Here is a 72,089-nt window from a genome sequence, read left to right on the forward strand (position 1 = left end):
AAGAAATAAAAACCTTGAAATCCTCCTACCCCTTTTTATATTTACTCTTGGGTACATAACTATTTTGACGTCAGTGTAAATGAAATGAAGATATTCTCCATTTAATACAGAATTTTGACCAATGAATGGATTATAATGTGATGAGACTTTAGTTAACGATATATCCAGAAGCGTGAAGGAATTTCATTGTGCAACGAAAAATATTGGGAACTTGAAGATTCTTGGAAGTAATTGTTTTGTAAATAAAACCGCTTTTCACTGCTGCCACTTAAGTTATTTTTCCCAGACGGGTTTCGCCGTTTTCTTTTTCTAAGACATCATCAAGAGTATGATCTGCTAATCTGAGTTTCCTCTCATCTGGTCTGGAGGCCGCACTACCACTTTATTATCGACGGATAAACACAATTTTGAGGCCTGACGCTTTTCGCACTGTTTACCATGTTTCTCCTTCTTCTTTGTGGTGTACTACTGTTCTTTTGCCACTCGATATAACTATATCTTAGGATACTTTGCTTTTAACAATGTAAATACCTTGCAATATTTACGTTGTTAAAAGCACAGTGTACGAAAAAATATCGTGCATTCAATCAATTATGTCCGCACTGTTTACCGATTTAAGCGAGAATGAATGAGAAAATTGCAATAATCCGGGCAAAGATAAAAAAGAATAAATTGCATCAGGGTGAAAAAGTAATTAAAGAAAAATTAACATTACTTTGGACTATTATTGATCAAACAGACAGCAAAATTTCGTGCGAAAATTACATTTGCCCTCCAGTGCACCCCATAGTTTGCAATACCACAAAACATCAAAATCGGAGCCCATGTAAAACCGTTTAATTTCTAAGTTCAGTAGAAACGTATGTTAGGGTTTGCATTAACAGAGGAATACATGAAGGACCGTTATTTTTCCTTGAACATGAAATAAAGTCTCTGGACATAAACAGTGGATGTAATCTTAGTGACAAAGAAAATACATCTGTAAAGATTAATATTCTGTAAACGAAGTATTACGCCAACACGCGTTTGCAAGCAACATTCTCACCACAAATTGCCGCATGTTGCAGCATAAAAATGGTCATCGATATGAAACATTAGACGAAGTCGTCGAGTTAGAGCAGACCGTATCCATAAAACCTGACTAACTCCAGCGGCCCTGCAAACACAATTTTGCTTTGTCTTACAGTGCAGTTGGGGAAGCTACGTCAAATATCACCAGCGCGACCCTGGACTGGTCGGTAAGACAGATGTCACCAAGGAAGGGCAAGCGGGAACACTTGTCCCCTAGTGGAATCTCGATTGAACTGCAGGTTTAACCCTGTTGAACCAGACGGGAAATACTGTTACTTTTGGTTATAGCTCTGTTCACGGGAAATTATGATGACTGGTAGATGCAATGATGTTCTGGCGCTGTTATCCAGTCAATATGGAGTGAAGCTACACATAAACGTGTCGAAAAGGTGTCATTAGTGGTCTCTCTGTCACTTCCGCGCACAGCTGTTTTCGAACCGCAGATTCTCTGGCACGCAGATTCCGTTCAGAATTTCCAGATCGATATATACATGGATGCAGTACATGTGGCCGTCATCCATTCTCCAGTTCGCATAAGGCTGTCCTTCCATTTGTTGCACAACGGAATGAAATTAGAAGTCTATCGTGTTATATGGGCGAAGAAGACCCATACTGGCGTTCTGAATACAATTTCATTTTACACCCAGAGCTATTGTAGCGGTCTCTGAAGAATATGGCCAGACTATACTTCAGGTGCGTACTTTATACTTAATCTTCTGAGCTAAATACATCAGTCGAAAAATAAATCTCAGTTTCTGCGATAGATGAGAGGATAAAAAGTGTGAAACTTCAAGATGCGGAAGATGTCCTCTCCAGCAAATGAGGTTATCTCAAACACTAACGGGGGCAACACAGCGCCAAATGCAGCCACAGGGTTACAAATTCCGCAGTCCCGATGCTCTCACTGTACAATAAATAGTGTGACGGTGACTGTCTTCGTTCAGTTATAGACTGTTAAAAGTGGAATCTGCCTGCTAATGTGAGGGTAATTTTGGGAAATTCCCGACCAGTCAGCACAAAAAAGTAGCTCCGCCAAATAGATTTTATTCGACTTTGCTTATGCCAATAAACATTAAAAATAGAAAGTATAAATGTCACGAAATAAATCCATTAACGTGACCAGACGTGAAGTTTCGTCAGCAAACAAACTGTATTATTCATGTCGTCAAATTTCAACGCTGAATAAAGGTTTATGTTCTTTATTCCCTGTTTCCTCAACTCGTGGAAAATTAAAGCGATGCTTTTGTTGGTTAGGTTTCTTTCTATTCAAGAGGATTTGCTCAGTCATTTTAAATTCATATATTTCTGAGTTTTAATTTCAATTTCAGTCTGGCAGTAGTGGAATATAATGAATTTTTTAGCAATTTTCTGTACCAATATCTCATAGCTCAAAGGTTACCATGGATGTGATCGTATTGTAACATAATTTCACGGATTTTAATTAACAAATGGTTCAAATGGCTCTGAGCACTATGGAACTTAACATCTATACTCATCAGTACCCTAGAACTTAGAACTACTTAAACCTAACTAACCTAAGGACATCACACAACACCCAGTCATCACGAGGCTTTAATCAATTAACATTAACAGTATCAAAACGTAGCACTGTGAAATGGCATAGTTTAGGGTATAAAAGGAATCAGATTTAAAATACTAGGTGGAAGGTATCTGTCGTTTTGAGATATTGTTAGTTTAGTAAACTAATCTGCGGAAATTGGTGCTTCTGGCAAGACATCTTCTCAGACTCATCGAATTTGTTATATCTAAAATGTCATTTATAGAACTTTAACCCCTCTGGAAAAAACACCATAGGTTACCCAGCCACCACATCCAAAGTACAGGTTGCACTTTAGCTATGCAGCGGAAGTCCGTGGCATTCCTAGCAGACGAAGCCTCGGCATAGACTGTCTTCGCACATAGTCAATAACTTACAGCTTCCTTCCAGATAAATGATACGGGAGACTTTTTCTAATGAGTGAAATCCGATTTGCATAAGGCATAGTAATTATCTATGAGACGACGTGGATTTTGGAATGAAAGGTGCCTTGTATTGATGCTATGAACGTGAAAGTGAACCAAATCTAGTTAAGGGTTATGTAATGGACAGCTTATACTGGCTAAATTAATAGGGGAAATGAGGCAGCAAGAGTATAAAATTTTCTTTTCTGGCAGCAAAATGAATGATCACAGCAGAAGGAGACAACATTTTCGAGAAAGGTAAAAATGAAAATAATGAATTAAAACTAATTACTAGTTATTTATATTGAAAATATGTGCTGGAGAGTAACAGTGTGTGAAAGTAAGCGTGTACGTCACGCAGCAGAGACAAGAAGAGAGAACGTGTTATCACATGGAGCATTACAGGTGAAACCCACAAGCACTTCAGTCAGTGAAGTTCGACAATCCAAAAGGTTGCAACACACAGAGTGTCAGCTCTCAATTCCCCAGCAAATATTAGTTTTACACCGTTGCGAAATACGTCATTTTATGATATCAGATCTATATTTCAACTATTACGTGGTCATCATCAGCGCTAAAAATTACAAAATAGGAGAATCAGGACCCAATACAAGATAGCTAAATATGAATAGTAAGTGCTAACATGAGAACAACATACCTATATACGATGTCACATCCGGTTACATTAGTCCGAAGTTTCACGTAATTAACAACTCCATTTGTCTTGAGCACATTTAACTCAGTTATATCCATTGTTTACGTAATAATCACATATCTTTGGCTTACAGCGAAACCAAGGTCAAAGTTACGCATTATTTACGTAAATATGCGCACCATTGGTGTAATATTTAAATTACTCCAAGCTCAAAGATATGCATTATATACGAAAAAATTTTACCTCTGTATGTGAAAACTCTGTAGTCTTTTAAACATCTATTCTCTGTGTTTATTGGAAAGGTAAGAGAATAATAAATAAAAATAAGGAAGTTATTGTAACCCTTAAACATACCTGTGATAGGTAACCATTTCTCTTCGTTACTGACTTAATATTAAAGTGATGCCAGAGCCAAAGTAATTCGTTGTTTGCCTACACATACATATCACTGGCGCAACATTAAAATAATTCCGATGTCAAAGATATACATAAGCACACACTCATATCTCTGTATTTCGTACGTCAAAATTCTGTACTCCTTACAAACATGTAATCCCTCCAAATATTATGTGTCAAATATACTGAAGAACCAAAGAAACTGGTAAACAAATCTAATATCGTGTAGGGCTCCCGCAAGCATGCAGAACTGCCGTAACACGACGAGGCATGGACCCGACTAATGTCTGAAGTAGTGCTGGAGAGAACTGACAACATGAATCCCGCAGGGCTGTCACTAAACCCCTAAGAGTACGATGGAGTGGAGATCTCTTCTGAACAGCGATTTGCAAGGCATCTCAGTTATACTCAGTAATGTCCATGTCTGAGGAGACTGGTGACCTACGGAAGTGTTTAAACTCAGAAGAGTGTTCCTGAAGCCACTCTGTAACAGTTCTGGGTATGTGGGGTGTCACATTGTCTTGCTGGAGCTGCCCGACTTCGTCGGAATGCACAGTGGACATGACAGGATGCAGGTGATCAGACAGGACGCTTACGTGCGTGTCACCTTCACATCCGTATCTAGATGAATCTGGGGTCCTATATCACCCCAACTGCACACGCCCCACACCGTTTTAGGGCTTCTATCAGCTTGAACAGTCCCCTACTGACATGCAGTGTCCATGGATTCATGAGATTGTCTCTATACCCGTAGATGTCCATCCGCTCGATGCAATTTGATACGAGATTCTTCCGACCAGGCAACATGTTTCCGGTCACCAACAGCCCAATGTTAATGTCGACTTGCCGAGGCGAGATGTAAAGCTTTGTGTCGTGGAGTCATAAAGGATATACGAGTAGGCCTTCAGCTCCGAAAGCCCACATCGATGATGTTTCGTTGAATGGTTCGCACGCTGACACTTCATGATCGCCGAAAGATTGCACTTCTGTCACGTTGAACGATTCCCTTTAGTCGTCGTTAGTCCCGTTCTTGCAGCATCTTTTACCGGCCGCATAGATGTCGAAGATTTGATGTTTTACCGGATTCCTGATATTCACGGTACAATCGTGGAATGGTCGTATGGGACAATCTCTACTTCATCGCTACCTCGGAGATGCTGTGTTCCATCGCTCGTGCGCCTACTATAACACCACGTTCAAGTTCCCTTAAACTTTCATAACCTTCCATTGTAGCAACAATAACCGATCTAAAAACAGCGCCAGACACTTCTTGTCTTATATAGGCGTTGTCCACTACAGTTTTCATATTTCTGTATTTGAATACGCATACCTGTACGAGTTTCTTTGGCGCTTCAGCGTACTATACCCATTATCTGGGAATGTGGTCTAGGGGTAGCGTTTTTGGCTAGTAATCAAACCGTTCTCGGTCCCGGATTCGAACACTGCCACCGCTTAGATTTCGAATAAAGATCTCTAGTGATGGGGCCCGAAGAGATCTGACATAACAAGTCATCGTCATTCAGCCAAGGGGATGGAGGAGCAGACAGAGGTTCAGGACGCTCTCTTGCCCTGGAAACGGGAAACTGCTCGTAAAGGCGGAAGAATCACCAATGATCAACGTCATCAGGATGCAGAAACCACTGCATTAAAGACATAAAATGTATATCCACAAGACACGTGACCTATAACTGAAAACATGTCATGATGATCTCTCCATTGGAAAAAAATTCCAGCCTAGTCCCCCATACGGATCTGCGGGAGGTGACTGACAATGGGGAGGTGACCATGAATAAGAGATTGAATAACCAAAGAAAGAATAACGCTCTACGAGTCGGGGCATGGAATGTCAGAAGTTTGAACGTAAAAGGGGAGCTAGAAAATCTGAGAAGGGAAATGCTAAGGCTCAATTTAGATATAATGGGTCTCAGAGAGGTCAAATGGAAAGAAGAAAAGGATTTCTGGTCAGATGTACATAGGGTATTATCCTCAGTTGCTGAAAATGGTTCAACGGTAATGATTAGATATTGGACCTTAGAGCAAATATAGACTTAGCCCAAAATTTACTGGGCTAAGGTTTAAGAGACTAGTTAGGAAGAATAAATGCGCAAACAACTGTCATACGGAAACAATGAGGAATAACGAGATGCCCTTGAATTTCTGTAGATACTGCGATAACGAATAGCTCCGTAGGCATTATTACTGAATATTAATGGACAACCCTAAAAAGTGCAGTCGAAGAGGTTTTAAAGCAAACCATATGTACAAAGAAGGTAGCTGCGAGGAAACCATGGGAAACAAAAGAAATACTTCTACTGATCGGTGAAGATGGAGGAACGATAATGTTCAGGGAAAATCCAGAATACAGAAATAGAAGTCACTTAGGAATGAAATAAATAGCAATTGCCGCGAAGCAAAGACCAAATGGCTGCATGAAAAATGGGAAGATACGGAAAAAGAAATGATTATCGGGAGGATTGATTCAGCATATAGAGACGTCAAAACAATCTCCTGTGACTAAGAGCAGTGACACTAACATTAGAAATGAATTTGGGAATTCCATTGATAAATATAGATGAGAGTGTATAGGTGGGTAGAGTACCTTGAAGGCCTCCACGAGAGGGAAAACTTGTCAGGTTACGTGATAGAAAAAGAAACAGGAGTCGACATAGAAGAGTTATGTGATCGAGAATTAGATTCAGAATTTGAGAGACTTAATATCGAATAAGCCAGTTGGGACAGATAATGTCCAACAGCCATGTTGGTGTGTAAAATATATGAGTCTGGCGAAATACCGTCTGACTTTCGGGACACCATCATCCTCGCAATTACAAAGACTGCAAGAGATGACCCTTGCGAGAATTATCGCACAGTCAGCTTAACAGTTCATGTATTAAAGTTTAAGACAATAATAATATGTAGACAAAAACCGATGGTGTGTTAGAGCACCATCAGTTTGGCTTAAGAAAAGGTAAGAGATCCAGAAAGGCAATTCTGACATTGCTATTCATAAAATTAAGAGAAGTTTCTATAATTTGTCGACCTAGAAAAAGCATTCGACAATGAAAAATGGTGAAAAATGAGGAAAATGAGGAAAATCGAGGCAAGCTGTATGCAGAGACGGGTAACATAGAGTATGTACAAGAATCAAGAGGGAATAATATGAGTGGAAGACGAGGAACGAAGTGCCCATATTAAAAAGCGTGTAAGACAGGGATGTAATATTTCGCCACTACTGTGTAATGGAAACATCGAAGACGCAATGACACAAATAAATGAAATATTCTAGAGTGGAACAAAATGCAAGGTAAAAGAAAATCAATGACAAGTTTCGCTGATGAAATTGATATCCTCAGTGAAAGTGAAGAAGAAGTGCAGGATCTGCTGAATGGAGTGAAAAGTGTAATAACTACCGAATGTGGACTGAGAGTAAATCGAAGAATGACGAAGTGATGAGATTTAGCAGAAATGAGAACAGCGAGAAACTTGACATCAGGATTGGTGATCACGAAATTGACGAAGTTATGGAATTCTGCTACCTAGGCAGCAAAGTAATACATAACATGCGAGACAATGATGTCATAAAAAGTAGAACAGCACAAGTAAAAATTCGTTCCTGGCCAAATGAAGACTCTTACCTATGACGAAGCCAAAAACCCCATGTTGTCAGGGGCTGACAACGTCATTCCTTTTCCAAAAGATGTGTAATTTTCCTTCCAAAGTGAACCGTAAATGGTAGTCTGGTATCCTGCAAGGCTGTTACGACATGAAGCATGCATAATTCCACTTAACTGATCGCTGTTTCGCATAGATCTTGAAAACTTACAGAAGTGTCTTGGAAGCCTTGCGTCATATTGCAGATATTCTAAGTTCCAAATCGTAGTGAGATAAGGTTGTACCTCTACCTTGTTTTAACAGGTGCCGACATTACGGCGACGACTTCTAGAGACGCTGGTGTTCCTTGCAAACCACGTAGAATAATCAGTGCTAGGACAGACCGGTACCTAATGGACTGAGGGCTTCCCAGCTAGAAGCGGGCGGTAACTGGCCAGTGGACCTATGATGGGCCCTGCCACTGTCGGTAACGTCCTCTGGCGTGTGCATTGAAGTCCATTTGTGCGGTCTTAAAACCGGTAAACTGCCGTTGCCCTTGAAAAAAAAAAAAGGGTTCAAATGGCCCTGAGCACTATGGGACTCAACTGCTGACGTCATTAGTCCCCTAGAACTTAGAACTAGTTAAACCTAACTAACCTAAGGACATCACAAACATCCATGCCCGAGGCAGGATTCGAACCTGCGACCGTAGCGGTCTTGCGGTCCCAGACTGCAGCGCCTTGTAACCGCACGGCCACTTCGGCCGGTTTGCTCTTGTCAATTCCACATTATGGCAAGCGGATGGACTGTCCTCTTTGTGGATGTTACTTTGCGTGCGAGGCGTTTTAGTTGCCAGCAAGCTTGCTCACTATTCATGCCAACCTCTGGTCGTTGAAGACTGGTTGCCCAGAGTGAAAACGTCCAACGTGTGGAGTCATTTTAGCTGCAGGCATTTGGCATACATTTGCAGTTGTATCGTACTAGCGTGTAAGAGAAATGACAATTCCGGAATATGCTTCAGAATTGTCCTTACACTATATGAGCTTTATGTCCATATTTAAAAAGTACATATCTCTGAAACGAAGGGTGAGAACCAGGATAGGACAAAGGAAGAAAGGGAGTTGTGGGACACACTTCACCTGACTATTATGAGGAAGCCCATCCAGCCTGGGTGCCCACTTCAGTAGCTACACCATGATGTCATAAAAAGTAGAACAGCACAAGTAAAAATTCGTTCCTGGCCAAATGAAGACTCTTACCTATGACGAAGCCAAAAACCCCATGTTGTCAGGGGGCTTGACACTCCACATCTCTGGAGCATGCAAACCCTCTTGCCCGGACTATGCAACGTCAAGGTGATGTCTCCTGAAAGGGACGTCTCCAGGCAACAGCATTGTTAAGATTACAATATATTACAGACGGAGTACAGCTTAAGGTATAATGCCTCCAGGCAACAAAAATTATATTACGGGGAGGTAAAGCTTTTTCCCATCTAGCAGCTGACATCCTTCAGGTGTTACATTGCTATTTAAGACTCTGTAACACGTAATACATTGAGTACTGGTTTACACTGAGTCGTTTGCTCGTAGTCTATTCTGTTGCGAATGACTACTGCAGTTATCAAGATGTCTCTCTATTCGAATGAACAGCAGAGCAGTCTTAAAGAGTCAGGTCTTTAAATCTTGAGGAAATATCCGCTTAAAAAGAATTTAGACGCCTTAGTCAGCCGCTAGAGAGAGATCTATACCTACAGGAGAATAAGACATACCTAGACAAAGAAATGGGTCAAAAGAAAACAAAGTTGAGCCGTGCTGAGGCTCGCGTTGGTGCTGTTGTAGGTGTCCGTTCTCTTTTGGAGGCCAGACTGTATCGTTTAGTTGACATGATATCGGTTGTTTGTATTCTTCTTGTGTTGACTGGTTCCACTTGGTTTCACAAGCGTTGCCTATCCGCCAGTGGCAGCAGCGGCGTTATCGATATGTAGTAACTGTGGCCCTATCTTTGGTGTGTCGCCATCGTTCTTCCGGGTCGTGTGAGAGAGCAGTTCGGTTGGGGACTCTGGAAGAGCCAAGAGGGCAGTGGGAGAACAACCCGGGACTGCTGGCGGCACGCAGGCACTGCTGGATGCAAGGGCTGCGGTCACGAGGGTACACGACCTAGTCGTCAACCTGATCCTACAAGCTTCAAGTTGAGTGGATTTTCATCCTAGCAGTGAAACGTTCACCATTGTCAGATCTCGCGATTATCCAGTGACTTGGGTTCGTGTTGCTGTTTGCAGTGTCGCCGAGAGCGGAGTGCTTGGGGAAGGCGGTTCTAATTAGCTTTCCTCCACCTCTTGTTACTAATTGCTGGATTCTATGTGTTACTTTTTGTTAAGTTCAACAAGCGGTATTTTTCTAGCCTGGTGGCCGCTTACGCCTCAGTGAACTGCCCTGGAGGTTAGTGTATGTAACGGCAGTGTACGTTTCCTCGCCTTTCCGCTGCTGCCCGGTAAGGTTGTAGTTTTGATAGTTTCCTTGATTTGTAGGTCAGTTGGTGTTTCTTGTACTCTGGTAGTAGTGGTTCCTTTCTGCTTTCGGACGCTCTAAACACAGCATTCTGAGGACGTAGTGCTGACCGCCGGTTCAGGCTTTGGTGTGGTGTTCCATTGTTGCATTGGTTCTCGGACGTTAGGTAGCTTTAGCAGATTATCATTAGTCATTCTTTAGACTGCCACTAGTCTGAGTTACCATCTTGTGAAGTTAATGCAACTCTTGGCTGCCTATCTCATCGCTCGTGAAAGTGTTTTGGGCTGAACTACTCAGAGGTCGATTCCTGGAGCAATGTCTGTGACTAGCCCTTGTGCTTTATTATTGTGTTATTATTTTATTACAAAGTTAACATGATTTGTCTCACGTGTTTGGTGATCAGTTGCTTATCCTTCTGAATGAACCTTGTTTTTATATTTGATTGTTATTATACTGTTTATAATTTTTTTTAAGATAATTGCCATTCTTGGTGTTACAGCAAGTTTGAACGGCTGTTCTACCAAATTTATTATCGATTCATATTACCTGTTTGGTAATCAGTTGCCTGTCTTTTAAATGAACTGTTACTATTGCTTTGCTGTTTGACACTATGTTTGTTAAATTTTTTAAATAATTGCCATTCTTGGCGTTAAACGCCTTGAGCCGTGACTGTCGCTGCTTGTATTAAAATTCTAATGTGGCAATTGTATTTTAGCAGTTAACCATTAAGACCTTGGTGATTAGTTTTCAGTATTTTAATAACTGTTGATTGTAAGTTGCAACAAGTTAAACAATTATTAATTTATTACCATTAAGGCCTTCAGCCGTGATACAATTCCTAATTTATTGCCATTAAGGCTTTTAGCCGTGAAACAGTTCTTAAATTATTGCCAATATTTTAATTTGTTGTGGACTTTAAATAAATTGTGTGTGGTTAAAAGAAAAGCCAACCAATAGTAACTGATTACGGCACCGTCCTAAATTGTAACCGAATCGTGCCTTCCTTGAATACCAGGTCTCAGAAGTATTTATGAAAGCAGAAGTAGCTGAGGACGAAGACGACGGCGATGAAGATGATGGCGATGAAATACAGCCACGAGAGAAAGTTATGTTGGAAGCGTGGTGGTGGACTGCGAACACCATTTACTGGTAAATCAATAGACAGAATGCATGGCACTGTGAATAACATCTGATTTGAACCAACAGGAAGAGTGTGGACGTTTGATAATTTGCTAGTAAACTTTTTATTGTTTAAAATTACATGTCCTAAAATGTGCTATACAGCACAATATGTTCAATTTCTCAGGAATATCTCAAAAGCAATGTTATCTCGCTCGAAAACAATGAAGTTCAAACTGGTATAAATGCGCTCAAATCATTAAGTCTGCATTAAATAAATGTAATGAATCAGTAGTGATAGATAGCGATATACATATAAATATGAAAGAGAACGTAACTGCGCTTGATGTTTGCGACTGGAAAGCTGTCTCCACTGAATGGCCAGCGCCAATCGATTTCTTTCACTGGAGTCATCTGAACGAACTGATGTGGCCACTTGTGTTCTTCCTGGGTTTGAAAGCAGTGTGCGACAGTTCGCATGAGAATTAAATAATAGCTATTCAACAGGAAATTCATGATGCACTTTTTACTGTCTAGTAGCTTACGATGTCTGACGAAAGTAGTAGAGTGGAAGACTTGAGTCGGAAATAGTCCACATAATTTTTGATTTGGGCAAAACAGCGCACACTGAATTATGGGCGTCAGCAGAAGAACTAAAAACAATCAAGTCATTAATACACTTAGAGTGTGGAGTTAGGCAAACAGAGAATGACTGAAATAACATCCTGCAGGATCGGCCGGAGTGTGTAATGCTATCTCTTGAAAGGGCGCTGGCAGGCCTACTTTCGTTGCTGAGACACACCCTTTTGCAGTCAATCATTATGCGTGTATTGATGTGAAATTTCTCTTGATAATAGATATAAATGTAGATAAAGTTCTCCATGGTAAAGTTTTTCTTTTAACTCAGAATATCTCCTCTCCTACAGTCAAGAGAAGAAGCTGAGTGTGAAAAGACAAGTAACCTGCGGGCACAAATTCCCACTAGCTTGTGCTAGTGTCTCGGAGAAAAACAGATCTCTCAGCTTGTTCAGGTTTATCTGTTTCCTCAAGCGTTAAGAGAAACTGGCGTTTCTGGGAATGTGTTTTGCAAAAATCTGATTCAGCACATGAGATGAGAAATCTCTGCTGACTCAGCAGGGCGAATTTTTATGGTTCAAATGGCTCTGAGCACTATGCGACTTAACTTCTGAGGTCATCAGTCGCCTAGAACTTACAACTAATTAAACCTAACTAACCTAAGGACATCACACACATTCATGCCCGAGGCAGGATTCGAACCTGCGACCTTAGCGGTCACGCAGTTCCAGACTGAAGCGCCTTTAACCGCACGGCCACACCGGCCAGCGAATTTTTATTTAATGTGTATTTTACTGTTAACAAAACTACTAATCACTCAGTATTTTTCCGTATTACAGAATCTGTGGAGAATCTGTACTCTATTACTCTCTTCCTCCTAATAGAGCTGCTGCAGTGTCAGAGCACTGAAGCAAACGATGAAGAAGGAGAAGATATCCTGAACTTCGTCGTTATCATCATCATCGTTGTTGTTAGCTTGATTCTAGACGAAGCAGTACTTAATATAATTATAAATCATGGTTGGGCTATCCACAAAGAGCGTTAAAATCAGTGATGATAGTGTGATAAATAATCATGAGCCAAAGTATCAAATCACTTATGGTCATTGTTTTCAAAGGTATCACAAATATTTGATATCCCTACATGACGTATTTGTCTGTCTGTATCTGTATAACATAGTTTTATGTTTTTTGGATCAATTTTTTAGTATGTTGTCATAATAAAATCTACGAACAGTGTCGTGGAACTGTGTACAACAGCAATTCCTACAGCTATAGGTACACTGGAAATAATATTAAATCTCTTCAGTTCAATCATAAATAAATATTCATTAAATACAACACTGCCCTTGAAATTAGGTCTTGCAACAAGAGCAGCACTCCAGTGCCTCCATTTCGAACAGTTTACCAGGTTCACGTGGTAGGTGTTGCGTCATGGCTCAACTGAACAGACTATTAACAGTGAGGTACATCTTTATTTTTACTTGAGTCATCAATGTACTTGTTTGCAAGTGCATGCCTGCAGGAGGAGCGAACATCATCATCTCTGATACCATGCCCTAAAAACTAATTGCTCAATGTGAGTAGTAAATTGCAATTTTTATTTCCTCTTGTTAGCAATGTGTCTCATACTAAGCAAAGTGAGGTACATAAAAGGCGGAGTGTACTTCGTATATATTAAGACAGAGTGTGCAGAAATTATGAAACACAATGGTCGGAAGAAGGTCTTCACTTTTCAAATACAAACAAGAGCACTCTCCCAATGTCTTGCATTCAAATGAGCTCCAGACTTGGGATGCGTCTTGCTAATGCTGTTCTTTAATTGAGTCATTAATATCTACAGATGCCGTGCCACATTTTGATTACAATTACTCCGTTACGGAACGATGTTGAAGCAGTGATTCATGGCAAAGATGTTGTTTCCGGCTCAGCTCAGAACTCTGGACAAATCAGTTCATTTCAGGAATATTTGGGAATATTTGTTCCCAAACGAAAGCCGCGCATATGCTCCATTATACAGCCTGTGTTTTCGTGCTGAAACAGTCATCATCTCCAAACTGTTCCTCTAACGTATGCAGTACGAAGTGCTGTTAAATGTGTTCGTATATTTCCGCATTTACTGTTTTCCTTAGATTAATGAGGGGCACTCCCACACCGCAACATCATATCCTCTGTACTTCATAGTTGGCAGAAATACATGACGTCAGGTGACGTTCACCACGCACTCGACAAAATTAAACTCTTCCAAAGGATGGCCAAAGGATATAACGGGAGTCATCTCGCCAAATTATTCGTTTCTAGTATTCCGATTTCAACTGGCGTCGCTCTTTACGCCACCGCAAGCGTCGCTTAGCTTTAACTACAGGAATTTGTATCTTATCTGCGCGACCGTGGTACCCTGCCCACAGTCAGTGAGGTAGCCGGCTGCTGGGAGCCCTTTGGAGCTCACGAGTGATACCTTCTACTGATTTCATGCGACTTTTACACCTTCAGTCCCTAGCCGTTAGATAAAGCCTTCCTGTTCTTGATTCAGCTGTGGGTGTTCCTTAGCGCATTCACTGCACAGTCACATCACTAGCAGTTGATTAGGGTAGCCTTAGAAGGGTTAAAATGCTCCTGACGGATTTGTTACTCAGGAGATATTCAATGAGTAGTCTACGTCCGAAATAACTGAGCTCTCCTGACCGACCAGTTTGCTGTTACTACTTTTTTACTATGAATGTTGTACCCCCCGCCTCATTTTATGCTGACGGGCTCATCGTTCGTGACATCTACTGTTAAATTACACATACACTAGGGTGCCTAGATACCTTTGCTCAATCAGTGTTTGTTATTAGGAAGTGTTTTCTGAAGTTACATGTCTGTAGTGTAGCCTTCACAGGGAAACGTAGCCGATAAACGGTTCAGGCAAGAAGATTATAGATGCTTGTGAAATATGGTGCTACAGAAGAATCCTGAAGATGAGATGGGTAGATCAAATACCCGATGTGGAGGCAGTGATTCGAATTGAGAAGAAAGAAATTTGTGCCAATAAAAGCAAGGATTCTTCCTAATACTCTTCCTGAGGCATCACGAAATGATGAGATAGGTAATGGGATGTAGTGTGGGGGTAAGCATTGGCTGGGGAGACCAAATTATAAATACGTTAAGGCAATTCAAGTGAATGTAATTTTGCAGAATTTATGCAGAGATCGGAAGGCTTGCATTGGATTGATCAGTGTGGATAGCTGCACTCAACGTCTATGAGGAATGAAGGCATAACAAACACAACTCTTTTTTTTTAGATTCTGGTAACATGACATATCCTTTTGTCCTTCAGTGCTTTTGAGATATCAGTATTTCTTTTCTTTTCCTGTTAATTAATCAGCTTCATTTCGAATTCTGAGTAAGTGTCTCTTACCACTGGCAAAGGTTATGCTATGGTACAGATCGCCTCGCAACTGGAGGGGAATACTTTATCACTGTGCTATTACAAAAACGCAAGCTACAATTCGATCAGAGCACGGTGTCGAATTTACTATATTTAGAGTGCTGTATTTAAATCTATAAAGTTTAGAATTACCATCCACTTACTTCTCAGTTAGCGGCCTGCACGTTGTGGCCTCCCCATAAACACAAGAAAATTGATGCAGCCTTTTCTAGCTTGTACGTTAGGGATTAGTATTGTGGAGGGTGACCGTCGTATGTAGAAAGGGATGCCGGTTGCAGTTTTTACGTAGGGGTGGTGTGGTCTGCAAGGGATATACCAGCGTACAGAGCTGTATCAAATTACATTTCGGACAAAAAAACCATGTTAACAAAGACGACTTCCATTTAAATTTGAATAGCAACTTTAGTGAAAGATGAAACTTGCAGTTTTAGTTTAAAAAGTAGTGCCATGGCTTCACATTATTAGCAGGGAGTATAAAACTTGGTAGAATTGTGTTTTGGTGACCTCATATTGCATGATAAATGTCGGTGAACATTGCAAATGTGTTCAACTGCAAAAACAAAAGGACGATAAATTGTAGTATATAAGGAAACAGTGGAAGGCGAGATCGAAAACCACGTAATTACTCGTAGTTTAGAAACTAAATAAAATGTAGCCTGAAGACTAAAAAACCTCACGTGCCAACAATGAAATGTACTACGGTTCCATCACTTTGTAAACATAGGCTTACACACACGAATTGCTAGTCCGTCCAACAGTTCTGTAAGTGTCGCAGATATTGACGAATTGCTCCTCCACTTAAGGGTGTTGGCCGGACTGAACATCCTAGAAGGTGATTATCGATCACATAAGCCAAAGTGTTGGTGGAAATATAGGACGGAGAGACGTAAATGCAGTCGCATTTTGGTTTATATACTCTTACTTTACATTCTTTCAACTGTGATTCTTGAGTTTCTCCCGGCGTATTTGATAATCAAAATATCCACGGGTGTGCTGCCGGTCTATAGTGTCCAACGGGCACAATATTTCGGCGATCATACATGTCGCCATCATTAGGTGAACTGACGGACTGAGCTCCTGTGAACCTGCCGGCACGGAGATCCGTACGCTACGGCTGCTCAGAGGGAACTGAATTTGGTCGCGGCGGCGGTCGATTTAAATACCCTCCGCTCGCGGCGCGCTCCCTCCGCCGCCCGCGCCCCGCGCCGCGGTCGCGCGGTGGAACAGATTGCGACGGCGTCTGAGATGACGTCGGTGTGATGGCTCTGTCCGCCGTGGTCGTCACAACTATACGTTTGCTCGATTTACTCTTGATTAATCCAATCGCTGGTTCCCAAGCCTTGCTAAGATTATAGCGACAGTCACGGTTTATGAGGTCGTCATTGGTGCGAATTTCGATGGCCTCTCTAACAACGCTTTCCCAGTGTCTCGACGTCTGTACCAGAATCCTCGTGCGGCCATACTCCATGGCATGATTTTCCGACAAACAATGTTCGGCGACCGCCGACTTGCTCGGATACATCAGTCGAGTGTGCCTCTGGTGTTCACGGCATCGATCCTCGACGGTACGCATCGTCTGACCTATATACTACTTGCCACATTGACACGGAATCCGGTACACGCCGGCCTTCCTCAAACCGAGGTCATCTTGGGCGCTCCCCACCAGTGCACGAGTCTTATTTGGAGGACAAAACACAGTTCAAACCCGGTGTTTCTTCAGAATGCGGGCGATTTTCCCCGAGAGTGCGCCTCTGTATGCAATAAATGCAGTGCCTACCTCCTCCCTTGTGACTTCATCCATCTCAACAGGTTGTGCAGCAGTGGTTGGGCGGAGAGCACGTTGAATGTGCCACTCTGAGTACCCACTTTTTTGAAATACAGTTCTCAGATGTTCCAATTCCTGGGGTAGACTCTCTGCGTCAGAGATAGTGCGCGCCCTATGTACTAGAGTTTTAAGTACCCCATTCCTCTGTGAAGGGTGGTGGCAGCTGTCTGCGTGCAAATACAGATCAGTGTGCGTTGTTTTCCTATAAACCCCATGACCTAGTGTGCCGGCGTGTACCAGATTCCGTGTCAATGTGGCAAGTCGTATATTGGTCAGACGATGCGTACCGTCGAGGATCGATGCCGTGAACACCAGAGGCACACTCGAGTGATGTATCCGAGCAAGTTGGCGGTCGCTGAACATTGTTTGTCTGAAAATCACGCCATGGAGTATGACCGCACGAGGACTCTGTTACAGACGTCGAGACACTGGTACAGCGTTGTTAGAGAGGCCATCGAAATTCCCACGAATGACGACCTCATAAACCGTGACTGTCGCTATTATCTTAGCAAGGCTTGGGAACCAGCGATTGGATTAATGAAGAGTAAATCGAGCAAACGTATAGTTGTGACGACCCCACGGCGGACAGAGCCATCATACCGACGTCATCTCAGACGCCGTCGCAATCTGTTCCACCGCGCGAACGTGGCGCGGGGCGCGGACGGCGGAGGGAGCGCGCCGCGGGCTGAGGGTATTTAAATCGGCCGCCGTCGCGACCAAACCCAGCTCCCTCTGAGCAGCCATAGCGTACGGATCTCCGAGCCGGCACGTTCACGGGAGCTCAGTCCGTCAGTTCACCTGATGATGGCGACACGTATGATCGCCGAAATATTGTGGCCGTTGGACACTACAGACCGGCAGCACACCCGTGGATATTTTGATTATTCTTTCAACTGTTCAATAAACTTGGCACTCGTAATGTAGGCCCCATGTATGATTACCACAATGTGAGGGTGGTGTAAGCCACAGATTTGCGTACAGTTTTCTGGTGCATTATAAAAACCAATGAATGACACTATTCTTCAACGTTCTCTCATATCTACACAATCGACAACCTGCTGTCTCTCAAGGGAATCGGTAGAGTGTGATAATAGTCTGTGGTGTAGATGAAACCTTCATAAACCGTCTTAGATGCATAGACAGTACAATCATGTGCTTTTTAAATATTAAAGTCAAGGACAGCAAAATTCCGTAGTTTGTGCTGTATAGAAATCTCACTGGTATACATAAATAACTTGTAAGGAAAGCCAAATGTTTAGAAACACAACAAACACCTGCTTGGAATTCCTATTAAATGGTGTAAATCATGAGCGGAATTCTTAATTGACGAGAAAAATGAATATATTCCCCACCAAAATCTTATCCAATGTGCGTGGCTTGGGGCACCTAAAACTTCGTCGTTCAGTTTTTGAAACACTCTAAAATTTTACATGCGGTTTGAAGTACTAGTTTTTGACTCAAGCAAAAAAGATGAAAAATTTGTCACAACGTAAGAGTTTTGATTTATTAACTACAAAATAAAGTGACAGGATAGTCTCAGGTGGTTGAATAGTTCGACAAAATCTGTGTTCACGGAAAATCATATTACGGAGTCACTAAATACCCAAATATGTCGACTTTGCATTGCAGGAGCCACGTAATACTAGAAGGGCTGTGGTCAGTTGCTGCTGCAGCTCATTATAAGTTCTGCATGCATTCGTTGTCGCAAAGGTCACTGCTCACCTCCGACCTCAGTTATATAGAACAGCAAGTTCAAGTTTTTAATGAAGAGAAATGTAGATATTCTCTTTCTCATTTACTGGAAAACTGAATCAGTCGTGTTCATGTCTGGTTCGTAGCTACATCCCTGGAGAGGTTAGTATTCGTCGAAATTTATCCCTTAAATATGCAAAACTGAATCTCCCTGATGATCTGACAATATTGAAATTTGATGGTTGCATTCAGCAGTGATTCTCTATGCAAGACTTATCTCCACGCTGAGACACCTTTCTAGTTACATCTGAAACTTTAAGAGTGTTATGTTGAATTGAGCTTCATTCCCATAAGCAAATCTAGAACGGAAGAAAAATAACTAGTAATAACCGATTTCTCCATCAGACTAGACTTTAAGAACCATCCAGTTGTAACATAAAATGTTAACGTTAAACATTTCAAATAATTGAGTTTCTCACATAAGACTTGCAGGAGCAATTGCTTTGAGGTGTCGGGAGATATATGCAATATTTTCCTCGTAGTGTGTAGATGAATCAGGTTAAGCATTTATAAGTTACGTGTGACGGTGCGCGTGAACGGAAAACGTCGGGTTATTTATCATCACAAAGAAAACAGTTTTTGTAGTGGTTTTCTTTGTCCTCACTTGGCTGGCAGTTACAACATTGTCTAGTGTGCTATTTGTTTTAGGGGGAGTTGTATAAAGAGCGACAGGAAAATATGTAGAATATGGTGCCAAGAAGAGATGGGGTAGCACTGTAGCATGGTGGTAGCAGACAGACAGCGCAGAGGCCCGGTACACGATAAGGGGCAAGTCGGTCTAGGAAGATGTAGCGCACCAGTATTTACTGATATTTCGTAGCCTATAAATATCAGATCACTTTTCTTTAAACCAAAATACTTGACAGTAGCTATACTACCTGATAACAAAAGTGAAGAAACCAGTAGAGGAAGGCGAAAAATGTAACTTCGCAGGTTGAGAAAAGTATGTGACGTTTTTTCACTGGTCGAGAGAGTATGTGGTGTTTTTCCAGTGATGACAATCTCGAGTTAATGGCACTCTGACAGAGTTAGCGTCCCAGCTGTTCCCAGACATGTCCTGTTGCGGACACATATGGGGATCTCGCTGGCCGCGGGAGCACCTCACCATCTGGCAGACAGTTCATAGTGACCCATGTCAAGTGTGGACAAACGTTGTCCTGTTGAAAAATAGCTCCATGATGCTACGGAGTCAGAGATAACGCATGAGGACACAAAGGGTGTGTGAGGTGCTGTTGCCCTGTCAGAGTTCCCTTAATCACTACCAGTTGTAATCTGAAGTCAAACCCGATGGTTTCCACACCAGGAAGCCAGGATAAACACCACTTTGCCTCTGAAAAACATCGAAAGACTGGGGCCTCTCCCGAAATCACCTCCATACTTGCCGACGGTAGTCATTTGGGATAACGCAGAACAGTGATTCATCACTGAACGCAATGCGATGCATTGATGAGAAGTTAGTACTCCCAGTCGCGGCACCACTACAATCGCATCCATTTCTTTCATGTAGTTAACTGCAGCGTATGTATGGGATGGCAATTCACTAGTATGGCCGATGATACTCTCCGATCAATGATGCAGGATGACCCACATTGTTACAATTGGTCTATTACTTGTTCTTCGATGGCAGGCGCAGATGTGAAGGTTTTCTTGGTTCACAGTATGGTGAACCTACACGATGGTCAGACATAGTCGGCGGGAACCTAGACGATGAGTATGTCTATCCTGTAGTTACCAGGCAGTCCAACATCGACTACTGTCACACAAGATTTCGTCGCACATCTTTGTATGAAGTATCGTTCAGATCTGGGGATCTTGCTCACCATGGGAGAACCTCAACACAACACAGGGAGTCAACAGAGACGAGTGTGCTCACCATGGGAATATCTCTGCATCACATAGAAATTCCAAAGAAACAAGTGCTACGTATGGACGGGCATTGTACCGTCGAAAAATGGAACCACGATTATCGTTTGTAGATCTAATAGTTTCAAATGGGTTGTTGTTATTGTGGTGTTCAATCCTGAGACTGGTTTGATGCAACTCTCCATGCTACCCTATCCTGTGCAAGCTTCTTCATCTCCCATTACTTACTGCAACCTACATCCTTCTAAATCTGCTTAGAGAATTCATCTCTTGGTGTTCCTCTACTATTTTTACCCTATACGCTGCTAAATTTGTGATCCCTTGATGCCTCAGAACATGTCCTACCAACCGATCCCTTCTTCTTGTCAAGTTGTGCCACAAACTCCTCGACAATTCTATTCAATACCTCCTCATTTGTTATGTGATCTACCCATCTAATCTTCAGCATTCTTCTGTAGCACCATATTTCGAAAGCTTCTATTCTCTTCTTGTCCAAACAAGGCCATACAAGGCTACACTCCATACAAATACTTTCAGAAATGACTTCCTGACACTTAAATCTATACTTGATGTTAACAAATTTCTCTTCTTCAGAAACGCTTTCCTAGCCATTGCCAGTCTACATTTTATATCTTCTCTACGTCGACCATCATCAGTTATTTTCCTCCCCAAATATCAAAATTCCTTTACTAGTTTAAGAGTCTCATTTCCTAATCTAATTCCCTCAGCATCACCCGGCTTAATTCGACTACATTCCATTATCCTCGTTTTGCTTTAGTAGATGTTCATCTTCTATCCTCCTTCCAAGACACTGTCCATTCCGTTCAACTGCTCTTCCAAGTCCTTTGCTGTCTCTGACAGAATTTCAATGTCATCGGCGAACTTCAAAGTTTTTATTTCTTCTCCATGGACTTTAATACCTACTCCGAAGTTTTATTTTGTTTCCTTTAGTGCTTGATCAATATACAGATTGAATAACATCGGGGAGAGGCTACAACCTTGTCTCACTCCCTTCCAAACCACTGCTTCCCTTTCATGTCCATCGACTCTTATAACTGGCATCTGGTTTCTGTTCAAATTGTAAATAGCCTTTCGTTCCCTGTATTTTACCCCTGCCACCTTTAGAGTTTGAAAGAGAGTATTCCAGTCAACATTGTCAAAAGCCTTCCCCAAGTATACAAATGCCAGAGACGTAGGCTTGCACTTCCTTAGTCTTTCCTCTAAGGTAAGTCGCTAGGTCAGTATTGCCTCACGTGTTCCAATATTTCTACGGGATCCAAACTGATCCTCCCCGAGGTCAGCCTCCACCAGTTTTTCCATTCGTCTGTAAAGAATTCGTGTTAGTATTTTGCAGCTGTGACTTATTAAACTGATAGTTCGGTAATTTTCACACCTGTCACCACCTGCTTTCTTTGGAATTGGAATTAATGCATTCTTATTGAAGTCTCAGGTTATTTCGCCAGTCTCATACATCTTTTACACCAGATGGTACAGTTTTGTCAGGACTGGCTCTCCCAAGGCCGTCAGTAGTTCTAATGGAATGTTATCTACTCCCAGGGCCTTGTTTCGGCTCAGGTCTTTCAGTGATCTATCAAACTCTTCACGCAGTATCGTATCTCCCATTTCATCTTCATCTACATCCTCTTCCTTTCCATAATATTGTCCTTAAGTACATTGCCCTTGTATGTCCTCAAGTACATTGCCCTTTTATAGACCCTCTATATACACCCTCCACCTTTCTGCTTTCCCTTCTTTGCTTAGAACTGGGTTTCCATCTGAGCTCTTGATATTCATACAAGTGTTCTCATTCCTCCAAAGGTCTCTTTAATTTTCCTGTAGGCAGTATCTATCTTACTCCTAGCGAGATAACCCTCTACATCCTTACATTTGTCCTCCAGCCATCCCTGCATAGCCATATTGCACTTCCTATCGATGTTGTTTTTGAGACGTTTGTATCCCTTTTAGCGTGCTTCATTTACTGCATTTTTATATTTTCTCCATTCATCAATTGAATTCAGTATTACTTCTGCTACCGAAGGATTTCTACCAGCCCTCGTCTTTTTACCTACTAGGTCCTCTGCTGCCTTCACTACTTCATCTCTCAAAGCTACCCATTCTTCTTCTGTATTTCTTTCCCCCATTCCTGTCGATTGTTCCCTTATGCTCTCCCTGAGACTCTGTATAACTTCTGGTTCTTTCGGTTTATCCAGATCCCATCTCCTTAAATTCCCACGTTTTTGCAGTTTCTTCAGTTTTAATCTACAGTTCATAACCAATAGATTGTGGTCAGAGTCCACATCTGCCCCTGGAAATGTCTTACAATTTAAAATCTGGTTCCTAAATCTCTGTCTTACCATTATGTAATCTATCTGAAACCTGTCAGTATCTCCAGGCTTCTTCCATGTATACAACCTTCTTTCATGATTCTTGAACCAAGTGTTAGCTATGATTAAGTTGTGCTCTGAGAAAATTCTATCAGACGGCTTCCTCTTTAATTTCTTAGCCCCAATCCATATTCACCTACTACGTTCCCTTCTCTCCCTTTTCCTACTACCGAATTCAAGTCACCTATGACTATTAAATTTTCGTCTCCCTTCACTATCTGAATAATTTCTTTCATTTCATCATACATTTCATCAATTTCTTCATCATCTGCGGAGGTTGTTGGCATATAAACGTGTACTACTGTATTAGGCGTGGGCTTCATGTCTATCTTGGCCACAATATTGCGTTCACTATGCTGTTTGTTGTAGCTTACTCGCAATCCTATTTTTTATTCATTATCAAACCTAGTCCTTCATGACACCTATTTGATTCTGTATTTATAGCCCTGTATTCACCTGACCAAAAGGCTTGTTCCTCCTGCCACCGAACTTCACTAATTCCCACCATATCTAACAATAACCTATCCATTTCCCTTTTTAAATATTCTAACCTAACTGCCCGATTAAGGGCTCTGACATTCCTCGCTCCGATCCGTAGAACGCCAGATTTCTTTCTCCTGATAAATGGGTTACTGCATGTGATTTCGATGGCCCACGAAACAGTCGTTGCGTGAGGTATGCGAGTGAAAATACTGAATTGAAAGAGCCCCCTTGGATGTTTGATTTCCTAGTCAATGTCGCTACGTTTCGTCTGACAGTCACGTTAGGAGAATAGCGATGTAACTGCTGCGCTGTGAGTTTGGAGAAAGTCTAGGTGTATGAAGATTTCCGGCAGTCACTGGACTAGATCATTCGATATCATGGTGACTTATTTCATGGAAACAGTGGTGCATTCTGAAATAATTTGATGAGTTTCAGACATTATTTGATGTGATGCGGATGTGTAATAGCGCATTGAAAGCAATATGTACTACAAGTTGTATCTCGGGAATACAATAAATTCAATGAACTTTGATGACCAGGTCTGCGGCGCTGCAGTCATAGACTGTGCGACTGGTCCCGGCGGAGGTTCGAGTCCTCTCTCGGGCATGGGTGTGTGTGTTTGTCCTTTGGATAATGTAGGTTAAGTAGTGTGTAAGCTTAGGGACTGATGACCTTAGCAGTTGAGTCCCATAAGATTTCACACCCATTTGAACATTTTTTTTATGACCAGTTTAGTACAGGATCAATCCCTGTCACCTTAACTTATTGAGCCGCTTCATGATCAGATGACTTTAGTAATATTAAGGTAATCATAAAATTAAAAACTCGTTGTAAGTGAGCCGAACCCCTCCGCCAAGAACCGTGGACCAAGGTAGGGAGGATTGTGTGCGTAAGCGATACAGATAGCCGTACTGCAGATGCAACCAAAATGGAAGGGTACCTTTTGAGAGGCCAGACAAACGTGTGGTTACTGATGAGAGTCAGCAGACTTTTCAGTAGTTACAGGAATAGCAGTCGGAATGATCAAATGATCTGGCTTTGAAACATCGACCAAAACGGCCTTGCTGTGCTGGTACTGCGAACAGCTGAAAGCAAGGGGAAACTACAGCCGTAATTATTCCCGAGGGCATGTAGCTTCACTGTTTGGTAAAATAATGATGGCGTCTTCTTGGGTAAAATATTCCGGAAGTAAAATAGTCCCCAGTCGGATCTCCGGAATGGTACTTCTCAGGAGGACGTAGTTATCAGGGGAAACAAAACTGGCTTTCTATTGATCGGAGCGTTGAATGTCAGATCCCTTAATCCGGCAAGTAGGTTAGAAATTTTAAAAAGTGAAATGGATAGGTTAAAGTTAGATAAAGTGTAAATTACTGAAGTTCAGTGGCAGGAGGAAGAAGACTTCCGATCAAATGAATACAGGGTAATAAACACAGAATCAAGCAACGGTAATAGAGCAGTTGATTTAATAATGAAAAAAAAAGGAGCACGGGTAAGCCACTGCGAACAGCATAGTGAACGCGTTATTGTAGCCAAGGTAGATACTAACCCCACGCCTACCACTGTAGTACAAGTTTATGTCACAATTAGCTCCGAATATGATGAAGAGATTGAAGAAATGTATGATGCGATAAAAGAAATTATTAACATACTTAAGGGAGACGAAAGTATAGTAGTCATGGGGATCTGAAATACGATTAAAGGAGAAGGAAAATGGGGGTAAGGTATGAAAGGGGAAAGCTCCTAGTAGAAATTTGCACATATACAAATTTATCACGGCTAACACTCGGGTTAAGAACAATGAAAGAAGGTTGTATACATGGAAGAGGCCTGTAAACACCGGAAAGTCTGAGATACATTATATAATCGTAAGACAGAGATTTAGGATTCAGGTTTTAAATTGTACGGCATTTCCAGGGGCAGTAGTGGACTGTGACCACAATTTATTGGTTATGTATTGTAGATTAACACTGAAGAAACTGCAGAAAGGTAGGAATTTAAGGAGATAGGATCTGAATAAACTGAAAGAACCAGAGATTATAGAGAGTTTCAGAGTTGGCGAAAGACTGAAAACAATAGGAGAAAGAAATACGGTAGAAGAAGAATGGGTAGCTTCAGATATGAAATAGTGAAGGCAGCAGAGGATCAAGTAAGTAAAAAGAAGAGGGCTATTAGAAATCCTTGAGTAACAGAAGAGATATTGAATCTAATTAATGAAAGGAGAAAATAAAAAATGCAGTAACTGAAGCAGGCGTAAAGAAATATGAACGTCTCAAAAATGAGATCGACAGGTAGTGCTAAATGGCTGAGCAGGGATGTCTATATGACAAATGTGAGGATATAGAAGCATGTATCACTAGGGGTAAAATTGATACTGAATTCAGGAAAATTAAAGAGACGTTTGGAGGAATGAGAACACTTGTATGAAAGTAAAGAGATGAGATGGACAACCCGTCCTAACCAAGGAAGGGAAAGCAGAAAGGTGGAAGGGCGATGATCATGAGGACAATATTATGTAAATGGAAGTGGACGTAGATGAAGATGAAATGGGAGATTTGATACTGCGTGAAGAATTTGACAGATTACTGAAAGACAGAAAGAAAAGACGAAACAAGACCCCGGGAGTAGACAACATACCACTAGAACTACTGATAGTCTTGGGAGAGCCGGCGATGACAAAACTCTACCATCTGGTGAGCAAGATGTGTGAGACAGGCTAAATACCCTCAGACTTCAAGAAGAATATAATAATTCCAATCTGAAAGAAATCAAGAGATGACAGGTGTGAAAATTACCGAACTATCAGTTTAAAAAGTCACGGTTGCAAAATACTAACACGAAGTCTCTGCAGATAAATGGAAACACTGGTAGAAGTAGAAATGGCGAACACGCGAGGCAGTACTCAACCTACCGATTATCTTAGAAGATAGGTTAAGCAAAGGTAAACCTATCATTTCTAGCTTTTGTTGACTTAGAGTAAGCATTTGACAATATTGTCTAGAATATTCTCTTTCAAATTCTGAAGGTGGCAGGGATAAAATACAGGGAGTGAAAGGGTATTTACAATTTGTACAGCAACCAGATGGCAGTTATAAAAGTCGAGGGACGTGAAAGGGGAGCAGTGGTTTAGAAGGATGTGAGACAGGGCTGTAGCCTATCCCCAATGATATTCAGTTTGTATATTGAGCAATCAATGAAGGAGAGAAGAATTTGGAGTTGGTATTAAAATCTTTGGTGAAGAATTAAAAACTTTTAGGTTTGCTGTCGACATTGTAGTTGTGTCAGAAACAGCAAACGACCTAGAAGAGCTGCTGAACGGAATGGGCTGTGTCTTGAAAGGAGGATATAAGATGAACATCAAAACGAGGTTAATGGAATGTAGTCGAATTAAATCATTTGATGCTGAAGGAGTTAGATTAGGAAAGGAGGCACATAAGTAGTAAATGAGTTTTGCTCTTTGGGGAGCAAAGTAACTGATGATGGTCGAAGTAGATAGGATATAAAATGTAGACAGACAATGGCAACGAAAGCGTTTCTGAAGAAGAGAAGTTTGTTAACATCGAGTACAGATTTAAGTGTCAAGTAGCCTTTTCTAAAAAGTCTTTGTATGAAGTGAAGCCGTGAGTGAAAAAGAAATATGGGCGATAAATAGTTTAGACAAGAAGGGAATTGAAACTTTCATAATGTGGTGCTTCAGAAGCATGCTGAAGATTACATTGGTAGAGCACGTAACTAATGAGGAGGTACTAAATAGAATTTGGGAGAAGAGGAAATTTTGGCACAACCCGACTATATGAAGGGGCCGTTTGGTTGGACACTTTCTGCGGCATCATGGGATCACCAATTTAGTATTGGAGGGCAGAGTGGAGGGTAACAATTGTAGAGGGAGACCAAGAGGTGAATACACTAAGCAGATTGAGAAGGATGTTGGTTGCCGTAAGTACTTAGAAATGAAGAAACTGTCACAGGGTAGCTTAACATGGAAAGCTGTATCAAACCTGTCTTTGGTCTGAAAACCACAACAACAACAAGGTCCACTGCATCTGGTGGCCAGTAATCGAAGTCGCTTACACGGACCTGTGTAAAGCTTTGTTGCCTGTACTCGAGGATGACCATATCCCAAAGGCTGTCAATCACAAGGAGAGGCTTCTTGTGTTGTTGTTACATGAGCAATTTCATACACTGTTCTGTGCTGTAACACATCGAAGTAACGTGTGACTACAGCTGTGTACACAGCTTTACATTTTGTTTTCTCGCCATGACTTCGCGGTCTGCGTCGGGTACTAAACGACAGTAACACGTTTTCATCCACTGACTCTCACAGAAAGCTGGACACCCCAAGGCGTACACTATACTGCTCCGACAACACACAGGGTAGTTGAAATAAAAGACAGAGATGTGGTTTCCTATTGACAAAACTGTGGAACGCATCACAATATATAGAAATGGAAGAGTTTACTATGTTATGGAGCGTTTTTAAACAGCTGTCTAAAGATGTGACCCGAAATTTATCAACAACCACCTTACAGATTTTTATAAAGTGTCCTTACCTAAAGAAAATTGTGCTACTATCTTAGGGACTGCAATATACAACTACAGAACGTATTACATGTTAGACCCTGTGCAAAAGTGTTCAGGTTTTTTAAGCTTTAACAAACAGTATTTACAATTTGCTTCTCTGTAATCTCCACCAATCACAATCGTGCGGTGTCTGCATTTGGCAGTCATTCACGGTACACAGTCTATTCCAGCCATGCTACAGCTGTACACGAAAAATGACTGTTTTCCTAGTTCCCGGTGTTTCCATGTCAACTTTTTCTCGTATTGCTCCCATTCCCTGGTGCAAGAATTTTCCTGCAGCAAGTAGACATGTAAGTACTCCCTCATTCTCTTTCAATTTCCATGTGTTTTGGCGTATTCTCCCTCAGTTATACGTATTTTGCCATCAGTGCTCCTAATTTCACCGGATTTATGTCGCTTCTGCTCATGTAGTCATGACGTCACTTCTCGCCACGTATTCCTAAACTGCTCATAAATGTAGTACAGTTGTCAACACCTAGCGCAACTGCGCTATTTTTCTGTACATGTGTGCGACCATTATATTGGTAATCACACTGCTTATGTGAAGAACGGTGCAACCTTAGGTCTGTGTGTTTATCTTCGGAGATCATTTCTCTCTTCCCAGTAACTTCTTGGCATGGAATCCAAACACGCCAACAATACTACAGAATTGACAATACACGTGATTTACGTAAAATGTTTCAAACTCCGTCCGTCTGGAGCTCCATTATGCATAATCCATACGATTTTCTTACTTTTAATTGTCTGTTATATCAGCACAACACACTCAAATATATGAGGCTCGTATCTGTTATACGCTAATAAGGAGTGTTAAACTCCTCAGCGTGTTTGCAACTAAAGATCGCGTATGATGTAGTACTAAAGATGAACTCTGGAGACCAAAGGGGCAGCTCTTTCCGAGATAGAGTGTGGGGTGCTGCTATTGATAGTATTCGTTTGTTGACATGGTAATCATCAAAGGTTTTGGTGAGATCCTTCAACCTCTCAATTTATCCTACGAATGCAAGGATTGTTTGTGACTTCCCTACACATAAGGGGAGATGGCAAATCGTAATAGAATGTTAACGAATTTATAAAGTCTTTCTGCTAAGGGGTCCTCTTTGCTGATGGCCATTTTCTACAATAAGAAACAGTACTTGTGTCATATGATGGAGACAGTGTAACAACATTCGTTGTAATGTTCGACTCAGAGTAATGTAGGAGGTGGTTTGGCAATAATATAGGAATTGAGATCCATGCTGAAGTGTCATTGTCTGATAGCATCACGACATCGATGTGACGAGAAGATTTGTTGACGTGATAGTCGTCGACAGTGCTAGTTTGGACCTTTAGTAACTGGGTAAAATTTGTTGTAAATACGGAAAACGGGGTTAAATTTGCGAAATTCATAGGGAATAAATTAAATCTATGAAACTACAACAAAAATGTGGTGGGATGATGGTATGTGCACGCTTCCCTAGGTGTATGAAAAGCATTCCATTCCCTCACCAGTGGTATTGCCGACTGATGGTGCATACTAGATGTGGTCTATGGATTTCAGGGGGGAAACCACATTAGGAGGCTGTCAGACATTGATTATTTGATTCTTTTTGGATGGGAAAAATTAATAAGAACTTGATAAAATTTTGACATCATTTCAAGCATATTTCGAACAGTTTTTGTGAATTTTTTGAATAATATCAGGCAAAAGTAACAAAGTTACGCTGTGATGTCCGCTGAAAGTTGTGAGTACAGTTCTCCAACTGCGTGAAGTGTAGCCATTCCGTTTTTCATCTGAAATCAAATAGGTTTTCATTTTACATTAATAACTTAGTTTCTAAGAGTATGAATCTCAAAGCAGGTGAAAATGATGAAAATTAAAAATTTTGCAAGCGTTGGAACAATTTACTTTGATTTTCACGATTTTTGTTTAATTATGCAAAGAAAATTGTCCTTAAATTCATGATATAATCTAACCAGTTGGTTCATACAATTCGTAATTGTACAAAGAAACTTACTATCAATTTTCATAATGACCGTTCAATACTTATTTAGTTAGACTCCACGCAAATGTGAAAAAAGTCATTTCGAGATAAACGCATTTGAAAATTAAATTCTCGGGACTGGAAATACAAGGAAGTACACAATAATCCAAAATGCTTACCGAGGAATTTGCGATTCCGGCACTATATAGTAATCGGTCTCCTTGCTCATGGGCCTCGTTTTCCGCTTGCAGCAGTCCTTTCCGGACTTTCCGACCTTCCTTCGATTCTGCCGGCTAACGCGCTGGTTATCCATTTGTTCGGCATAATTGAAGCATTGGTGCCTGCTACTATTAATGCCTCGTTCATTACCATCAGAAGAGATGAATTTCCTTCAATGCATAAGCCCGCTGGTAAATACGATGCCAGTTCTACGTCTTTCAGTTCGGAGTACAAGTATTTAGGAACTTATCGCCAAATAGTGGAATTAAAACTTTCATTCGCATTTTGTGTGTGGGCTCCTAAACATCTCTTCAGTAACTCATCGGTGGTAGATCTTCGTATAATGAAAGAATTTCCTTATGTGCGTCGGGGTGCAATGGAGTAGGGTGCGGTTCGCGTTCCCCTCCAAGGGCTATTTGTTTCTGTCACTCGCACCAACTGTCTTCTCCCTATGGCCAATACCTGTGTCGAGGATTTTCATCCGTGGAAATCACGTGATAGTATGTCGCTATAATTGCTTTTTTCATGTCTGGTACGCTTTCTACACTCCTGGAAATGGAAAAAAGAACACATTGACACCGGTGTGTCAGACCCACCATACTTGCTCCGGACACTGCGAGAGGGCTGTACAAGCAATGATCACACGCACGGCACAGCGGACACACCAGGAACCGCGGTGTTGGCCGTCGAATGGCGCTAGCTGCGCAGCATTTGTGCACCGCCGCCGTCAGTGTCAGCCAGTTGGCCGTGGCATACGGAGCTCCATCGCAGTCTTTAACACTGGTAGCATGCCGCGACAGCGTGGACGTGAACCGTATGTGCAGTTGACGGACTTTGAGCGAGGGCGTATAGTGGGCATGCGGGAGGCCGGGTGGACGTACCGCCGAATTGCTCAACACGTGGTGCGTGAGGTCTCCACAGTACATCGATGTTGTCGCCAGTGGTCGGCGGAAGGTGCACGTGCCCGTCGACCTGGGACCGGACCGCAGCGACGCACGGATGCACGCCAAGACCGTAGGATCCTACGCAGTGCCGTAGGGGACCGCACCGCCACTTCCCAGCAAATTAGGGACACTGTTGCTTCTGGGGTATCGGCGAGGACCATTCGCAACCGTCTCCATGAAGCTGGGCTACGGTCCCGCACACCGTTAGGCCGTCTTCCGCTCACGCCCCAACATCGTGCAGCCCGCCTCCAGTGGTGTCGCGGCAGGCGTGAATGGAGGGACGAATGGAGACGTGTCGTCTTCAGCGATGAGAGTCGCTTCTGCCTTGGTGCCAATGATGGCCGTATGCGTGTTTGGCGCCGTGCAGGTGAGCGCCACAATCAGGACTGCATACGACCGAGACACACAGGGCCAACACCCGGCATCATGGTGCGGGGAGCGATCTCCTACACTGGCCGTACACCACTGGTGATCGTCGAGGGGACACTGAATAGTGCACGGTACATCCCAACCGTCATCGAACCCATCGTTCTACCATTCCTAGACCGGCAAGGGAACTTGCTGTTCCAACAGGACAATGCACGTCCGCATGTATCCCGTGCCACCCAACGTGCTCTAGAAGGTGTAAGTCAACTACCCTGGCCAGCAAGATCTCCGGATCTGTCCCCCATTGAGCATGTTTGGGACTGGATGAAGCGTCGTCTCACGCGGTCTGCACGTCCAGCACGAACGCTGGTCCAACTGAGGCGCCAGGTGGAAATGGCATGGCAAGCCGTTCCACAGGACTACATACAGCATCTCTACCATCGTCTCCATGGGAGAATAGCAGCCTGCATTGCTGCAAAAGGAGGATATACACTGTACTAGTGCCGACATTGTGCATGCTCTGTTGCCTGTGTCTATGTGCCTGTGGTTCTGTCAGTGTGATCATGTGATGTATCTGACCCCAGGAATGTGTGAATAAAGTTTCCCCTTCCTGGGACAATGAATTCACGGTGTTCTTATTTCAATTTCCAGGAGTGTATATACCTTCGAATCGGTAGTCCATAGCAAGTGCTAGTCTTTTTCACTAATGACTCTGTGCGTTTGCCTGTCCCATGAAGCTTTTTAGTTCTTCGAATGTTTCGAAGTCGAGTCCCCAATCTCTTCTGGACGTGACCTATGTAACATATGTGCACTCGGTTCTATGCCCATAGAATCTAAACGAATGCGAATTTCGCTTTGAAATGTTGCCAGCACATTCTTGGATAGTTAAGCTAACGATATATGCAATAAAAATTCGGGTTTTTATAACCTCCTAATATGATATCCCCCCTTAAGCCCATAATTTATCTTCGCAGACAAAATGCGTGTTGGCGGCAGTAGAAACCCTCTGCAATCGGCTTCAAATGTCGGTTCTTGTTCGTTGCAAAGTACGTTGTATTCCCTCTAGTGATTCCCAGTTGAGTTCTCGAAGCATCGGCTCACTAATCTGTCGGGAGCATACCGGATTGCTTCTATAGGTCTGAATTCTCAGGAAAATCTATTTCTGTAGAGTCATAGACATTTGCGATATGGCAATCAGTAGACCGGTATTTTGCTATTTCTCTCTGGTTCAGTCTTTCTGGGATTTTTCGAAAACACGTATCGGAACATTTCGGTTTGCAGGAGAGATGAGGGGAAGCATATTGTTCAACACACTGGTATTTATCCCTGCGACATTTTAGAGCCTAGTCCTTCTGAGAACGATAGGACAACTTTTGCGAGTCTGGAATCACTAACAGAAGTACGGCATCGCGAACTGTGGGTTGCCGGTCGGGAGCGGTAGTTCTAACATGGGGGCGGAGGTTTGCGACCTGGTGGTGGCGGTTGCACCTGTTCACATGTAACCCGTTGGCACGGGCGTGGTAGGGCAGAGGAAACATGAGGATGGAGAAGAGAGTGAAACATGCTACTGCTCCCATAGACGGAAGGTCGATGCAGGATTAGTTCGGGAGCAGTATACCAGAATTCTGAGTGACTTACTTCCACGAGCAGGACAACCCAACGGACATGACGCAACTAGCGTTGGGTATCTTCAGCTATTTTACGACGGTTATCGACCATTTTTGTATCCGGGGAAGTGGTTACCTACTCTATGAAGGGCCTCCAGAGACGTCATGGAAACACATGAACCAGTTACATGGCGAGTGTAATCTGACTGCAACAGAAAGTTTACCCACCATGACAGGGGACTCTAATGATCCATTTAATTAATCAGTCAACCAATGTCATAACAATTAAGTGCAGCCGGACAGGCGGACGCGAGGACGAGAATTAGAGCAGAAATCAGGTGTTTTTCTTATTGCAGCGAGATCATATAACGGAATTTCAGTCTCCCACCTGCACAGAGAGAGAAGATCATCGTAATGAAGTCAGCTATATTACAACATTTAGGAAGTGATGCATAGTATAAATTCGATATTTAAAACTATTTTGTGCTACTATCTTGGGAGAGTTCGTAGTTGACGTCGCTTTGGTTACTTTAAGAGTATTCGAAAGTGAAGAGGCATTGTCAGAGGTACAGGGTCACAGCACTCTGTCATGATTCTGGAATGAGTTTGAAATTCTAGCTTTGTGTTGCAGGACGTGGTAGATATTATACTGATAAGAAGAGATTTTTCTGGTGACAATACGTAGAGGAAATATAGCACAATCCGTGATGTTGTAGAGGATTTCCACAACAGGTAACGATGTCTTAGCGACGTAAAAACGTGTGTATGGATTGAATTTGAAAGTAACTAGTATAAAAGAGAGGAGTCTAAATTTTGCGTGAGTAATTCCGAATGTCTTGTAAACAACATGTCCATTTTGGATTTTGGGATTGGGTAAAGAAGAGTTTGGAAACTGAGGTCTACGTCACGGATGGAACAGCAGTTAGCCCAAGTCACACTTGCTTATCTCGCATTGTGCCAGCAGCAGGAGTAGGGTACGAGGCTTCAGTCGACTGGAAACTGCGGCTTAGCCTGTCGTGAGAGGCAGTTGAAAGGAAAGCGCCGGCTCGCGGGCTCTTGCTTTCAGCCACAGGAAAAAGTCTCGCCGGCCGGAGAGGCCGAGCTGTTCTAGGCGCTACAGTCTGGAACTTCGCAGTCCTACGGTCGCAGGTTCGAATCCTGCCTTCGGCATGGATGTGTGTGATGTCCTTAGGTTAGTTAAGTTTAAGTAGTTCTAAGTTCTAGGGGACTGATGACCTCAGAAGTTAAGTCCCATAGTGCTACGAGCCATTTTGAACCATTTTTTGAAAAAGTCTCACCGGCGGTGCCCACTGCATGACAGGATAGCCAAGTAACTAGCATGCTGTGTACGTTGCTAGAGAAGCAGACGTGTGTGTTGCATGGGAAGTTTCAGTATGACGAGTATTTGCACTGGAGGATTGCTCGCCCCTCCCCCTCCATGTAAATTGATTAGTTGACTACTTCGTGACGTACTCCAAACTCTTAACGTCTGGCAGAGCCAGTGTGTGGATGCTGGGGATGGTGTGGCTGTCGGTGTGGCTGATGTGGGTGCAGGTCTCTACCCTCCTGCGCGTGCACGCCTGTCCGGAAGTCGATGAATGTGTGTGATTGCAAGATTTTTTCTCACTGTATATGTTTAGTTTAGGGAGGGTTCTTCTGTTGTCCAACAATCTGTGTTTACAAAACCTTGAATATACTTAGTGCTACGATCTACTCCTAGCGGAAACTTATTAACTTGATTTACAAAATTTTTGCTTGTGATTCTCCAATGTTGACGATATTTTTTTCTTTACGACGAAGAATCATCGCAAGTGGTGGTGACTGATTTAAGTGATCTAATTGACTCTGTATTTTGTTAAACAATTAATTTTATCGGCTAGTGCAAATGAACGATTTCCCGCCACATTTTATATCACTACGCCCGCACCTTTCGTGTCTTCAGAGTGAGCCAAAAGGAGCACTGTATTCAGAGGAGGGATGAAAACCTCCTTCTGCGTGTTTGGACACATGGATTCACAAACAAACAGGAAATAGCCACTTATGGAGACAGAGACAGGAAGAAGGTCTGGAATTTCTTGATCAAAGCATCGCCACCACCTGATGGTTTCTTCGGGTTAACGAGATCAAAGGAGGTATCCATCCGGTCTGTGGTCAGTGATGTGGAGTGTTGTGGTCACTATTTAGCATACTGCACGGTATTTGACCTCTGTGGTGGTGCCCGGACGACAGATGAGCGGCGAATATAGCTCACTTCATGCCATTCCTTGGTGCTTACAGTTATTATGCCATGGTAGGCGGAGGCAGGTGTGTGCTGTACGTAAGTGGAGGAAGCCTGTGTCATGCAAACAGATGAAATAAAAAATATGCAGCGATATATTATTATTAATATCATTTATATGAATCTCGTGTCGTGAGATCGTTCCTCTACAGTGAAGGCTATGCCTTCTCCCCGCCAATTTCGAAATGGTGGTGGGAGAGGGGAGGGGGACTGAGGGATCAGAGGGGAGTGCTAGGGCTTCCTCAGAGGAAGAGGGGTTACATAATTCATCAATTTAATTAATTAGTCGATTTTCTTTTATATAAATACATATCTAAAATTATGCTCAACAGCTGGTTCGTCAGCTCATACGCAATGGAAATATCTCACATCTTGAAGCTACGTACCTTTCGTACAGTATCTACGGCGTCATAGCTGTTACGGTTACGAAACTTAATAAACCAGACAAGAAGGCTTGGAGAGTGTTTCTACTAGAAAAAGCATATAAGCAGTTTTTAGCATCTCACATAGGCAATAAATTGACGTCATTTAGTTCCAGTACGATGGACGAAGAGGAATAATGGTCAAAGTTTAAACAGATTATAAATCGTTCTCTTGACAACTATGTGCCAAATACGTGGACAGAAAAGACCTATTGTGGTTTAACAACGAAATTCGGACAATGCTGAGACAGCAGAGGATAATTCACTGTCGGTTCAAAAGCATGTGAAGATTGTTTTAAGGAAATTGAATAGTCGACATCGGTTTTTTCGGAGAGTTTTAGGGTAGTGCGGTTGACATCGAAAAAAGACCGTATATAGGACACTAGTTCGACCGGTTCTTGAGTACTGCTCAAGTATTTGAGATATGCATCAGGTCGAATTTGACATCAAGAAATTTAGAGTCGGGGTGACAGGTATGTTACAGGCTGGTTCTAACAACACGCAAGTGTTATGGTGATGCTTCGGGACCTGAATTGCGAATCCCTGGAGGTAAGGCACGTTCTTTTGGAGGAACAGTATGGAGAAAATTTAGAAAAATGGTACTTTAAGCAGACTGCGGAACTATCCTTCTTGCACCAACATAGGCTCCGCCTAAGGATTGGGAATGTAGGAGACATTTGGGCTCATACGGAGGCTTATAGATAGTATTCTTTCTCGCCTTATTTGCGACTTGAACAGCAAAGAAAGTGAGTAGTAGTGGTACGAAGTATCCTCCGCTGCGCACCGCACACTGGCTCGTGGAATATTTATGAAGGTGTAGATGTAGACTTCCCAGGCCATCGCCTTCGGATTCATCTAGAGCAGGGCTGCCAAGGCCATGCCGTTTGGATTAGCTGTGTATGCCAGAATATATGAAGTAACAAGTTAATTCATACTCGTAGAAAATACCTTCCTGAAAACACCTACAAGAGCAAAGGGCTAATGGGATAAATTGTCATAAAGGTTACAAAATATCAAGAGGCATACTAGTTTTTAATGTTTTTCCATGGTTGCTCTCTAACTACAATATCAAACACTCTTAAAAAAAACAATGAAAAAATTAAGATAGTTTTTGTTCTTTAGAACTGTCTACTCGCTAAGAAATTCTTTCATGGACGCGTAAGTACTACGCATAACAGAAAAACTACAATATCCAGGCGCGAAAGTCCATAGTCCATTTCATGCTTGTGTCGATTCCTTGAGTATCCCTTACAGAGCAGAGATGCGCCAGGTTCCCCGGAGATCGTCCGCTGGCGTCTGTTTTACCTCAACAACCGTCTACCTCATCAGAACATTTTTTTTACTGTGATTTGTACCACCCTCGTGGTCCTGGTGGTTAAGCCAGGGACCCCCGTTTCCAATGGGGCAACGTCCCTCCGTCGCGTTGCAGAGTGGTCACTGAAACATTCACAGTACTTACGCATGACTGTCGGGGCTCACCAGTCCCCAGAAAATTCAGATTTGCCAGACCCGCACACGATCAACAAAAACTGAGATCCCTGAGGTGAATGCCATTCATAATGACCCTGGGTGGGAGATTTGTGGCCTTATCCAGATTCCCACGGACCTCCCTCATCTGCATTTACACAGAGTGTTGGTCACTACACTGTGATACATTCAGTGTTAACATCTGTGGACTTATATTGCACTGACGAATGTTGGACACAAACGTTCATAGACCGACAGACCGTCATAAATTGTTTAGAGGCTCGCTTAGAAACACGTGAAGTTATCATAAAGTCGTGAATCCACAAAAGCAGATATCCCGAGCGGCTGAGTGATCAAAGTGTAAAATGCATGTCAGGCTATTCATAGTCTTCCTAATACTGCTGTTTAGGTATAACTCACACTAATCTTTATGTTGCAGACCAATCTCATTCGTAGAAAAGAAATTCTGGTGTTTTTTTTCTTTTTTTTAAAAGGCAAAACGCTGGTCATAACTTTGTTCTGTTTTAAATTACGTTGAACCACTATAAGACTGTCTATCATTGCAATCGGAAGAAAATGTCGGGTTTCGTTTTCTGTGATGAAGTACCACATACTACTTTTTGAACAAATTAAAATATCCTGCTTTCTGTAAGTCACATAGGGCACCATAAATTTCTGTTTCACATTAAGTTTCCATAGTTATCAGCTGACAGGTATATTTATATATTTGGATGACACACATTGGATTCATATGTATTTATTTGTTTGTTCGATAATTCCCTGATTTAATTTCGTTTGCTGTGGAGTATAGCTATAATTAGAAGCATACGGCATATAGTCGCTTATATCCTTAAAGTGAGCACAGTTCCCAATGATGGCCGATGTTATTACTGCTTTTATTCTTCTGTCAGAAGTACAATGTAAATCCTAACAAGCGACTTTCGTTTTGTAGCTGTGCACAAGTTAGCACATCTGACAAATGGACGAAGTGTAGATGAATTTACAGACGAGAAACTCTTACTCACTTGAAAATTCGCCACTACTGTCCATCCTTATATAATGAATTGATACGCTTTCACAATAAAATGAGTACCTCACCTACACTCACTGTTCTGTTGAAATGGATCGTACTTAGCCATGCATTGCGGAACGAAATCTTATTTGAGTTGCAGAATATAACAATGTGTCGTGAAATATATCTGTGAGTCATGATATAAAATCTATTCGGTATGTTAAAGTTAACCCTTAATTACAGCTAATTTTCATTTTGTACGTGCATTTCATTTAAGTTTGTTTCTGTTCACCTATTTTGCTAAACTAATTCTATTTTGTATCACACTGAAACGAATGATATAAATAGCTGCAGTGGTACATTTACAGTCTTCATTTGTTAACAGCATGAGAAAATATATTCGTTATGGAACAGTGTATCGCAAATCAGAATATCAAGATTATGTTGCTGGCCACTGGAGGTAATTGTGACCTATATTTCAGGTCGTGAGTGTAATTCATTGCAAATCGTCACATCATGGAGGCCTCAAATCCAGCGCTTGATTCTTGAAAATGTGTTTGCCTAAAAATGCGACACATTGCATTTACTGCGGGGATGAATGAAATAGAGCTTTGAGTGACCGAAGCAACAAGTGAGTGTCGGCGTGTTATAACGGAAGTAATTCCAGAAGCGTAAGTCTTATTACAGCATATGTGTTTTCAGTTTCTTTATGATTCTTCCAGAGGGAACGCGATTATTCGACATGTTGCATCTAAGTATTATGCCTTTGCTTTAGTCAAAGAGGTATCCATGAAATTGAAAGACTTACGTCGATATGACACAATAAAAATACTGTCAAGAGACAGAAGTTGGGTCTTTTACGCAACTAATGTGCATTACATATTCGGGCACTGATTGTCATTACTAAAATCGCATCAGCTGCGTGGTGTGCGCAATACAGTTACATATTACTTTTCTGCTCCCGTCAAATAATGTACATCAATTAATGTACACAAGATTCATGATTCATCTGATTGTTATTTAACTTTGTGAAGAAACAATGGTATGAAGTACTTCTGAGGGGACAGATGAGAAGAGATATAATCTCTGGCAATACTGAAAAGCCAAAGAAACTGGTACATCTGGCTAATACCGTATAGGGCCCCCGCAAGCACGCAAAAGTAACGCAATACGACGTGACATGGAGTCGACTAATGTCTGAAGTAGTGCTGGAGGGAACTGACACCATGAATTCTGATGGTCTGTCCATAAATCCCTAAGAGTACGAGTGTGTGGAGATCTCTTCTGAACAGCACATTGCAAGGCATGCCAGATATATGCTCAATAATGTTAATGTCTGGGGAGTTTGTTGGCCATCGGAAGGTTTAAACTCAGAAGACGTTTCCTGGAGCCACTCTGAAGCAATTTCGCATTGTACTGTTGGAATTGCTCAAGTCAGTCGGAATGCACAATATACACCAATAGACGCAGGTGATTAGGCAGGACGCTTACTTACGTGTCACCTGTCAGTCGTATCTAGACGTATGAGGGGTCCCATATCACTCCAACTGCACTCGCCCCACACCATTAAAGAGCCTCCACGAACTTGAACTGTCCCCTGCTGACATGCAGGGTCCACGGATTCATGGGTTTATCTCCATGCCCGATAGAATTTGAAAGGAGACTCGTCTGACCAGTCATCAACAGTCCTATGTCGGTGTTGACGAGCCCAGCCGAGGCGTAAGGCCGTGTGTTATGCAATCATCTAGCGTCCGAAAGCCCATATCGATGATGTTTCGTTGAATATTTCCAACGCTGACACTTGTTGATAGCCCAGCATTGAAATCTGCAACAATTTGCGGAAGGGTTGCTCTTCTGTCACCTTGAACGAATCTCTTTAGTCGTCGTTGGTCCCGTTATCACAGGATATTTTTCCACCCGCAGCGATGTCGGATATTTGATGTGTCACTGGATTTCTGCTATTAAAGGTACACTCGTGAAATGGTCGTACGGAACAATTCTCTCTTCATCACTTCTTCGGAGATGCTGTATACCACAGCTTGTGCGCTGACTACAACACCACGTTCAAACGCACTTAAATCTTGATAACCTGCTATTGTAGCAGCAGTAACCGATCTAACAACTGTGCCAAACACTTCTTGTCTTATGTAAGCGTTGCCGACCACAGAGGCGTACTCTGCCTGTTTACATATCTCTGTATTTGAATACGCTTGCCTATAACAGTTTCTTTGGCGCTTCAGTATGTTACATAACTATATTAGTGTAAATTACATTGGAACCACGACTCGAAATACGCCATCAACCTGGACACCTATATATGCTGCCTTCTGGACAGCGAGCGAACAACAAATAAACGGTTTATTGTGAGTTTAAGTCGGGCCAGATCATCTACGACTAAATATGTGACTAAATCATACATTGCAACTCAGATCCATATTACTCCTGATGTCAACGAGGGTAACTGATTTATCGTATTTCACGGAATGGTCATAACGTCAGAAAATGTTTACCCAAACTGTACTGTTTGATGAATTCATTACTATTATTACGAATTATACTGTATCGAAATGTCCTATACTCGTGATATGAAGGCAGTACATCATCATTGAAAGGATTAACCCGTTATTCACCAGGTTACCTTTTTTGTAACGTATACTACGCGGTATGGTGTTTTTGAAATGTTTAAAATGAGATTTAAGCCACAAATCATCTGAGATTTTTAATTTATAGTATATAAGATTTATTTTTACAATTATCTGCGTCTTGTTTGAATGTTTCTTGTTTATTTTCTTGCACGAAATAATGCCTGCAGCGTTTTATAATATTTGTCAAACAAAATCGCAAAACTTCCTGCGGATTTTTAAATAGTACATACAAAAGGACAGTTAGAGAACAAAATTTTGCATTCCGCAAAATTATATATTCTCTATAGCAAGTAAATTTCCACATAGAACTAAATTCAATGGTTTAAATTTGCACATAAAAACTCCACCCTTGAAGCCCTTAAAGAAAGTCTGTAAAACTTAAATTCTGTGCTGGGATCTACATTTTTCTCATTACCACTTAGAACACATTCGATTTTTAATTGTCTCTTTAGGAATTTTACTGGACAAACAGGCAGATCTCCGTCACAATTTTCCTGAAGTTCTTCCTCTCAATGATGCTCGTGTCGATACCAGAACTGTGATTACTGGCTATTGTAAAATCGTTGCCTTTTTCGTGTATATCTTTATCTGTGTCACTGAAATCTCCTTCCAGCCAGCGACTGTATTTTGTACGATGGCGTACTGAACATAAAATGTACATAGTTCGAGAGGCGAGGTCTAGGAGACCCTAACAACTGTCAATCACACGTGTGCACAAGAAAATAGTAGGTGATAACTAACTCGACAGCAAAATATTGTAGGGTTGGGAGTGTACAAGCATTCCACCGCAAGAGACATTGGAGGGTGGGTTCGAATACTTTCGTGCGGTCGTAGAGGCTACACCTCGTGAGTAAGGGTTAACATGATTTTATTTGCTAATCTGTAGAAGCTTTAGATCCCCTTAGATTACTGTTCCAAATGGTTTCTACTTTTAAGGAGGTGACTTCGAAAACAGTGTGTCTGGGAATGTCATCAGTTACCGGTCAACACAAGGTTTTCTGGCATTCTTGACAAGGGAAGGAATGCTCAAGAATTATGGTTTCGAAAATCATTCATCAATTGTGGATGCACAATAATCTGGTATGATTGGCTAGGCAAAACACGTTTTAGCACTTCTTCGTCTTTTTCAATGATGTTTAACTAAGTTGCAGTTTGACCTATGTGAACTCGTTATCACTGTTTTGTATAACGCGACATGGAAATTACAGTTTTGTCAGGAATCCAGAAATGACTGCTCTGATCTTGAGCCTCTTTCACAACATATTATATCTGATATGTAGTATCCGTTCCTCAATTTACACATGCACAAAATTCTTCAAATGGGTCTGGACGTTTCGCGGTGCTGTGACTTGACATTAGACGGTGATCTTTTAGACAGTTGCTGGTGACCTGGAAGGCTGAATACCTTTTTATTCTAGCTACATATTCCTTTCCAAGCTGGAAAGTTCTTAGGGAAAACCGCTACATTCTCGTATCCCATAGATCTGATGCACAATCCTTTAGTTAGCAAAATTATTTGAATACTAAGAATGCATCACTCTCCTTTAAAAGTTCAGAAATTCTAGAATGATATCGAATTAAAGATGTTTTTTAGCATAATCTAGAATGCACTTCAGTAAAGGGAATAAATAACAAGATTTCTCTCAAAATTAGCATAAAGTGTTGCGAATACTTGCAACAAAATTCAAAGGTAAACAACACTAGGAATCCAGGAAGCACACAGAAATCTAATAATGAGCGAGATGGTGCAATGGTAATCTGGATTTTAATTTGGAGGAATTCCGTATGTACGGGTTCAAAGCACATTCTGGAACAATCTAAGCTGAAGGTCATCTTCTTAAATCCAGGGTAAATATCCACCAGAGTCTACGTTGTGGAACAATCAAGATTATCTAAGGTGAAGGTCACCTCCCTTATCCAGAGGATCTACATAAACCTCCGGGACAAAGAGTCCATTGTTCTCTGCAAGTAAGTCACTTGGCCTAATCAATTTCATTGATGGCCTGTTATAATTTACACTCCACTCAGTTAATGCCTGTAGGCACATAACTACATACTTGCTTAGTAAACCCGAGAAATGTAAGATTTCATATAAAAGATAAACAAATGGATGTAAGATATAGATGTGTGTTTTTATTTCTCTATAAAATCCCTTGCATGCTAATGTCAATGTTTGGTCATCCACATGGCTGAGTTGGCGAAACATCCTCGACGCAAGGGCTCTATAGTTACCAACAGGTCTTGAAGTGCTACAAAAGACCAGAAGAGGAAAGAGGAGAAAGGAACTTGACTTCCACACAGTATATATCATAGATAACTATTTGTCCACCCTAATTTGCTAAGTCAAATATTGTTATGTCACTGGAAACACAAACAGATGGGATCTACTTAGAACATGTGTATGTAACTCGAAAAACATCATTTGGGCTCATATACCTAAAATTACGTTAGATATTGCACAGTCTTAAATTGTGCAACCCATCACTGAGTGAATGCAGCAGTATACCATCACAGGAAACACAAAATATGGGCAGTGTGTTTATATTTCACGATCTTACAGTTAAATACGGAAATGGTTCTATTTGGACCATCATATGGGAGTTGACATTTTTTATTTGAGTTAGACACACTCTGGGGTTCTAAAACTAAAAGGTGATGCTACTCTTATTCTCACTTTCAAACAGAACAATTTGAGTTTAAATCCCATTTCTCAAGTGCGTTTATGGACTGATAGTGTACTAAAGGGTATTTTCATATTATGGATCTTATTAACACATCAGCACTTACATAAAAAGTATATTGTTTACATAAGTCAACAACACTTGATGAATCTAGTTTTCTTATAATTTTCTCTTGGGTGGGTCCAGAGTACCAAACCCCCTCTCCTGATAATGCACTCTACGTAAAATGCTTTTGTATTGCTAGGGCTTATTCTTTTTTGTGTATTAGAGTAAGTGTACTAAACTGAAGGTGGATTCTTAATTGTGGGACCCCTCCTTAAATTCGAGAACCGGAAAATGTTAAAGGACATAAGATGTATTCATGAGTCAGACGTTATACCTTAGGAAAGTGAAAATGGATTTTCGTGTCGCAAAATATCGTTTAGATATGAAAGTTTTCTGAAGAAACACGACCATAAAACAGGCTCTCCATCGCATTTATTATTGGAATTATATGTTATGCTTTTGTAATAAAACGCAGTTATTTGAATCACTAGTTATTAATAGTGCAGATTAAAAATTAAGCTGGTATCTATGAAAGCTACACCAACCAAAACAAGATAAAGAATTGTCTTCTGTGTTGAATGCATCTGCCAAAAATATTAAAGATTTTGTATAAAATAATACTTGTTTCTAATTCACTGTCCTGTCAGAAACCAGAAAAGGAAACTGCAATTTACCGTAAACTGCATGTTTCTTTTGCATGGTGAAAAACTGTATCTGCATTGTGTGAAACAAAAATCGACTAATATATTACATTTATTTTTATGCACTACCTGATCAAAAGTAACCTAGTGCCCCTATGTAATGCCGAATTGGCCATAGGATGTCACGAGTGACGGATCCGTGCGTATACAGTCAAGAGGGGAGTACTGTAATGTCCCGGCGGGGTCAGGGATTTTCTCTGCCTCATGATGACTGGGTGCTGTGTGATGTCCTTAGTTTAGTTAGGTTTAAGTAGTTCCAAGTTATAGGGGACTGATGACCATAGATGTTAAGTCCCATGGTGCTCAGAGCCCTTTGAACCAAGAACTGTATTGTAAGCAGAGAAGAAGTAACATGAGAATGGGTCGCTCAGGTGAACTGAGTGATTTCGAACGTGGACTGGTGAAATGGGCCTCTTTTAGAGTCGTTGCAGAACGGTGTAGTAGTTGCTCCTCAGATATTAGGAATTCTCACGTGTTTTGCTGTGCCATTCCCTGACAATGGAATCATAAATAATTCAGGTAACTGATTTCGCGCTTCGAGGGGGCGGTTGGGCGTCCTGGATGTCTCCATCGTAATGTCTTCTTCTAAAACCATATTTTCCTCCAGCAAACATTTCAGCAGCGAAGTTATTTGCCTTGAGGTGCTAGCCAGAGAAGATGTCAGCTTTAGACTTGTGCATATGACGTGTAGCATTTGTTAAGTTTTTATGAGAGCTCTGAATTCTTTGGAAGTATAGATATACATGAGAATCAATGCACGTACTCCGCAAGCCACCGCACAATACGTGGCAGAGAGTACCCTATACAAATGTTAGTCATATCTTTCACTGTTGTAGTCGCAAATAGAGCGATGAGGAAAAGACTGTGCATATGCCTCCGTACAGGCCCTAATTTATCTTCGTAGTCCTTGCGGGAAGTTTGTGTTGGTGGCAGCATAGAAGTTACGTACTTAGCTTGAAATACGGGATTCCTAAATTTTCTCATTAGTGTTCCTCGAAATAAAGGCCGCCCTCCCTTCAGGGAGTTTCTAAAGCATCTCCACAACGTTTGCATGTCGTTCGCACCGACCAGTAAGAAATCAAGCAGCCCACTTCTTAATTGATTCGACGTCTTCTTTCATTCTGGTCTGGTGTAGACCCCAAACACTCGAGCAGTGCATAAGAATGGGTCGCACTAGTTCCTCCATACGGTCTCCCTTACATTTCAACCACAGTTTCGTAAAATCCTCTCAGTGAACCGAAGTCGATCATTCACCTTACATGCTGCTATCCTTACATGCTCGTTCCAGTTCTTATCGGTTTGAAAACATTGACTGAATTTATTTAAAGCACTTGTCACTTGCTGACGCTTTAGTGAGTGAGTATGTGTGCCTATATTATTTCTATAATTGCTACATTTCTTTATTAGCTTCTCAAACAATGTCTAACCTGCTGTGAGGTTTACCTAGGAACCCATCAGTACGTTTCCTCTGACGAACATTTCACTCCGCATGAAAAGGACCTGACATACATTTACTAACCTACAGCTCATTAGCAAATGAGAGGGGCTGTTTCAGAAGAGCTGAAATGTCACATGTGGATTTATTATTCAAGTGACATCCACTGGCTAGCCCACATTCGAAGTCACCGAACACTGCTGAAGTACCCAAGCTGCTGTTACTACTTCCATACAGATAACACAGTACTCTCTGGCGAATACGCTTCTTGACACCTGGTAATCAATTCCAAGTTATACAGTGGTGTCCGGAAACCTCTGATTAGATTAAAATAACAAAATGTAGCACATTACCAGTATTTTTTTTCATATCATACAGCTATAAATCATTTTTCTGGAAGTGGTGACACGAAGTTAATGTATTTTTTTTTTATCTGAGAGATAAGGTGACTCTAAAATGTTGATGTTTACAAGAAATATACTGTCATCAACGTTTTACGTATTTTGCCACAAAGTTTCCTGAAGGTTTCATACTGCAGCTGACATTTTAAGGTCAATATACATCTTTCACGTCCCGATGACGTAAAAATTCATGCTTGAATAGCTATTGATGTTTGGATTCGTGGGAGAAACCTCTCTAAACCAGGTTCAGCGTATCCCGTCAATATGCAGCGGACGAGCAATATGAGCATTTGAGATTGGTTATCCCTGAATTTAATGGAGGCTTCTGCAGAAGTATATATCTTTGCAGATATATCCATGTCAACTTACAGTCTGGAGCGCGCCCACTGCTGACGGCGCAATGCAGAAAAGCACTTCTCACCTTACCAACAGGCTAACGTCGCCAGACACATAGAGACAGAGATGCTTATGATAAAAAATAATTGGCACACCTGTTGAGCTGCCATATGCAATCTTTGTTTGTAGTACTATAATCGGCTGTCATCAAAACTAAGAACATAAAGACCTACTATCTTTATCTCTACCGGTATGATGACATCGCATGAAGCCGCCAACATGGAGGAACTGTTACAACTTCGTGCCCTGTTCGCGTATGGCAAGGTACAACTAGGCCTTTCACATATCCCACTGTTCTAGTACTAATGAAGACAGTCCCATAGAGTCAAAGCAAAACAGAAAATTGAATAATTCACTGATTTTAGAACCATGTGCCATTTACTGGGAGTCTATACAATGTCTGGTGAGAAAAAAATGTGCTTTGGCTGTATTTACCCAAATGTGGCATCGCCGGTGGGAAAGGTGTGTTGTTTTATTTAGCCATACGCTCTATTCTAGCTTCATCTCCGCCATTAATTGCCTGATTTTCATAACGAAATTAAATCCTTTCCAAGGTGTAATGTTAAGTTTGAACTAAGAATATGTTATTGCGTTCTTGTAAAAAGTCATATTGCTGTCAAGATAATGCGCTCTCGTTTGGTACTTTGTTCAGTTTCTCGATAGGGACGTCAGTGACAGATTTGAGACACAGGGTGAAAGTATGGATTCAGGACCTACTATAGGAACCTTCACAGCACTAAACTTATATTTAGATAAACATTTCCCAGTTAAATTGCTGTCCCCGTAATCTTTACCGTCATACTGTGAACCCGCCTAACGCTCTTGCGAAATAATTTTATTTATTTATTCTTGTATCAGAAACACGCTTTTTGAACACAATTATGACTATACTACTTATGCTCAAAACTTGGTCGCTTCCAATGCATTTTCGGTTCGTTGGTGAATTTCACGTTCTGCCCTGGATGCTAGACACGGTCAGCATTGAAGCATGTGATGAACAATCTGGTCTCCTCCACAATCACATTGAACATAACCTTTGACCTGCCTACTCCACATCTCCGTCCATTCAGGGATTTCTAAGACGTCCATTTCTCATCGTGCCCAGAAGGTAAGATTTCAGAAAAATTTTTACAGCCTGGATGGATGTTTGGTCGCAGCCCTCTGTAGTTGCAACATACCGTTTTCAGCAGTAATTCAGCGAGGTGTCGATCTTCTAAGCCAACTTCCTTTTGCTTTTAACTTCAGTCATTGAGTGTGCTATTCGGTGCCTATACGGGGTGGGGGGTGAGTTCTATGCTTCACCACTGCCCTTCCTTCCTCATTCGCAGACATTTCTCCTCGAACAGTAGGTGGTGATATTCCTGCGAGTTGGTAAAGCCATTCGACTGGAGTGGATTTCAGGCAACTAGTTATGATTCTACAGGTGTAATTAGGACCTGTGTCCACCTGTTCGACATGTGGTGAATTATACCAGAGAGGACATGTATACTGTAGCACAGAAGAGCACAGTGCTATCGCACTATACAAAAGAATTTTGAGTTGATTTCGCTGAGCTGAGAACTTCGATTCTAATAACTAATATGTAAGAATTCTGCTGTTCACGTTTTACAGAGTATTGACATCACTAAAGAAGGTTCAGATGAGCGAACACTCTCTGTTGCAATTAGGTAATTCAAAATTGTTAATACTTTCGTGGCCACTTATTGACAAAGTGCCTATTGCTTTCTGTCTCCGGTTTTTCGGCCGATGTCAGTAAAATCATTAGATGAACGTCGGCCGAAAAACCCGAGACAGGAGCCAATAGTCAGTTGGTCAATTAGGTAATCGTTTTATTAATTTAACTATACGTTTCATGCGGTTAGCGCATCATCGGACTGTTGTGGGGAATTATTTAATTAAAATGCTCCACAACAGTCCGATGATTGGATGAGTATTTATTTATTTTTTTTAATTTTGCCATCCCACTTGGGAAAATTGCTTGTCTAAAGATGTGATATTTTGCCTCGCAACTTTGGGGGCGGTTTAAAGGCACATTTTTAGCCATAGCATGTAAATCTATTTTTTTTTAATGAGAGAACCCTGTTTAATAAAGCATGAAAGCCAATGCAAATTATCTAGCGCGCGGTCGCATGTGATCGCTGGTGAGACACAGAAAGAATGTCTAGCATTTTGTTAATTACTTCTTCTGTTTTCTGTTCTGAAATGCAGTCGAGGGAGAGCCTCGCGCGTTAGACTGGGCGCTCTAATTTAAACTCTTTAATTTTATAAAAAGTCACTGCGCACTGCAGGGCGAATACTCGCGCATACTAGTAATTATATAAGCAAATTTCCACTGCGCACGGACGAGAAACCGACGTGCGGATAGTCAACATATCATTAGTGATTAATATTGTATTCCCAATGTATGTAGCACAGTGCACTTCAGTAATTATATTTATGATTAAAGCTACTGTGTTATTATTATTTGTTTAATCCATGATCCAAAATTTTCAACATTATATGTAAGCTGTATTTTTAGTATTTACCTCATTTTAAAGCAGAAATAATGTGGCCCACCACCCTCCTTCTTACGGCGACGAAATTCTCAAAGCATATGTCCGATGGCACCTTATCATGATTTAAATATATTCACTGATTTTTACATATTTCTATCCATCTCAATTCAGCGCAACAAAAATTATACTAAAAAAACTAAAATAATATAAATAATCATATTTACATACATATATATATTTATTTAGTTATTTACAGAAGCTTGAAAGGGTGTTGAAGGGGAGAGCGTGCTGATAAGTAATTGATAAGATCACGATAGGAAATTTTTTAGCATTGAAGCTAGCCAGTCAGGTCTTCGCGCGCGCAAATTGAAGCCCTTACCCACGATAAATATGCGGTAATGCATAGACATCTGTGGGTCCGTGTGTTACGATATGTTCAAGTCCTCTTTACTAGTTGAGATGTGCTTTTTTCGCAAGCTTGATTCATTTGAGGTAGTAGAGCATAAGCTATGTATATTCAGTCGGCGGAAAGCAAAGGAAGCCGCGCGGAATTAGCCGAGCGGTCTCAGGGGCTACAGTCATGGACTGTGCCCCTGGTCCCGGCGGAGGTTCGAGTCCTCCCTCACGTATAAATGTCTGTGTTTGTCCTTAGGATAATTTAGGTTAAGTTGTGTGTAAACTTCGGGACTGGTTACCTTAGCAGTTATGTCCCATAAGATTTCACACACATTTGAAGCAAAGGAAGAACTAGGCAGGCGACACTGCCTTTGACCAGATGCTTGATTTTGGGCGCTCGACGACCTGATTGGCTAACTTCAGTGTTAAATAACTCGGAAACAGCGTTACGCGTCGAATTTTTTTCTTAGCAAATATTCTCCAAAAACCTCAGCAACTATACAAGCTTTGTTCAGACTGTTTTTAAGCACCCTGCCTGTATCTAATAGTCACAGGTGTTTTCCTTTCTTTCACTATTTTCAGTACGTGTTTCATGCACAGTAGCCCCGCGCGACCCCTACCCCCCCCCCCACCCCCCACCCAACCCTTGCGGCGCCACCCGGCATTGCCACCCGCGCTGCCCCGGCCAGTCAGCCCGCACGTTATTTGCTCGTTTCTTTCGACTCGACTGAATCGGGTTATCGAGTAGCTTTACTTTCCTTGTAGCACGCGCGTTCTCGTCATCGTATTTTATACGTTTCTGTCTGGCACATAGATAGCTAACACATTCCTACGAGAAAAGTAGCGGCCATTCTAGTGATCTCTATATGTTGTTCTGTCTGGCATTTGTTCGAGAAAAGTCCCGAATATTCCACTGTTTTCTTATACGGAGAACTCTCGATACTTAGCGTTTTATAAATACCGACTCTTCGCCCAATGGGAAGCTAGTTTACATTCAGACGCAGAAATATTAAGACTGAAGAATGAATAAGTAAAAAGTCCTAATAGTAGCAAGGGCAGGTGTGAGGATTATATTTTATTACGGTAAAAGTAAAGGAAGCTCAAGATATCTTTAGCGCCCCCAACTTGAGGTTTTCCTGTACCCGTCACTGTTCCTGCAAGGGCTCAATCGGCAAGCTGTAAATGGCTTAATGTGATATCCTAGGACTCTTTTAATTATAAAGTTTACGGCTCACGCTTTGCACAGTTGTTGATGACGGGATTCGAACCCACAATTCGTTCTCTGCCATCCATTGATGAACAGAGAAGCGAAGAAAGGCAGGAGCTTGAGGGGGTGGGTAAATGGAGGGGGTGGGTGGAGAGTGGGACTGTGGTGAGAACAGGATCCCAGGGTGAGATTTTCACTCTGCAGCGGAGTGTGCGCTGATGTGAAACTTCCTAGCAGATTAAAACTGTGTGCCGGCCCGAGACTCGAACTCGGGACCTTTGCCTTTCACGGGCAAGTGCTCTACCAACTGAGCTACCCAAGCACGACTCACGCCCCGTCCTCACAGCTTTACTTCTGCCAGTACCTCGTCTCCTGCCTTCGAAACCTTACAGAACTTCGCAGGAGAGCTTCTGTAAAGTTTGGAAGGTAGGAGACGAGGTACAGGGTGAAGTAAAGCTGTGAGGACGGGGCGTGAGTCGTGCTCCGGTAGCTCAGATGGTAGAGCACTTGCCCGCGAAAGGCAAAGGTCCGGAGTTCGAGTCTCGGCCCGGCACACAGTTTTAATCTGCCAGGAAGTTTCAGGATCCCAGGGTCTCATGACGCACACGTAGACGTTTCCTAACGTGTACTTCAGTCGGTGGAGAACCAAACACTGCTCATGCAAACAGTAAATTGGCTTTGGTATCTTTTCACAATTCGAATGATGATGTACGTATCTTGGTTGATATATAAGAGCACAGTGTTGATAGTGTACTCAGACTAACTTGAGCAAGAACAGTATACTGATAATCACTTAAGTTTGGAGTGGAGTACTAAACAGGTGAACTTCTTAGGTGGATATGTATGCTGCAAATGCTGCACACAGCACCAATCTATCGAACAGCTACATCTCCAAGAACGTCATTAGCCGTCTGAGAATTTTCCAATTTCAAATTACTCTGCCAATGCAGTCTTGTGTAAAAGGTTGTGCACATTACTTGAACGAAGGACACAAGATTAATCTACATCTACAACATGCTCTGCAAACTACCTAATGGTTTGTGGCGGAGGGTACTTTCGGTATCGCCTGTTCCACTCGCGAATAGTGTTTGTGAAGAATAATTGTCGATAAGCCTCTGTATTAGCTCTAATTTCTCGAATTTTCTCCTCGGGGTCAGTACAAGACATATATGTGGGGAAAGTAATACGTTGTCAGACTCCTGAAAGGTGGTGGCCCTAAATATCAATAGTAAATCTCTGTGTGATGCACAAGCCTTTCTCTTAGCGTCTGCCAGTGGAGTTTGCTTGGCATATCCGTAACACTCTCTCGCCAGCTAAACGATCCCGTGACGAAACGCGCCGCTCTTCGTTGGATCTTCCCTATCTCCTCCATCATTCCTACCTGATAGGGATCCCAAATAGATGGACAATACTCAAGATTCGGGCGAACAAGCGCCTACCTTCGTGGATGAGTTATACATTTGCTTCCAATGAATCTGAGTCTGTGTCTGCTTTTCCCCCTATCTGTTTTATGGGGTCATTTTTCTTAAGGTCGCTCTGGATACTTACGCCTAGATATTTTACGGCAGACGCTGTCTCCAGCTGTTTGTCATCAGTAGTGTAGCTGTACAGTAGTGGAGTTATTTTCCTATGTATGTGCAATATGCTACATTTATTTATATTCAGTGGGGTCAACTGGGAGACCCTGCACCATTCATCAATTCTCTGCAGGTCGTTCTGCAAATTATTACTATGTTCTGGCGTTACTACTTTTGTATATACAACTGCATCATCTGCGAGTAACCTTAGGCAGCATCCGACGCTTTCCACTAGATCATATATATATATATATATATATATATATATATATATATATATATATATATATATATATATATATATATATACTCCTGGAAATGGAAAAAAGAACACATTGACGCCGGTGTGTCAGACCCACCATACTGGCTCCGGACACTGCGAGAGGGCTGTACAAGCAATGATCACACGCACGGCACAGCGGACACACCAGGAACCGCGGTGTTGGCCGTCGAATGGCGCTAGCTGCGCAGCATTTGTGCACCGCCGCCGTCAGTGTCAGCCAGTTGGCCGTGGCATACGGAGCTCCATCGCAGTCTTTAACACTGGTAGCATGCCGCGACAGCGTGGACGTGAACCGTATGTGGAGTTGACGGACTTTGAGCGAGGGCGTATAGTGGGCATGCGGGAGGCCGGGTGGACGTACCGCCGAATTGCTCAACACGTGGGGCGTGAGGTCTCCACAGTACATCGATGTTGTCGCCAGTGGTCGGCGGAAGGTGCACGTGCCCGTCGACCTGGGACCGGACCGCAGCGACGCACGGATGCACGCCAAGACCGTAGGATCCTACGCAGTGCCGTAGGGGACCGCACCGCCACTTCCCAGCAAATTAGGGACACTGTTGCTCCTGGGGTATCGGCGAGGACCATTCGCAACCGTCTCCATGAAGCTGGGCTACGGTCCCGCACACCGTTAGGCCGTCTTCCGCTCACGCCCCAACATCGTGCAGCCCGCCTCCAGTGGTGTCGCGACAGGCGTGAATGGAGGGACGAATGGAGACGTGTCGTCTTCAGCGATGAGAGTCGCTTCTGCCTTGGTGCCAATGATGGTCGTATGCGTGTTTGGCGCCGTGCAGGTGAGCGCCACAATCAGGACTGCATACGACCGAGGCACACAGGGCCAACACCCGGCATCATGGTGTGGGGAGCGATCTCCTACACTGGCCGTACACCACTGGTGATCGTCGAGGGGACACTGAATAGTGCACGGTACATCCAAACCGTCATCGAACCCATCGTTCTACCATTCCTAGACCGGCAAGGGAACTTGCTGTTCCAACAGGACAATGCACGTCCGCATGTATCCCGTGCCACCCAACGTGCTCTAGAAGGTGTAAGTCAACTACCCTGGCCAGCAAGATCTCCGGATCTGTCCCCCATTGAGCATGTTTGGGACTGGATGAAGCGTCGTCTCACGCGGTCTGCACGTCCAGCACGAACGCTGGTCCAACTGAGGCGCCAGGTGGAAATGGCATGGCAAGCCGTTCCACAGGACTACGTCCAGCATCTCTACGATCGTCTCCATGGGAGAATAGCAGCCTGCATTGCTGCGAAAGGTGGATATACACTGTACTAGTGCCGACAATGTGCATGCTCTGTTGCCTGTGTCTATGTGCCTGTGGTTCTGTCAGTGTGATCATGTGATGTATCCGACCCCAGGAATGTGTCAATAAAGTTTCCCCTTCCTGGGACAATGAATTCACGGTGTTCTTATTTCAATTTCCAGGAGTGTATATATATTAAACAGCAACGGTCCTATCACACTTCCCTGTGGTACTCCGGATATTGGCTTTACATCTTTCGATTTAGTTCCGAGCGAGATGTTGAGTTCTAACTGTCTTGAATCTAATCGCAGCACTGTTCCGATACTCCGTAAGCTCGAGTTTTGCAATGCCTTACTGACATCAAGGAAAATGGCATGAACCTGAGCGACGCTATCCACTGCGCTGTGAATCTCATGGAGGAACAGGGCGAGCTGAGTTTCGCTGGATCTCTGTTTACGGAATCCATTTTGATTTTTATAGCGTTCATTTTCCAAAAACATCATAATTCTTGTGCATAAAACATGTTCCATAATTCTGCAATAGATTGACATCAACGCTATAAGTCTAGGATTGTGTGGATCTGCCTTACGGCCTTTCTTCAAAACGGGGATGACTTCAGCTTCTTTCAAGCCGTTAGGTACTTATCGTTGCTCAAGCGATCTACGATAAATTACTGCTGTAAGGGGAGAAGTTCTTTCGCATAATTTTTATAGAATCTTATAGGATCTCATCAGGTCCTGAAGCCTTTCAACTACTTTGCGACTGTAGGTGATTTTCAATTCCGCGTTCGGTTATCTCAGTATCTGCTATTTCGATGTTCGCACGACGATTGCAAGAAGGAACAGTGTTACGATCTTCCGCGGTGAAACAACTTCGGAGGACCGAGTTCAGTATTTTGGCCTTCTCTCTGTTATCTTCCGTTTGGATGCCGGTGTGGTCGCTGAGAGGATGAATAGATGATTTTGACGCACTTACTGATTTCACATACGACCAAAATCTATTAGGGTTTTTTCCTCAGGTTGGTTGAGAAGGTCTTACTTTCAAAATCATTGAATGCTTCTTTCATTGCTCTCCTATTGCTCATTTTCTCTTTGTTCAGCTTTTGTTTGTCAGCTAGATTTTTACTTCCCTTGAATCTGAGATGAAGTGCTCTTTGCATACGTAGCGCTTTTCTAACGCGGCTATTAAACCATGGGGGATCCTTTCCATCCCTTAAAACCTTACTCGGAAAATACTTGTCTAGGGCCTATTGAACGATGCCTTTGAAGTTTTTCGATTCGTTCTCCGCATCTTCGTTCACATCAATGAATATTTCATGCTGACGCTGAGATATTCTGAAATTTGTATCCTGTCACCTTTGCTGAGCTAATATATCTTCCTACCTTTCTTAACATTCCTTGTAGGACGCATCATCATAGTTGCTGTCACAGCCTTATGATCAGTGGTTCCTTTCTCTGCGTTAACTGATTCGTTAAGTTCAGGTCTGTTTGTTGCCAGGAGGTGTAAGAAGTTACCCTCACGAGTTGGTCCTCTAACATTCTACTCAAGGCAATTTCAGGACAAGGCCTTCAGAACAATGACACACGATTCCCTGCCTCTGCCACAAGTTTTGACAGCACAACACTCCCACTGTATATCTGGCAAGTTGAAGTCACAACGGCATGACCAGGAAAGTTACTAAAGATATTGTGCAAGGTCTTTCTGAAGCGCTGTACAATTACAGATCCAGACCCAGGTGGTTTACAAAAGCATACGATTATTTTTGATCGTTCTTTCAGACTCAGTTTCACCCAGAGTAATACACATTCGGAATCCGTGATAAACTCTATCGATTTTAGCGAATTTTATACTGCAATAAACACGCTAGTTGCCTTCACCAAATCAGCCAGCCGCCGAAAGTAGCCGATAATGGCCTCAGAATCCAAAGCGGCAGGTGTCATTCGTGCCGGCATGCGCCCCTACATGCAGCCGGTTACACCCAGTGCGCTCGATAGCCGCCTGCTGGGCCTCCTCCACATAATGGCTGAGATCTCCCGGCAGACATACCGAATGCACGCTGGAATTCTTTTCCGCCTTATGTGTTATCTCCCTGAGGAGCTCCATCACTCGCTTAACACTGGAGCTCCCAATGACAAGATTAAAAGTGAGAGCATGCCTGCATGAGCACAAGAATAATAGGACATCTGAGTTTTCATGTAACCTGACAGAGTACAGGAAGGACTTAAAACTTCATTGTACCTCCTTTTGTGACAAGATATTTCCGCGGCTCCGTAGTCATTCAGGAAGGGTGGTAACCTGTAGATGATATTTTCAATTCGACTGTTTGATAACAAGCTATCGGATCAGATCTAGTGAGAAAAGAGCTGCCGTGATTTCTTGCACCAAACGATTCCAGAACAGCACCCATGTAAGTAGATGAGGAAGAAACTTTCAAGAAACCTGACTGTGTTAACTAAGACCACTTAGTAACTTCAAATTCCTTCATGAGAGTGAAACATGTTCCTCTAGTCTCTACTTTCGGTTCAGGAATTTATAATACTGATTCTCCAACAGAAATTCTTATCCTTTCAAAGACGTCCACTTCATTCACCATTCAGTGCTCGCATTTCATGTTTCTAATCCACGCATTCTGCTATTCGGTAAACCAATAATTCAGGTAATATTAGTAATTTCTATGGGTTGCCTGATTTATTTGACGATTTTTACAGCTTGTCTCACTCTGATCTGTGAGAGTAGCTTGGCGCCAGGAATTTTCTTTATTTGTGGGCGAGGGCAGCAGTCTTCCTAGCAGCCATTATGGCTCTCCGTTTCCTATCCGATCGCCAGGGTAGCACGTGGTGGCGTTTGAAAGTTCAGTAGTGGCCAAAGTTTCTCCTGCTCTCAGTTCCCCAACCTGCCTTACCAACCTTGTTACTGATATTTCTTCTCAACTTTAACGTCGCGAGGTCGCCGCCCTGTGAAATTCGGGCCCTATGATTAGCCAGTTCAGGTGCGCGCCCGTTTTTCGCGGGCGGGCGCCAACCGCCCTCCGCGGATGGATAGTGGACAAAGGGGCAGTAGTCAGTTCTAGTGTGACCGTGCCTGAGGCCGGAGGTGCCGCTTCCAGGAGATGAAGTTCGGTAAACATGAGCGCCGACGTGCACTGTAGATTCGCGCCCTGCGGCCCAGAGGGAACCTTATAGGTCATTGTACTGATGTGCGCTCCTTTAATTACGGTTTATGCAATGTTTTCCGTGTTATAAGACTGTAGGGTTTTCCTTATACAGTCGGGCATAATGTGCGAGAAGTGTTGGTTGTTCACAGAAGCTTGCAGTACGGCACTAAAGTGCATACATTCATGCTCACTTTTCCACTTGGCCCGAGAGTAGCTTTTTCAGTTCTCCTGTGTAAAATTCGACTCAGTATTTATGTCTTCCTAGCTTGAAAACTTGTGCCCTTTGTCCTACGCCACGTGGTGAGAGTCCGGCGCCCCTTCATGTTTCATTAACGTAGGCGGACCGCGATCCATAGTTATATGAATAGTTTCGCGTCTTGCTGGTTGTATTCCTTTAGTACAGTAGGCTACCTAGCGATTCACCCACAGTAGCATCTTTATTAGTCTTTGCCTGATTCATGGTGGTGGTCGTTGCATGCCTGCAACCTCTTCCTTTAGTAAATTGGACCCCATTTGATAATATGGTGATCGTCCCTAAAATTCCTTGTCTCCTGCTATCGTGGCTTCTAATGAACGAGCGTTGGGGCAAGCTGCTGAATTCAATTCTTTCTTCCCCCACACCCATTTGATTGTATAATTGTTAAGTAGTCAACTGTTAAATAATTGAGTCCTTTAATCTGTACATTCTCCCTTTCATTGCGTGAAACCATCCTTAGTGTCACAGTAGAATAAAGAAGAACTATAACGGTTGCTACAAGGTCGTGCAGGTCTCGCGCCATTAATGATAGGATCAAGATTCATTATCGCGCCCCTGGCACGACCATTGCACGCATGGCGCCGATAATAGTAATAATAAATTTCAACTATCCCCCATTGATAAACTGGGAAGTGTACACGGCTCAGTGTGAGTACGTGAGCACTAAATCCACTTGATGTGGTGGAAGTAGTGGCCTCTGTTTACCTTGTTGGTTTAAAAAAAAAAAAGAAATATTAGAAGTTACAGCCCCTACACAGTGGGATAGTTTTTAAATTTTTTTTCATATTATCATATAAATGCGTCACCATGTCATTCAGCCCGTATACAAATTCATTCCTTCATTCCTGATCGCTTGATTCTGTAATAATTATTATCCCCTACCTCGGGCGTGGGTGTGCGTGTTATACATAGCGTAAGTTAGTTTAAGTTGTATCAAGTAGTGTGTAGGCTTAGGGACCGATGACCTCAGCAGTTTGGTCCCAAAAGACCTCACCACAAATTTAACAAGGGAAAAATTATTACCCCTCTACTCTTGCTAGGTATTGCCTGCTGTTACTTCCTATCGAAAGAGTTACTGGCAGTAAAAGAAATGGCATTACAAATATCTAAAATGAAGCTTAATTAATTACGTATAAAGTGTATTACAATGGTACATAGCAGCAGAAACGAACAGCTGTAAATTATCAGGAAATATGACACAGTAGTTAATGAAAACCCTTGCACAAAAACTGAAAAATACATAACGAAACACAATTCAAACAGTGCCATTGAGGACAATCAAATAAGACAGAACCAAACGAAACCCACTACATAAACGCCAAAAATTTATAACAAGAATCTTGCGTGTATTAATTATAATAGGTATTCACACACAACATGGGATTTTGTATATGTTACCGTTGAAGCATAATCTCCTTTTCTAACGCTTCATGCGTTAAAATGCAAAGATGATAATTGGAACACTTAAGCAATTAACTAAAAATCTTCCATTGATTTGCCAGGTGAAGATGACGTCATGTCTGTCAAGAGCTAAGAGTTAACTTTGTTTTCGTTCCGTAAACAGAATGTATTACCCATTGCAAAACGTTAAAACGGAAGTTTCTGGCATTGTATTAGAGCTACAGTTATTTAACCTGTTTTCGCCTGCACAGATACATAAGTCTCGCAAATGTATCTCACTCTCACAGATATTACTGTGATCTCCGTGTACATAATTTGGAACAATAGTGTAAAATCAGTGAGTCTAATCAAGTGCTAAAACAGTTGACCCCTGTGAAGCCCAAACGACATGAGATTAAAACATATCCCGAAAGTCAATTTTACCTAACTGCCTAAAATGAATAGGTTCGCAGCAGTTATGATAACAGTTTTCATCTTCAAGTTGTCACCAGCAGCCCTCATAACGTTTAGGAAAGTGAGAATGACTGTTATAAATGTAGTGTCATATCAGGCGATTTGGCGCGAGTTTTGTGCTGCCTTGAAGTTGTTTGCATTGCAATAACAGGTCGGTTACACAGAAAATACATGTATTAGTGACTTTTTGAACACCATTAAATAACTCTATTTCCGTTTTGTTTTATTCAAGAAAAGGCCAAACGATCGTGTAATAGGTGTGTAGCCCGAATTTATATTTACGTTTTACAGCAGAAAGCATAGAAAATGAAATGTAATTGTTCTTTTTCCTTTCCACAAATTTAAGTAGACTATATCTCCTCATTATTTACTTCCTAATTACGGAATGTGGCGAAAATATTAAGTTGTTTTGTTCAGAAAGTTTGCACAAGTGGGGTATTTACGTACACTTCCACTGTAACTGTGTTTTCTTGGCTATAGATAGTTTAATTGACTTATTCTTACAGAGCGGAAAGTACCTTAATACCCATAGAAGTTAGTTCCGGGTTGTGGTGTACTGGGTTCTGTCGTTTCTGTAGATGATGCAACCAGTGAAATGAAAAGTAACCATATAATCTTAGGGAAATCGGTTAATGAAACTGAAGAAGGCTGGAGTCAGATATTTTTCTTTTCTTTGTCGTATTTTCTCTTTATACAAAGGTGGGCCGGCAGAGGCATACAGATGCTATTCTTTGGCCAACAGAAAAAACGTATAGCGAACATGGAGACATAGAAACAGAAACACATGAATGTTAAAAACAGAAGACTCAAGAACAGTAATGAAGGCATCGTGGGAATGCACTGGTTTCAGAAACGAGGTCCACAGTGCACACAAATGAAGGTAATCAGTTTTAAACTGGAACGAAGGAGCACACCGAAGATAACAGTGACACACAGAAACAAGGGAACACTGTTGCACTAAACACACTGCATTGCACACTGGTGGCGATCTTTGGCACATAAAACAATGAACACACTTGATGAGATGGGGGGGGGGGGGACTGCCACTGGGTGTAGGGTACCGGCAAGGGGGGTAGGAGGGGGGAGGGGAAGAAACCAGTGGGAGAAAAGAAGAGAGATGGAGGGGAGAGGGTATGGGTAAGGGCAGGGGTAGGGGTAGTTGTAGGTGTAGGTGTAGGTGTGGAAGCCCGGGGTGGGGGGGGAGGAAGTGGGAAAAATGTGAGTGGGGAAGGGGAAGGGGGAGATACTCTTGTGCTTTTCAGAGCTCATTTATTGCAGCTCTCTGCCATGATTCATTACAAGCAGTGACATTATAGTTATGGGATCCATGTCTAAATGACGTACAGCAATGATGACAAAGCTCAACATGGCCGAGCGTTGGCATAACGCCACTGCTTCTGTCAGCAATGTCCACAGACTCTGGAGCTAAGGTGGCGGCAGTCGAGGCACTACTAATGCCGCTGGAGGTAACAGGCGGCACAGCGACTGTGACTCACTGCAGAAGCCATGGGTAGAGGGCGCTACATTTCTGGCCTCAGTTGGCTCAGCAGCAGCAGCAGCTCTGGCCCTCATTTGTCAGGGCAGGCTGCCCTAATGCAGGGTGCTTCGTGGACTGCCTGTAGCGTTCCATATGGCGCCCCTACTGCTACAGAGACATGGTGGTACTGCTGTGTAAAAATGAGTTGGTATCTATACATTCACACGCTGCCCTTGCTTGGGTACTAAATGCTTCCACAGATGCTTGTGTGGAAAAGCTTCCATGTTGTCTCATTTAGGTGCTCCTGTGACAACCCTTTCCACAAATCGTCTGGCTGACTTGAATGGCAGCGTGTGATGGCTGTGTTGTGTTTTGTAAGACGTAATATACGAGGTTGTCTGGGATTGGCTTTGTTGTATACTACGTTCTACTTTGCTCTTTTATGACTGAATGTGGTAACTGTGCTACATTGCTCTCCTTTTTAAAGACAACCAGTCCCTCGGGTCGTCATGCCTGGACTATCCTCTAACACGACATGACAGATCCTGCAGCTGCCATATCTAGCTCTGGCGTACTCTTTCAGAATTACTTTTGGCAATAACTTCCCTTAAACGCGACATGTCCTCAGTCTTATGCTCAATTTATTGTTATCGTTTGTTGTCTCCACGATTCTACGAATCCAGAACCATAGGAATTAGAGCAATGTCCAGGTGCGAAATATTCCTTGTCATCTGCTTTTTGTAGATACAAACATGGACTAGGCTTAGCAGAACAATTGTCGATGCAGGACACAGAATGACAATGGGAAAAATTGTTTACCTTTGGTACTGGTTGTCGCCATACTGTCTCAGATGCTGCATCAGTGTCTTCATCTAGACTCGACCCTCCTACTCGCCAATGAATTTCTCTATGGACTTTATTCACACAGGTCCTATGGTCTAATTTAATGTAGTAAGATTAATCATGGCTGGTAACACTTTTATCGGTCTCGTGGCCAATACAATCGATACTGCGATTCTTCCTCGAAAGTCTGCTACTCTTCCAATGGCAGCCAAAATCCTCCATGATGTGCTAACACATGATAATGTGTCTCCCGTTGCACTCTATGAATCAGTTTCACTGGTACTTCGAGAGGCTTTCAATAAGTACCTTATGCTCTTTTTGTTCAGTATTCGGATATACTGATTTATTTCCCACTCTTTGGGCTCTTTAGCTGTTTTTCAACATAATCTATGTTCAGTGCGATAGTCTTAGAAACCTTACAGGAAGGGCCTGTATGCCAAGTGGTACCACGTGAGGCGTGGCGCCTCTTATCCCTCCTGTCTAGAGCCTGTGTATCGGGAGAATGACTCATGCGTGTAAAGTGACAGACGGTCTGAAGCAGGTTCAGTAGAGTATGTAGTTCTAATTTTCAACTGATAGAGGACAGTAGTGCACAGAGACATTAATAAAACAGGTCAAGAGAATAATTTCGTAAACTGTTCTGTTTATTTTTTGATGTAATTTTTGTTTATTTATGTTTGTTCACTTTGCATATAATTTTAGTAGTGTGAATAATGTGCGAATGTGGTCGAAATTTAATATGTAAATCATTGTTCTACTTATAAACTCTGTACGAACTAGAGTGAGAAATTTGTAAGACAGTGTGAATGCAGACGATGGAGAATTTTGTACCATAAAGTATTAAGTAAGTTTATGGTAAAAGGAAAGCTAGTTTGAGTGAAAATGAAAATAGTTAATAACGTAAAGTATAATCAAAATTCAATAATGTTAAGTATTTATTTCGGGAAAAGTGCAGTTCGAAGGTGTGTTATTTGATGATTGTTTAGTCACGAAAAGCGCGAACTAACGCGCGAGAGTAATGTTTTTCTATTGGCCTTAAGGAAATCCGACCAATGAGAACGGAGTATTCTTTGCACGTCTTTTCTCTTGCAGGTATGTGGTGAAAGACTGAGTAACATGGAAAGTATAAAGATTTTGTAAATACAGTCTACAGTCGTAGCCCAGACTTTCGATGGTAGGGTCGTGTGTAGCATGAGCTCCAAAGAAAGTTATAATTTGCCGGTTTTAGTCGGGCTACATGTTTCAATAGTGTTTTAAAGTGAAGGCATATTTATTCCTGTGTGTTTTTTTTTTTTTTTTGAAAGTACGGATTTTTAAGTAATTTTGTATATGGGAAAAACAGTAATTCCACGTGTCATATTGAGCGGATCGGTGACTAGAACCTTGAGTGCATTGTCTATCGATAAACTTAATAGTATGACGAGAATTTTCATGAGAACAATCCGTGCTTAGTACCTGTTCACATTTCTGGTAATGCGTTATTATAAACTAGCTAATGAGAATGAAAGGGTGTTTGTTTGACTTTGTTAAGATTAGAATGGGCTTGGCAGTGAACATGTCAATTATCAGGGTTCAGAATATACCGACGTTTTGCCAGCATATCCATGTTTCATTCAATATTAAGAGATTTTACCGATTCTTGGAACAATATCGTTGTATGCAGCCTGGTGTGAGTTGCAGTGCGGTAGGTTTCTGCTCGGCGTTCCTACCGCCGATATGCTGCAGCGAGTCCCCAGGTAGGTGCAGGTGAAGGACGAAGGGAATCGCACCGCCGCACACTGTGCATCTATGCTGGGTAAACAGTCGAGAAGCCGTAGTCCGTGGCTAAGAGAAACTTTGTTAAAAGGCCATATAGTGAAACAAGTTTTGTAAAGCGGTACAAGCAGAATATTGAACAGAATGCATTGCGAATCGGCAGAGGGTCTTAAAACAATGAACAGTCACAATACAACGACCGCACATACAAACAGTAGTTGGCGTCATAGCGGTATCAACGAGAAGCGGTACAGCAGGATGTCACTACCAACGTGCACAATGAGCGGGGACCATGAAACTGGTACGGCAGACAAAGGAGGTCAGACTTGCAGTTTCAGGATGCCGAGGCTGCAGCATTCAATGAAAGATACGTTTGTTATATTTGTTGTGTTTGTGTGGTGAAAGACTTAGTAACATGGAAAGTATAAAGATTTTGTAAATACTGGTATAGTAATAAGAATTTTGTTTCAGTGTAACTGCTTCGCAAATTTGCACACCTGAACTGTTAGAAGGAGTAGGTGTTAAAATAAAAGAGGAGGTTTTCGACGATATTTCTGTTTTATTTACGGACAGTGGAGTAGAATCTGCTTCAAGGATGTCAGTTAATGTAACTAGTTTCGGTAATGTAAATCTTGAAAGTGACATTAAACATGATATAAGTAACAAACTATTGAGTGATAACTGTGTTAGAATTCCTACTGAAACAAATGTGTTAAATGTGGATATCAAATTTGATATAGTACCTGTGGAACAAGGTAAACAGGAGACAGTAATGCAGAAGATAGAACCAGGAAGTATGCAAGAAATGTTTGCACCTCTAATGGGGTCTATGAAAGATTTGATTGAAACAGTTGGTCAGAAAATCAGTAAACTTGATGAATACCTAGAAAAGCAAACTATTGATTTTAATTAAGAAGTTTAAAAGCAGACTGCGGTTTTAAAATAAATGTGGAAAAATGATATGAAGTCGTTAGAAAGTAAAGTGGGTGGCAAAGTTTCTCAAGTTCAGAATGACTGCCAACAATCCATTATAACTGTAAATACTGTATAAACAGACGCCTTAAAAAAGTTGCTAATGGAAACGTACAAAGGGTAGATTTGATAAAAGGACGTAAGCAGAAAGCAGAGGTCAAAATAGCGGCGGTAGAGTCTATATGTGCAAATGATCACAAATTGTTACGTAGCAAAATCAGTTCTGAATATGCAAAATGTATGAATGAAGTAAAACATGTGTCAGACCGAGTGGGTCTGTCTGAAGAAAATATTATTCAGCTAACTAACCAGGTAGAAGAGGTTGAAAATAAGTAAGATGAGCACAGCAGTCGATTGTGCCAAGTTGAAACTAACAGTAATGGGTGTAGTTTTGTAGCAGAATCGGCTGAAATATCATATGTCGCCAACAGGCAGTTTTCAAGTCTTTTCCGGCAGGAAATATACATCCAAAAGAATTTTGGAATGACTTTGAAGGTGTTCTGCTTAGTTTGTGGTCACACAGACAAAAAATAGAGTTTAGTTCGTATACATTCTTGGGAGAGACTACAACTTGGAAGTTTGTCGCTAGTTGACAGTGTGATATTCTAGATAAATTCAAAGAGGCGTTTTCTAAAGAATACTGGGGCAAGCTATGACAAATGGAGTTGCTAAATAGCTTCTGGGCTGGGGAAAATTTTATTCCAGAATGGGAATTGTAAGAAAGGTTACGTCAAAGTGGATGACAAATTTGTCATATTTAAACAATAAAGTCATGCCAGAACACATTGTTATGGGCCTGGAAGTTAACTGCCTATGAACTGGCCAAACAAAATTATTAAAGCTCTGAGGATTGACGTTCATAAATCCATTAGTCAATTGGAGAGAGTTGAGAAGTTGTTCTATGAGGAGGAGCATGCAAACCGTAATATCAGACCACCAAATAATGCAGAACCGCGGCATAATGGAAATGTTAACATAATTGGCGTGAACCATGGGCATAGCAGGAGCAGAGGTGCTATCGAACAAATCATAGGTGAAAAAATGGGGAGCACGCGCCCAATTATCGATCGTATTCTCTGGTGCGAGAGGATGATAATGCTTCAAGGCAACACCAAATGGTGGTAAACGTAACAGATGGTACAGAATCCCAGAACACATCAAACTAAATGATGTCTGTGAAAGGGCTATCGTTTACCATATGGGAAGTAGTAATTTGAACCTGCTAGCCAATCTCTTTGTACATGTTAGTAATGAACAGACAGGGATTATAGGTGGGGAGCAGAAGAAGGTAGTAACACAGATGAAACGAGCTACATAACAGTCTGTACATTTAAGGGAGATTTAGGGGATTTTTTTGGCAGACATAAACAAAATAAGCGCTGTATTGTAGACGAAATGGGTGATGTATTAGCGGAAAATGTGACAGGGCCTGATTGCCAGAAATTCTTTAGCAACCAGGTTGAAGTCGAGCCATATTCTGGGTTAGGAGAAAGTACAGAACCTGCAGAATTACTAGTGATGTCAGTGTAGAATAAATACTAGCGTCTATAAATGATGAGATCTACGAGGCTATGAGGGCGATGCACTTAAATGGTGATCAAAATGGGGTCAGTCAATTAACTGTGGAAAAAAAGAAGAGAGAGAGGAAAGGGAGAATGGCGGAATGCCATAAAAAAATTTGAACTGTCATTAGTGGACAGAATAGTTAGTATAGGATAGAAAATTAATGAGGGTAATTGTGGAAAAGTCTGTGTAATTTCTGGAAACAGGGGAGGTTTCGATAGAATCAAGACTGTGAACTATTTATTGGGGGAGGGTTCTGACTCCAGCAATGAGAGGAAGGTGCTGAGTCAGCCAGTAATTAGTCTGCAAGTGTGTGGCGACGATGTACAGTGTTTAGCAGATAGTGGCACCGATTTAATTGCTGTTAGAACAAGTTGGTTAGAATCGTTGCCAAGTAGAAATGAACTCGTAGTAATGCCAGTAAAGGTGGTACAGATAATTATAGCTACAGGAAAAGTTAAAAAATCGTTTGTAAGTGCTCCGTAACTTTCTTATAATTCCTGATATATGTATAAAAATGCTAATTGGCGTAGCTTTCTGTAACCAGTCCAAGGGTAGATTAAATTTTAATAAAAATATAGTAATTTAAAATAAATAGGAAAGATATGGTTGTACCTTTTCTTCGAAGATATAATTTGACCAAAGAAGAAGTAGCCAGTATACTAACTAGGTATTTTAGAAGGATGAAAAGATACATTTGTCCAGGGTTAAATGTGAGCTAACCTTAGAGGCCTCAGAGGGTGTTGCAACCTATACAGTGCCAGGTGTTTAACGAATACCAGGTGCTCGAGTTATTGACAATGCTATTTCTGTTTCTTTTTGTATTATCAATCTTCCTCTTCTGCCATTCCGAGTTGAATCTATCATCATTAATTTTCTTCTCTATCAGTGGTGTGTATGAGCGTCAGGGGGCATTATGGTGTATAATGATGAATAAGTTCTATGGCGAGAGAAATGGGGACAAATTGTAATGGAGTGAAATGACTATATAAGCATGTACATGCAGGAAAATAACTACAGAACGGTGATGACGTATAGTGAAAGTAGAAAAGGGTCATTATCCCGCTGAAAGTTGACAGTATGGACTTACTTTAGTAATATAAGAAGTCGTTCCGTGGTATGTGGAAGTGTACCAAACATTATTATATCAGTCAAAGTACGGCAGATAGGAAGGAATATCCTGTTGGAATATAAGGAATATCCTGTTAGAATATTTAAAAATAAATTGGAGGCTGATTGAAATGCAGGGCAATGAAAGTAACCAAATGTGACAAGTGCAGCTAATAAAGGAGATTTTGATGATGAACACCAAAGTTAAGTGGTCAGGAAAACGTTTGTTGTAATGATGAAAAGTTATACACAGTGCCCACATACTTAAAGGAATTTTAACAAATATTGTCACGTAGAGGAATATGTAAGTAGATGAACGACGAACACTGACTTCACTTAACGAAGGTTTATTCAACACTTGGACATACAAGAGCATGGAGCGAACTGCCTCTGAGACATTAAAATGTTACAGTTCAGGTGAGTTTTGAACTTAAGACCCTTGGTACGACACTCTAGTATTATAACTACTATACTACGGAGACTGTGCTACTGGGCTTCTTCTGTAACATTGCTCCCTCCTTAAGAGAGCAGCGTCTCGGTATTACATCCTCCTAGTCCAGGAATGAGTCATCGGTCCTGCATACTCCGACTCCCGATGACCGATGTTCGCCCTTGCAATGATCTTCTTAGAAGATCCTTCGCTGCTACGTTCTTCGTCACCTTTCCACTTGTTGCCTGTCGCTGGAGCTTCGAATTTACCTGGGTGGCAGGATCCTTATAGCGCTTTATTCGATAGACGTTAACCATATCTCTCATCTTTCGCCATTTTGTGTCGGGGTCGGAAACTTAAACTTCATAAGTAACATCAGACAACCGTCTTACAACCTTATAAGGTCCAAAGTAGCGCCTGATGAGCTTCTCAGAGAGACCAACCTTCCGAACATGAGTGAAGATCTAGACGAAGTCACCTGGCTGGTAGACAACAGGGTGGTGGCTCACATCATACTTTCGGCGATCGTTTCCTTGAGCATACAGACTGCGGAGTCGAGCTAACTGCCAAGCTTCCTCAGCTATGGTTAACACCTGGCCGATGTAGTCTTCGTCCACGTCATCAGGATGTAACGGAAACACAGTGTTCATCGTCGTCGTCACCTCATGCCTATTCACCAGGAGAAATGGGATAAATCCTGTGGTGTCGTGTTTTACGGTGTTGTAGGCAAACGTCACGAAAGGTGGCACCTCATCCAGTTGCTCTGCTCAACACAGACGAACATGGACAGCATGTTGGCCAAGAACTTATTAAGGCATTCAGTAAGCCCGTTAGTTTGTGGGTGGTATGCAGTTCTCATGTATTGAGTTACGTTTCACCAACAGTTTATCTCTGTCACAAGATTCGATTGAAAAACTTTCCCTCGATCGATGCTTCATCTGTTTTCATGGCTTTTGTAATTGCGTAGCGTGTCAGATAATCAGTGCAAACAATAATCCACCTATGGCCACTAAATGACGTTGGAAATCGTCCGAGGAGGTCAATCTCAACACACTGGAAAGGCGTTTCGGCTGATGGGATTGGTATGCGTCAGCCAACTGGTTTTGGAGGAACTGCCTTTCTCCTCTGGCACTCTCGATAGTGCGACATATAGTGATGGACTCTCCTGAATGAACCTGGCCAGAAAAATCTCTTGCAGATCCTATTATATGCCTTAATAAAACCTATATGTCCAGACTCAGGTGTGTCATGGAATTTCTGTAGAACATCTAAGTGCATGTGTTTAGGAATTACTGGTAGCCACGTCTTTCCAAACGGATCACAGTTTTTCTTGCAAAGTAGTGCATTAAAATTGAAAGTGGCGTTTCACATCATCTGACCGATTTAAGGCAAGCATAATTTGAGATACTTTTGCGTCCTTCTTCTGCTCAGCGAAGGGATCCTGGAGTGCAGGGAGACACCCACTATCTCCATCAAAGTCTTGATGGTCTTTTACAGGGTTTCTTGAGAGACAGTCAGCATCTTGGTGTTTTCTTCCACTTTTGTCCAGTATGGCAATGTCATACTTTTGAAGACGTAATGCCCACCTGGCGAGTTGTCCTGTTGGATCATTAAGACACTGTCGACTAACAAAGTCAATGATAGTCTGTAACAACTGTGAATAGCCTTCCATAGAGACACTGTCGAAATTTGCACATGACCCAGATCACAACAAGACATTCTCTTCCTGTAGTTGAGTAGTTTCTCTCGGCTTTTGTATGTGTCCTAGAAACATAGGCTATAACCTTCTCTTTTCCGACCAAAATCTGCACCAGAACAATACCGATCCCATAGCCATGGGCATCTGTGTGGAGTTCTGTAGGTGCTCTCTCATTATACAGACCAAGTACAGTGTCAGTCGTCAGACCTTTTCACAGCACATCGAAAGAACCTTGTTCAGCACCACCCCAGATAAATTTAGCATCGACTTTTAACATCTCTTGGGGTGGCCTGGCTTTGATACAAAAGTCTCTGGTAAAACGACAGTGATAAGAACAAAATCCAAGGGAACTTCTCACATCTCTAACACTTTTAGGAATAGGGAATTCCGATATAGCTCTCACCTTTTCTAGTTCTGGCCGCACACCTTCGTTTGACACAGGCTGCCCAAGTATTTTGATTTCTTTAGCTCCAAAGAGACACTTTCTTGGATTAAGTTTCATTCCGGCCTGTTGGAGACTCTTAAGAAAGGCCCTCAGTCTTTTTATGTGTTCATCAAATGTCTCTGAGAAGACTATAAATAGCAAAGACATATTGTTCAAAAAAAGGTTCAAATGGCTCTGAGCTGTATGGGTCTTAACATCAGTTTTCTCGCGATAAGCCTTGTCTACTTCAATTTGCCAGTGTCCCGAGTACACGTCCATGGTTGACAAAAACTTGGCCCCCTTCAGACATTCTAGTGTATCGTCTATTCGTGGAAGAGTGTAAATGTCCTTTTTAGTTATCTTATTAAGCTTCCTATAATCAACAGAAAAACGCCAACTGCCATCCTTCTTCCTGACGGGAAACGCTGGTGATGACCATGGCTTCTGCAAAGGCTGATTGATGTCATTCTTCATCATTCTCTCTACCTCGTCGCGAATTATTTGACATTCCGTTGCTGACACATGGCATGCTCTCGGGCTTAATGGTTGGTGGTCTCCATTGCTAATCTGGTGCTTTACCATCGATTTGTCTAATTTGCTCTTCAACTGTGAATAGAAGCATTCAGAGAACTCTTGAAGAAAGGCAAGTAGCTTCTTCTGTTGTTCCTTAGTGAGATCTATTGATAGTCGAGCTAGAAGATCTTGTCTCATAGTGGTAACGCTGATTTCACCCACAGACTCGGCATGAGAGGTTTCTATGACACTCAGTTGTTCTGCTATTAAAGGCTTAGAGTTTGCTACGCACATGCGTCTTGGAAGGGTCTGCGGTTCTCGACGACAGTTAACTATCCACAATTCACCGAATCCATTCTTAAACGAGACGACAGACACTGGGATGACAAAGTTATTCTTCAGTTCTATGCTTCTCTTACATTCCACTACAAGAACCATGGGTTCATGCATGGCATGACACATGACAGTTACATTTCTAGCACTGACTGCAGGAATGGTCACTTCATCCAGCACACATAGTCTCCACAAACTAGGATGTGCATCTTATTGTCCACAGTATCTCATCGACTCTAGCATAATGTTCGAGCGACCACAATCTATAATTGCCTGAGAAGCTTTCCAAAAGTCTCATCCGAGAATGACGTCATATCTACACTCTTGTAAGACGACAAATTCTAAGAGTTATATGGCCACTTATACCCACACGAATGCCACATCTTCCTGTAGGTTTTACAATTTTCCCATTAGCCACCTTCAGCAGAAATGTTTTGTTGTCAACCAATACGGTTTTCTGCAACTGGCGTCGGTACTTCTCCGAAATGACTCAATGACGCTCCAGAGTCCACAAGAGCTTGGGCTGGTCGGCCACTCATGAGGATTTCGACGTAGTTGCCTATCATTTTTGTAATGATCGACGTGGAGAATTTATCTCTTCTGCGGCCTCACCTCCAACGAAGGTCGCCCCCTTTATTTGCAGCGGCTAGGTGATCGGCTGGAACTTCTAAATGGCAATGGGGACCTTAATCGGCGTGTTGGGGAGCGTCCACTCCAGCGGCTAGCTTGCGGAGATGGTAATCTACGTCGTGATGCACTCACATCTTCTTGTTCATCATCTTCGTCCAGGAGTTGGCGTCAGCTAAGATCTGTCTGCTGTCTCCTGGTGCAGGCATCATCAAATATTAGCCGCCTTTCTCGACAACAGCACATGTACCGGTCGTCCGCAGTGGAAACATACAGGTTGGTTATTCTGGGTCCTCCAGACCTGAGTCTTCCTTGGTGACCAAACAGGTTCCTCATGAGGCATTGTATGAACGTAACTTCGTAGGGTTCAATGTTTGTCCCACTTCCTTCCTTATGTCCTCTTGAGATGTCTCGCTTTTTTTGCCCGATGTGCAATCCAAGTGCCTTCTGAACTTCCTCTATCACTATCTGACATTACTTCTTCCATCACAGACATCAATACGACGTTTCGAAGCTGTTCAAACTTCTTGCATGTAGTTCTTTTTTGATGTCTTAATATATTGGCACCATTTTATGAAATTATCTGCTGTCGAAACCTCCTTCAGGAGTAGGGCTTGATACATGTCCTCAGTAACACCCTTCATGAGATGTGCAACCTTATCTTCCTCCTTCATTCTAGGATCCACTATTTTACACAGTTCGAAGACGTCTTGAATGTAGGATACTGTCGATTCTCCTGGACGCTGTGCCCTGCCATTTAATTTATCTTCAGCTTTGCACAACTGTCGTTGTGTGTCACCGAAATACTTGCGCAGTTCCGCCTGGAATACTTCCCAGCTTGTGACCTTTTCCTTGTTGTTCTTATACCACTGCTTGGCAGTACCCTCCAGGTAGAAAAATATGTTATCCAAACACACGGTGTTAAATTTGGCTATACGCTCATATACCTCCAGCCACTTGTTTGGATCTTGGCCATCGTTACCAGAGAATCTGGAAGGATGTCTCATGCGGTGGCACAGTTGCTGTCATCGTAACGTCCTCTTCTTCTTCTGTCTCCGATAGATTGCGATCTGTAGAATATGGCTCGA

This window comes from Schistocerca serialis, chromosome 4, assembly GCF_023864345.2.
Source record: "Schistocerca serialis cubense isolate TAMUIC-IGC-003099 chromosome 4, iqSchSeri2.2, whole genome shotgun sequence".
Lineage (NCBI taxonomy): Eukaryota > Metazoa > Arthropoda > Insecta > Orthoptera > Acrididae > Schistocerca > Schistocerca serialis.